At 44.3% G+C, this 60948-nt stretch overlaps 1 protein-coding gene across 1 annotated transcript; it reads left to right on the top strand.

Annotated features, from left to right (window-relative positions):
• The first annotated feature begins 2291 nt into the window (after positions 1-2291).
• Positions 2292-45157, top strand: LOC141148182 (uncharacterized). The gene is made up of 4 exons (XM_073635379.1): positions 2292-2761; positions 13940-14066; positions 38440-38513; positions 40872-45157. Exons 1-4 carry the CDS (start codon positions 2443-2445, stop codon positions 41246-41248), a joined length of 897 nt encoding a protein of 298 aa, XP_073491480.1. The 5' UTR covers positions 2292-2442; the 3' UTR covers positions 41249-45157.
• The last annotated feature ends 15791 nt before the right edge of the window (positions 45158-60948 follow it).

The following is a 60948-nucleotide window of genomic DNA, read 5'->3' as shown; positions in this document are numbered from 1 at the left end:
ACAAGCCGCTTGCTCTGGGAGCACTCGTACATGCTTGCTCCTGAGCTCTGCATCTCCATTGACACACAGAGCACATCTCGGCCCCACACCCTACTCCCTCCTCGCTGGCAGTACTTGACAGCAGTGGGAACCAATGGCTCCCACTGCTTTCTCTGAGCCGATGAGGAGGGAGAGAGCCAAGAGAGCCTCTGCTCTCATGCACATCGCTAGATCGAGATCATGCTCAGGTAAGTATTTAGGAGGCTGGGGGGAGGGGGCGGGATACCTTATGCCATTAGAACCACTTTAATGGTTTATCCAGGGGGATAAAATATATTTTTCCAGCTGCTTTTGGGGGGTTAAGGGGAGGTGATTATTTAAAGCGCAAGTTGAACGTAAACTGGTAAACACAATATCAAAAATATATTTTTAGTAAAATATAAAAGACAATGCTGTGTTGAGCAAAAAAATACCAAACACATCAAGAAAATTGTGCATGCCAGTGAAAATAGCAAAAAGCTACGATACCTCAAATTAATAATTATGTGTCCCCTTTAAAGCCTTTACAGGTCATCAGTGTAGAGTTAATCATGAATTATGGCCCTGGAATTATTGCTCTTGCTCTTATGTTTACAGCAATACCTCACATGTGCGCTGCTATCGTTGTTTACATACACGTGCAGGAGCTATGGAAGGGGTGCTTTTAATTTTTTTAAATTTTTTTGTAATTTTGTTCAAATGTATTTTTTTTTTACACTTTTTTAAAAATGTATTGCTATCACAAATTGACTAACAAACCCCTTCTTACTACAATAAAAAGTGATTAGGTAGCTGTAGAGCTGCCTAGGTCACTTTAAGGACCCTTTCACATGGACTTTCCGACCAAGTCAGGCTGTCAGTTTTTCAGGCGGACCCGATCGGACACTCCATTCACCTCTATAGAGCAGCAGATGTCAGCGGTGACCTGTCCGCCGACACCCGCTGCTATCCGATCCGACCCTTTCCATGAAATCCAGACGGATGGTAACCCTATTTTCCATCCATCTTGCGGATCTGATGAAAATGGACAGGCGGTCCATTTTCTTCCCATCTCCCTATAGAGGAGCGCAGGACTCTGAGAGGCAGTGGCGGCTGTTTTTTTTTTTTTTGGGGTGGGAGCAGCAAACAACCACCCCCATGCTATCGGTTGGTCATCCAGCCCCGCACTTACCCTATCTAGGTCGCAAGCGGGCAGCACTCCTATGGGTGGTGGCTTCTATCGCGTCGCCTCCTCCTCTGCATCACACCGGCTTCCGCTGTGTGTCTCCTCCCTCCTCCTACTAGGCATCCAATAGGATTACCTTTCCTTTTAGCCAATCGGGTGATGGGTCTCAGGATCCGCTTCCTGATTGGCCGGTAGAAGAATCAGTGTGACAATAGCGAATATTAATTCTCTCTGGTCACACAAGTGGGGGTGCTCTGCGCCCCAAGCCCACCCTTTTTTGAAACCTATTAGAGTCTCTGGCTCTAATCACGTGCTTCAAAAAAAAAAAATAAACCCATTGGAATCCATGTGTCCAGCGCCCTGCATGTAGATCAGGTGGCCGGACGTATGGATTGGGGGCGGCGCCCCTGCGTCCCTTACGGACAGGCCAACTACTGCTGACAGGTCCGTCTCTGCACAGTGAGCAGAGGCGGACCTCTCATCCGCCTGCTCAGCGGGGATCAGCAGGTCGATTCCCCACTGAGCAAAGTGGAGTCCGCTGAGCGGACCACCCTTGTGAAAGGGGCCTAACTGAACAGCTGATCGCCAGCTTTAAAAAGGATGCAAGCTGCAGCCATGAGCTTGTTATAACCACTTAAATCCAGGACTTTTTACACGTTTAGAGCATAACTCCCAACTTTTTGAGATGGGAATGAGGGACACCTATCAGCAAAAACATGCAGGCATGGGACACACCCCTTGCCACGCCCCCTTAAAGGAGAATTGTACAAAAAAATCAAGATTGGTTAAACTCACATGTGCTTTTTTTACCACTACTATTCCTTTATATTGGCTTTTGAAATTTACAAATGCAGCAATTTAGAAATCAGATGAAAGGTTTAGCGCTGGAAAACACTTTTTGATAGATAAAAAGTAAATTTTATATACATCTATATAGATCAGACCAAAATGAGGGACAAATGAGGAGGAATGAGGGACAGAGGGACATTGCTCCAAAATCAGGGACAGTCCCTCGAAATCAGGGACAGTTGGGAGCTATGTTAGAGGGCAGCAAGTGGTTAAATAGCTTGCTGGTTGCTTGCTTACGATTTACAAAGCTGTTTGCTGAAAGTAGTTCCTCATTCCTGTTTATCTTTTATTGACACACGAAACAGAAAGCAAACGCCAAGTCCTTTCTATGACCGAAGTCCCAACCCAGAAAATAGAAAAAACTGAGGTAGAGAAAAAAAAAAAGAACAAAATAATAATAACTATCAGCAATGGATATTAAACAGTTGAAGGAGAACATCAGGAACTTCAACCTGGAAGACGGAGATCTGGGCAGTCAAGGTTATACACGAGTCCTACTACAACTGTTAGGATTTACCGGCCATGGAAAATCTTCCTTCATCAACTCCTGTAAGTATGTCCTCGAAGAAGGTGAGGACCTCACAGAATACGCCGAGGCCAAAGAAAAACAAGGAGGATTAACCATGGTAAGAAAGGCCTATTCACTCACCGACCGGATTACTATGATAGACAACAGAGGCTGTAAAACAATGGATGATTTTGAAAGAGCTGAAGTTTATGCCCAACTGGGTGAGTAACATTCAGAGATCCCCAAAGACTATAGAACTATACAGGGCTTTTTTTTCTCGGAGAATAGGTGCAGGAACTCCCCCCATCTGAGTCACCTCTTGTTTCTGCCCCATACCCACCTCTGACAACTGTTCCTTGATTCCACCCCCTACCCACCTACCAGTACTGCCCCTTTTAGAGAATACAGAACCAAGTATAATTTTGTGGTGCTAAATCATTTGTATGGAACATGTTAATGATAAAAAGAAAAGCAGTAAAATAGATCCCCTGCAGCCAGCAACAATAGAATCCCAGCAATAGATCCCCACACAACAATAGACTCCCCCAGCAACAATGGACTCCACCCCAACAACAACAGATTCCCTGCAGCAACAGTGAACTACCCACAACAAAATATCACACTCAATAACAAAATATCCACCCAAGCAACATTAGACCCCCCAGCAGCAACAACAGATCTCCCAGCAACCAGCATCAATAAATCCTCCAGCAGCCAGTAAAAATAGACCTCTCTCTCAACAGTAGATCCCTTCCAGCAGCATAAGAACCCCCCAGCAACAATAGATTCCCCAACTAACATGTTGAGTTCAGAATCAAACAACCCAAGAATAGTCTTTCATATATCCTGGGAGATATTGTGGATAAATATTACTGTCCCATTTTAAGTAATCCAAGATATATTTTCTCACTCACCCTGTGCCAGGATAGCACAGGGTGACTTAGACATAAGAGGTGTATGGGGAGCTGAAGCATGGGTTTCCCAAACTTTCCAAGGGATTCTGGGTTCCACGGGCCCTCCCTTCACAGATCCCCCAGCAGCCAACATCAGTAGACCCTCCAGCACACCCCACACCCCATGCTATTACATACATTCAGTGCTGGAGGTGCCGGAACTGCGTTCCCCGCGTTCCTGCCGAAAAAAAAGCCCTGGAACTATATACTATAGGACTGGTAAAGTAATGTAGCACTACCCCCTAAGGAGCCGCTGAGTTTTGGGTCACTCTATAGTGGGCACAGCCAGGCTACACAAATTTTTAAACTTGCATCCAGACACAAGAAACAGCCCATGGACTTGGTTTTTGGGTTTCGTTATTTTTTTAGGGATTTTAACATTGGATAGCGCAAAAGGGGTTATGGGATGCCCAACTTGACTGAAGAATAACAAAATGAGGACAGTTTTCTTCTCTAGCACATAGAGATGGGCAGAACACCCAGTTCTAACCTCATTAAAGTCTATGGGAGCTGAACAAGAAAAATCAAAAGTGCCCATTTTTAAGTCTTCAATGCAAGTAATTGGCCATAAAAGGGGTATGGGGGTCCAGGTACTGCCCTGTGAGACATGTATCAATGCAATTTTTTTTCTAAAAACAATTGTTTTTTCAGGAGCAGTGATTTTAATGATGCCTAACCACTTCAAGACCGGGCCTCTTTTTTTAGATGTGGTGTTTACAAGTTAAAAACAGTTTTGTTTGCTAAAAAATTACTTAGAACCTCCAAACATTATACAATTTTTTTCTAACATCCTAGAGAATAAAATGGCGATCGTTGCAATACTTTTTTTTGAAAAAATACAGTTTTAAATTAAAAAATGAGACAAAAGTAAAGTTAGCCCAATTTTTTAATATATTGTGAAAGATAATGTTACGCTGAGTAAATTGATACCCAACATGTCACACTTCAAAATTGCACCTGCTCGTGGATTGGCGACAAACTTTTACCCTTAAAAATCTCCATAGGTGACATAAAAAAAAAATTCTGCTTGTTGCATGTTTTGCGTTACAGAGGAGGTCTAGGGCTAGAATTATTGCTCTCGCTCTACCGATCACAGCGATACCTCACATGTGTGGTTTGAACACTGTTTTCATATGCGGGCGCTACTCACGTATGAGTTCGCTTCTGCACGCGAGCTCGGCGGGACGGGGCGCGTTTAAAATGTTTTTTTTTACTTATTTATTTTACCTTTTATTTTTTATTTTTACACTGTTTAAAAAAAAAAAAAACAATTGCGTCACTTTTATTCCTATTACAAGGGATGTATACATCCCTTGTAATAGAAAAAAAGCATGACAGGACCTCTTAAATATGAGATCTGGGGTCAAAAAGACCTCAGATCCCATGTTTACACTAAAATGCTATAATAATAAAAAATAAAAAATTTTGTCATTTAAAAAAATAAAAAAATAAAATGGCCCTTTAAGAGCTATGGGCGGAAGTGAGGTTTTGACGTCGCTTCCGCCCTGCAGTGTCATGGAGACGGGTGGGGGCCATCTTCCCCTCACTCGTCTCTATGTCAGCTCAGGGAACAGACCCGATTGCCTCCGCCGCTGCCAAAGGCTCTGGTAAGCGGCGGAGGGTACCGGATCGTGGCGGGAGGGGGGGGCCTGCTCCTGCCGCTGATAAAAGTGATCTCACAGGGATACTAGGGTTATGGCAGCTAGCTGCTGCCATAACAATGATATCTGTCCTCAAAGTAGGGACATAAATTGGCGTGCGGCGATCGGAAGTGGTTAAAAGGAGTTGTAAACCCTCAAAGGTGAAAAACCTTCTGTGCTGCACCTGCCCCCCAGATCCCCCTTTTTTCTTACCTGAACCCGAACGTTCCAGCGATGAGCATGAGCCCAGCAGCTCCAGCCACTGTCTCGGGTCCTCATTGGATAGATGGATAGCAGCAGGAGCCAATGGCTCCCGCTGCTGTGAATCAAATCCAGTGACACGGGAGCCAGGGGCGGGGCCAAGTCCTCCTGCCTGTGTCAATAGACGCAGCAGCAGGACACAGAAGCGCACCCGCACGGGTGCCCCAATGGAAAGCAGCTCTCCCTGGGGGCACCCGATGAAGAGGAGGGGTCAGGAGGGCTGCCAGGAAACCCCAGAAAACAACAATAAACAATGAAAAATTCCTTTAAATATAGTGCCTGGGGGGTCCCCTTAATGTACCTGTAAAGTGGCGCATCTTTAGGATGTATAGAACATGCTGCAGCAAAAATAGGACTTATAGAACATGCTGCAGCAAAAATTACATTTCTAAAGAAAAAAAAAGAGTCAAATCCCATTTAAATTCACTTGGGTTGCAATTGCCAGCACCCGGCTATTGTAAAAAAAAAAAAAAAGAAAAAAAATGGCATGGGGTCCCCCCTCCAGTCCAAGATTTCCAGGAACCCCACACCAAAATTTAAATAAACAGCAAGGGGTCCCCCCAAAATCCATACCAGACCCTTATATGAGCATGCAGTCTGGCAGGTCAGGAAAAGGGGGGAGCGAGTTCCCCCCAAACCATACCAGGCCATATTCCCTCAACATGGAGGGGTGGGTGCTTTGGGGAAGGGAGAGCTCTGCCCCCCACCCCAAAGCACCTTGTCTCCATGTTGATGGGGACAAGGGTCTCTTCCCCACAACCCTGGGCTGTGGTTGTCAGGGTATGTGGGCGAGGAGCTTATCAGAATATGGAAGCCCCCATTAACAAGGGGACCCCCAGATCCCAGTCCCCCCATGTGAATGAGTATGGGGTACATTGTGCCCGTACCCATTCACCAAAAAAGTATCAAAGAGTAAAAAAAACACAGAGGCAGTTTTTGACAAGCCAATTATTAAAAAATAAAAAAACAGTGTCCCCCCCCCCCCCCCCGATGTGAATCCATTGTCAATCAGAGCCAACCGCCACACTGGAAAATAAACAACAACAAAAAACGCTTCGCCTTTATTGATAGCCGACTGCTGAATGCCTCCTCCGCTGTTTGACAGCTCTTATATAGGTAAGGGCGGGGCCACCTGGCGATGTCACATGGTGGCAACGCCCCCCCCCGTGACGTCTTGGACTGGTGCATGCTAGGGAACTTCATGTAATTCATGCAAAAATAAAATACCAGGCCCTTATCCAAACCCTCTTGTGATAGCAATAAAGTTAAATGAAAAAAGTTAAAAAAATATAAACTTTAATAAAATAAATAAAAATAATATTAAAAAAAGGAAAAGCATCCCTGTTCACCCTGCACAGACACATGAAAGCAATGCATAATCCTGCATGCGTATGTAAATAGTGAGGTATTACACATGTGAGGTATCACTGTAAACGATGGAATGAGAGCAATAATTATAGAGCCATTAAAACCTTCAGTATACAGCTTCCCCCACAGCCCCCGCTAATACTTACCAGAGCCGGATCCTGATCCAGCTATGTGCACGAGCAGCTCTGCTGTCCCGGCACTCTGCGTCTTCATTGGCTCAGAGACAGCAGTGGGACCCATTCCTCTTGCTGCTGTCAATCACAACTAGTGAGGAGGGAGTGGGGGGAGGGCCAATCCCCATTCTGTAGGTCTTATGGACACACAGAGTGAGGCTCAGGAGTGAGCCTGCATGAGTACCCTCAGCAGGGGCGTTGCTAGGGCTACAAAAAATCTGGGGCTAGAGTCCATAGCAGCGTAGTAAAGAAAGTCATACGCTTGGGCGGGTATACACATGTATATAAAGTAATATAAGTGTGTGTGTGTATATATATCCCCAGAGAGCCCCCGACTTACATCAGGGTCCCCAGAGAGCCCCCCTTACATCAGGGTCCCCAGAGAGCCTCCTCCTTACATCAGGGTTTCCAGAGAGCCCCCCTTACATTAGGGTCCCCAGAGAGCCTCCCCCTTACATTAGGGTCCCCAGAGAGCCTCCCCCTTAAAGTCAGAGTCCCCAGAGAGCCCCTCCCTTGCATCGGGGTCCCCAGAGAGTCCCCCACTTACATCAGGGTCCCCAGAGAACCTCCCCTCCCCTTGGGGACCCCTTCAGAGACTCTGGGCTATGGACCCCAGATTCGGGGCTATAACCCCAAAATATTCAAATTCCTGCATTACATAGTTACATAGTAGGTGAGGTTGAAAAAAGACACAAGTCCATCAAGTCCAACCTATGTGTGTGATTATGTGTCAGTATTACATTACATATCCCTGTATATTGCGGTCATTCAGGTGATTATCTAATGGTTTCTTGAAGCTATCAATGCTCCCCGCTGAGACCACCGCCTGTGGAAGGGAATTCCACATCCTTGCCGCTCTTACAGTAAAGAACCCTCTACGTAGTTTAAGGTTAAACCTCTTTTCTTCTAATTGTAATGAGTGGCCACGAGTCTTATTAAACTCTCTTCTGCGAAAAAGTTTTATCCCTATTGTGGGGTCACCAGTACAGTATTTGTAAATTGAAATCATATCCCCTCTCAAGCGTCTCTTCTCCAGAGAGAATAAGTTCAGTGCTCGCAACCTTTCCTCATAACTAAGATCCTCCAGACCCTTTATTAGCTTTGTTGCCCTTCTTTGTACTCGCTCCATTTCCAGTACGTCCCTCCTGAGGACTGGTGTCCAGAACTGGACAGCATACTCCAGGTGCGGCCGGACCAGAGTCTTGTAGAGCGGGAGAATTATCGTTTTATCTCTGGAGTTGATCCCCCTTTTAATGCATGCCAATATTCTGTTTGCTTTATTAGCAGCAGCTTGGCATTGCATGCCATTGCTGAGCCTATCATCTACTAGGACCCCCAGGTCCTTTTCCATCCTAGATTCCCCCAGAGGTTCTCCCCCCAGTGTATAGATTGCATTCATATTTATGCCACCCAAATGCATTATTTTAGATTTTTCTACATTGAACCTCATTTGCCATGTAGTCGCCCACCCCATTAATTTGTTCAGGTCTTTTTGCAAGATTTCCACATCCTGCGGAGAAGTTATTGCCCTGCTTAGCTTAGTATCGTCTGCAAATACAGAGATTGAACTGTTTATCCCATCCTCCAGGTCGTTTATGAACAAATTAAATAGGATTGGTCCCAGCACAGAACCCTGGGGAACCCCACTACCCACCCCTGACCATTCTGAGTACTCCCCATTTATCACCACCCACTGAACTCACCCTTGTAGCCAGTTTTCAATCCATGTACTCACCCTATGGTCCATGCCAACGGACCTTATTTTGTACAGTAAACGTTTATGGGGAACTGTGTCAAATGCTTTTGCAAAATCCAGATACACCACGTCTACGGGCCTTCCTTTATCTAGATGGCAACTCACCTCCTCATAGAAGGTTAGTAGATTGGTTTGGCAAGAACGATTCTTCATGAATCCATGCTGATTACTGCTAATGATATCATTCTTATTACTAAAATCTTGTATATAGTCCCTTATCATCCCCTCCAAGAGTTTACATACTATCGATGTTAGGCTAACTGGTCTGTAATTCCCAGGGATGTTTTTTGGGCCCTTTTTAAATATTGGTGCTACATTGGCTTTTCTCCAATCAGCTGGTACCATTCCAGTTAATAGACTGTCTGTAAAAATTAGGAACAACGGTCTGGCAATCACCTGACTGAGTTCCCTAAGTACCCTCGGATGCAAGCCATCTGGTCCCGGTGATTTATTAATGTTAAGTTTCTCAAGTCTAATTTTAATTCCGTCCTCTGTTAACCATGTAGGTGCTTCCTGTGTTGTGTCATGAGGATAAACACTGCAGTTTTGGTTACTGAAGCCCTCCGATTCACTCGTGAAGACTGAGGAGAAGAATAAATTCAATACCTTTGCCATCTCCCCATCCTTTGTAACCAGATGTCCTTCCTCATTCTTTATGGGGCCAATATGGTCTGTCCTCCCTTTTTTACTGTTTACATACTTGGGATTTTTTTTGCTCTCCTCCGCTATGTGTCTTTCATGTTCTATCTTAGCCATCCTAATTGCACCCTTACATTTCTTATTGCATTCTTTATAAATTCTGAATGCTGAGGATGATCCCTCAACCTTGTATTTTTTGAAGGCCTTCTCCTTTGCTTTTATATGCATTTTTACATTGGAGTTAAGCCATCCAGGATGTTTGTTCGCTCTTTTAAATTTATTACCCAATGGGATACATTGGCTAATGCCCTTATTTAATATGCTCTTAAAGCAAACCCATCTCTCCTCCGTATTCTTTGTTCCTAATATTTTATCCCAATTTATGCCTTTTAGCAAGGTTTGTAGTTTAGGGAAGTTGGTTCTTTTGAAATTCAGTGTCTTTGTGTTCCCTTCATGTTTCCTATTTGTGTGATTTATACTGAAACTAATTGACCTATGATCGCTGTTACCTAAATTGCCCCGTATTTCCACATCTGTTATCAGGTCTGTATTGTTGGTAATCAGTAGATCTAGTAATGTTTTATTTCTAGTTGGTGCGTCTACCATCTGAACCATAAAATTGTCCTGCAAGACATTAAGGAACTGGCGAGCCTTAGATGAATGCGCGGTTCCCTCCGCCCAGTCTATGTCTGGATAATTAAAATCCCCCATTATGATAACACTTCCCATCCTTGCTGCTAATCCAATTTGTGATAGGAGATCCGTCTCCACTTCCTCCCTCAGGTTAGGGGGCCTATAGCATACTCCCAGTATTATTTTCCCCTTAGCTTCATCCCTTTGAAGCTCTACCCATAAAGATTCCACCTCCTCCCTAGCCCCCTCAGTGATGTCATCTCTCACATTCACTTGTACATTATTCTTGATATATAGGCATACCCCTCCCCCTTTTTCACCCTCTCTATCCTTGCGGTATAGGGTATACCCTTGAATGTTTGCCAGCCAATCATGAGAGCTGTTGAACCAGGTCTCTGAAATTCCCACAAAATCCAAATCCTCCTTGTACAACAGTATCTCTAGTTCACCCATCTTGTCCGCCATGCTCCTGGCATTGGTGAACATGCCACATAGTTTATACCGGTCGCATATTGTCCTCGTATTGGGTGTTTCAAGATTGCAACTAGGACTTGCTACTATACTCACCTTGTGTTTTTGTGGTTTGGTTAACCTACCACTAATGCCCCCAATACTACCCTCTGGAATATCTTCCGCGCTGGCTATCACTGTCTCTGGACCCTCCCCCCCATCGCCTAGTTTAAAAACCCCTCTAACTTTTTGGCCATCTTCATTCCCAGCAGATCTGCACCCTCCTCATTTAGGTGCAGTCCGTCCCTTCTATAGTACCGGTTACCGACTGAGAAGTCGGCCCAGTCCTCCAGGAACCCAAACCCCTCCTTACTACACCAGCACTTCAGCCACTTGTTTACTTCCCTAATCTCCCTCTGCCTTTCTGGTGTGGCTCGATGTACCGGTAGTATTCCTGAGAACACTACCTTGGAGGTCCTTTTCCTCAATTTAGCTCCTAAGTCCCTAAAATCGTTCTTTAGGACACTCCATCTGCCTCTGACTTTGTCATTGGTGCCAACGTGCACCATGACAGCCGGGTCTTCCCAAGCCCCTCCCAGTAATCTGTCCACAAGATCCGTGATGTGCCGAACCCGAGCGCCCGGTAGACAACATACTGTTCGGCGCTTCAGGTCTTGGTTACAGATTGCCCTCTCTGTCCTTCTAAGAATTGAGTCCCCTACCACCAGAATCTGTCTTTCCTTTCCCTTTGCTGCCCCCCCACTCTCACTGGAGGAGTTCTTCCCCTGGCAGCTAGGAGAGTCCCTCATCTCCAGCAGTGCTGGTCCCTGACTGGTTTCACCAATGTCACTCAATGGAGCGTACTTATTGGGATGCTCCAGTCCTGGATCGGCCTCTCTGGCACTTCCCCCTCTACCCCTCCTGACTGTCACCCATCTACTCTTTGCTAGTGCCTGCGCCTCTTTGTCTCCACCCGCCTCTGTGCTGGCCCCTGCCGGGACCTGCCGTGTACGTTCCTGGCTCACCTTTAGTATGGAGGGACTTCTCAGTGCTGACAGTTGGTTCCCCAGATTCAGAACCTGGGCTTCCAGGGAAACAATGTGCTTACATTTTGCACAGCAGTATTCGCCCTCGATCGGATGATCAAGGAACGCATACATGCGGCAAGATGTACAAAGAGTCACCTCTCCACACCCGCCGGGCATCGTACCTATTAAATTTAGTGAGGATTTGGGGATTTTACCCTGTCCAAATTACCTAACAGCTAGCTTCCTGGCACTAATACTCAAGACAATGCACAGGTACACAACAATACACAGGTACACAACAAGACAATACACAGGTACTCACAGACCTACGTGTACTCGCAATACACAAGTACACAGTACACAATACACAAGTACTAACGATCCACACACACTACTCAGACAACACTCAGATACTCACACTACACAGGTACCATGACCCCTGTTATAACCTCCTGTTTTAAACTCTGGTTTTTAACTCCCACTTATTGCAGCTCCACTTACTCCAAGCTCCACAGCTTCAAACTGAGCACGCTCAGACTGAGTCCTACAACCAGTTAAATAGGCACCTGTGAGCAATTAACCACACCCCTTAATTGATAGACTGATGAAGCCAAAAAGAAAAAAAAAAAAAAAAAGCTATTTAAAAAGTGACAGCAAAAGGCAAATTAAAAACTAAAAGGAAAAGCCCCAAAAATGCAACCCAGCAAACAGACAGCAAACAGCAAACAGACAGCAAGACTTGTATACTCTAACTCTGGTTTTTAACTCCCACTTATTGCAGCTCCACTTACACCAAGCTCCACAGCTTCAGACTGAGCACGCTCAGACTGAGTCCTACAACCAGTTAAATAGGCACCTGTGAGCAATTAACCACACCCCTTAATTGATAGACTGATGAAACCAAAAAGAAAAAAAAAAAGCTATTTAAAAAGTGACAGCAAAAGGCAAATTAAAAACTAAAAGGAAAAGCCCCAAAAATGCAACCCAGCAAACAGACAGCAAACAGCAAACAGACAGCAAACAGCAAACAGACAGCAAACAGCATTAACCAAATTAAGTCTAGATCTCTGTAAAGAGGAACTCTGACATCCCTTTATCCTTTATTCAGCCCTATAAATAAAACATGAACATGTACAACATTGGTTTTCTAATAGTTAGTGGGAACAAATTAATTTTGATCCTTAATGATGAGAAAATCTGATCACTTAGTTAAGGGAATTTTTCAAAGATTTTTTTTTCAAACATTTTGTTATGTTACAGCCTTATTACAAAATGTATTAAATTCATTATTTTCCTCACAATTCTACAAACAATCCCCCATAGTGACATAATGATAGTTGTCACCAAAAAAGTTTTACCTACGGCTGTGACAACCAGCTGTTGATGAGTGTGTCTACATACTGCCCACACAGCTTCGAATTCCTCCTAACTCACCAAATCCACAATTTATTTATCCTAAGCCCTGAAGAAGGAGGAACTCTTGAGCCTTCGAAACGCATTGGCTGCACATGCATATTTTGTTTGAACCCGTATTTATCGGCGTATAACACGCACTTTTTTCCCCTTAAAATCAGGGGAAAGTCGCAGGTGCGTGTTATACGCCGATCCCCTGCGATCCGACCTGTCATATTCTCAAAATCGCCGATCGCGATTTGAAAATGGCGCCGCCGGCGCCGAAATACACAGAGCCGGTCCTCGGCTCTTTCCGGCGGCTGTTGTTCATTTTCGGCTCCACTCGTAGTCCCGAGCGGAGCTATCCGAACCTACTCGGCTAGGTTCGGATAGCTCCGCTCGGGACTACGAGTGCAGCCGAAAATGAACGACAGCCGCCGGAAAGAGCCGAGGACCGGCACTGTGTATTTCGGCGCCGGCGGCGCCATTTTCAAATCGCGATCGGCGATTTTGAAGCCCAGAATGGCTGGGATCACTGGGTGAAGGCTGCACTGGGTAAAGCTGCACTGGGGAAGACTGCACTGGGGAAGGCTGCACTGGGTAAAGCTGCACTGGGGAAGACTGCCCTGGGGAAGGCTGCACTGGGTAAAGCTGCACTGGGGAAGACTGCACTGGGGAAGGCTGCACTGGGTAAAGCTGCACTGGGGAAGACTGCCCTGGGGAAGGCTGCACTGGGTAAAGCTGCACTGGGTAAAGCTGCACTGGGGAAGTCTGCACTGGGGAAGTCTGCACTGACAAGGCTGCACTGACATGGCTGCACTGACAAGGCTGCACTGACATGGCTGCACTGACAAGGCTGCACTGACAAGGCTGCACTGTCAAGGCTGCATTGACAAGGCTGCAATGATGGGCATTTAAATAAGTTTTTTTTCCCTTCAACTTCCCTCCTAAAAGTTTTTTTTTCCTTAAAATTCCCTCCTAAATTGGGGTGCGTGTTATACGCCGGTGCATGTTATATGCCGATAAATACGGTATTTCATTTGAATAAACACTTTTGGACTCCAAATGATTGCTGTAGCCCATTCTCTGTGTCTTATCAATTGCAGGAAACGTCATCCCCATTGGACAGGAAGTTAATTGGAAAACAAATTTCAGCGATATGATGGCGGCCATAGAAAATTCAGAAATGGACCCGAATTTCACAGACTTCCTCGTTCCCATCTTTGTGTACAGGTAAGCACTTCTTGTGTTGGATGATGCTTCCTTGGAGCACTAGGTTTGCCCAGAATTAGGTGAAGGGCTGATTTGATGATGTATTTGATTGTGATACATTCAGAACTGAAGGAAAGCATGGGTTGGTAGGGTTTAAGAGAATTTATAATGGTTTGTGGGTCAGTATTTTTTTTACTCATTGTGATTAGGGATAAGTGGTAAACTTTCTGTAAAATGTATTTTCTGTTCAGTGAAATTTTAGGATAAGGGGCAGGATCAGGGAGAATCCAACAGCATTAGGCAAACAAAAGGATCATGAATGCATTCGAATCTTGCATTTAGAAGCAGGGCCGCTGATAGAAATCATGGGGCCCCCCGTACAGCCTACCTGACAGGGCCCCCTTCAGCCCCACCCTAGTCCCGCCTCTGGCCCCTGCTCCAGTCCCACCCTGGCCCTGCCCCTGGTCTTGCCCATGGTCCCTCCTTTAGCCCTACCCCTGGCCCCTCCTCAGAAGGTCAGAGACTGACTGCGGACATAGTACAGGAGATGGTCAGAGACTGCAGACATAGTACAGGAGATGATCAGAGACTGCAGATATAGTACAGGAGATGGTCAGAGACTGCAGACATAATACAGGAGATGGTCAGAGACTGCAGACATAGTACAGGAGATGATCAGAGACTGCAGACATAGTACAGGAGATGATCAGAGACTGCAGACATAATACAGGAGATGGTCAGAGACTGCAGACATAATACAGGAGATGGTCAGAGACTGCAGACATAGTACAGGAGATGGTCAGAGACTGCAGACATAGTACAGGAGATGATCAGAGACTGCAGACATAATACAGGAGATGATCAGAGACTGCAGACATTATACAGGAGATGGTCAGAGACTGCAGACATAATACAGGAGATGGTCAGAGACTGCAGACATAGTACAGGAGATGGTCAGAGACTGCAGACATAGTACAGGAGATGGTCAGAGACTGCAGACATAGTGCAGGAGATGATCAGAGACTGCAGACATAGTACAGGAGATGGTCAGAAACTGCAGATATAGTACAGGAGATGGTCAGAGACTGGGGACATAGTACAGGAGATGGTCAGAGACTGCAGACATAATACAGGAGATGATCAGAGACTGCAGACATAATACAGGAGATGGTCAGAGACTGCAGACATAGTACAGGAGATGATCAGAGATTGCAGACATAGTACAGGAGATGATCAGAGACTGCAGACATAGTACAGGAGATGATCAGAGACTGCAGACATAGTACAGGAGATGATCAGAGACTGCAGACATAGTACAGGAGATGGTCAGAGACTGCAGACATAGTACAGAAGATGGTTAGGGATTGCAGACATGATTGATTCAGGAGATGGTCAGAGACTGCATTTATGGCTGAACTCACTGTACAGGTATATATAGTATTACAGGGCTGCTCCACTCTATTTAAACCAGATCTGCAAGATCAAGTCAGTGATTTTCCTTTGAAAGTACAAGCAAGTGACAGAAGACAGCATCACATCCAATTTCCAAAATACAAATTGTCTTACAAACACTGAACTGCTCAGGATCAGTGGAGTACAGTAACCAGTTAATGGGGCTGGGAAGTTTCTAGCCTGATCCAGCAGTAAATCCTCCAAAAAAAAAAAAAACCCATCAAACAATCTGTGCAGCACACACAGCGCTCTGGCTAAATAGCTGATTTATAAAAAATAAGAGAATTGTGCTAGACCATGTACAAAATTACATAAATGACATAAGTGAAAAATATTTTGATGATATGTGTAGATCGGGATAAATGTGGGTAACAACTGAATATAGTCCACCAAAATGTCCCATCAAGTGAAAATTAAAAATAGTGACTCCAAAATAGCCCGCAAATAGTCCAAGTGATAGTTGATAAATGATCCGTGACTAAAGAGGAGGATCCACCACCGAGAGTAGAAGGGGTTGGTTCTTACCAGATGGCCATGACCCCCCACTACAGAGGATCACAGCAAGCAGGCAAACTTGTAAGGCAAACAATGGAAGCTTCTGCCGGCATCCACTAGAGGTCGTCACACCATCAGCCAGACCCACAGAACTCGTGGCAGGGATACACCATAGAGTACAAAAGGGGAGCTCACATAGTGTAAAATCGTAGAGATTTATTTAAAATTGGTGCCCCTGGAAGACGTGATGATGTCACGAAACGCGTAGGGCGGAGCCAGACGACGTGCTGACGTCACCCCCATACAGTGTTGCATTCCAATAGGACGGGTTTGTCCGTGCTCCTGTGGCCAAGGAACCGGACTTAAGGCTATTCTATCTTCAAACGTTTTGTAAGTGTTCATTTTATGTACTTAATTTTAAATAAATCTCTACGATTTTACACTATGTGAGCTCCCCTTTTGTATTCTATGGTGTATCCCTGCCACGAGTTCTGTGGGTCTGGCTGATGGTGTGACGACCTCTAGTGGATGCCGGCAGAAGCTTCCATTGTTTGCCTTACAAGTTTGCCTGCTTGCTGTGATCCTCTGTAGTGGGGGGTCATGGCCATCTGGTAAGAACCAACCCCTTCTACTCTCGGTGGTGGATCCTCCTCTTTAGTCACGGATCATTTATCAACTATCACTTGGACTATTTGCGGGCTTTTTTGGAGTCACTATTTTTAATTTTCACTTGATGGGACATTTTGGTGGACTATATTCAGTTGTTACCCACATTTATCCCGATCTACACATATCATCAAAATATTTTTCACTTATGTCATTTATGTAATTTTGTACATGGTCTAGCGTAATTCTCTTATTTTTTATGTTTACTTTACAATTGATGTTTATTGTCGAGATTGCAGCTTCTTTGAGGATTAATTGTTCACTTGGGTTATAGCGCGGTTTATTTCTATTTTCCTATAAATAGCTGATTATAAGGCCTCATGCACACGAGACGCTGGTGCAAACTCTGCTGAACACAGGCTTTTAAAAGCTGAAACCGGTGTTTAGAAAGGCCCATTTTGCCGAGTTTGCATGCCGCGTTTAGCCCCGATTAGCCGCGTTTAGCTACGTTTGCGTCTAGAAGCGTGACAGAAGAATGACATTTTGTGACCCAAATTTGGGGCCACGTATCTTGGGGCCACTTAGTGCTAGGAACCCCACATTTGGTGTGCTAACACAGTGGAACTAGCACTATAACATATCTGGGGTCCTGGGGTTCCTAGTACTAAGTGGCCCCAAGATATGGGGCCCCAAAGTCGGGTCGCAAAATGTCAAGCACTTCTGCAGCAGAGAATGACATTTTGTGGGCCGACTTTGGGGCCCCATATCTTGGGGCTACTTAGTGCTAGGAACCCCAAATTTGGATATGTTATATTGTTAGTCCAACTGTGTTAGCACTTCACATTTGGGGTTCCTAGCACCAAGTGGCCCCAAGATATGGGGCCCCAAAATCAGGTCGCAAAATGTCAAGCACTTTTCTGCAGCAGAGAATGACATTTTGTGGATATATTGTAGTGCTAGTTCCACTGTGTTCGCATACCAAATTTGGGGTTCTTAACACCAAGTGGCCTCGAGATATGGGGCCCCAAAGTCGGGTTGTAAAAAACACTTATAAACGCAAACGCGGCTAAACGCCGGCGTATGAAATGTGGAAAACTTTTGCGTCTGAACCCATTCTTTTGCTTCTGGAAAAACGAGGTTAAACGCAACTGCCTAAAAACGCCAAAAAAAGAGACTGTGTACATGGACACATAGGATAACATTGAATGGGTTCAGGGGCAGTTGAAAAAAGTGTCCAACTGCCTCTGAACACGAGTTTAACAGTATCTCGTGTGCATGAGACCTAAGCTGAAATGGTTAACAGCTGCTGCAGAGTCTTCCAGAGATCATATCAGTGTGATCAGTCAATGTGCAGGTCAGGTTAGGCAAATAAAACAAACTAACCAGGGAGACTAGAGGGAGGGGAGGCTGATTGGTAACCTGCACACTGCCTGATCACATAGATATCTGGAAGACACTGCAGCTGGTCAGCAACATGTTACTGTGCTCCCAACTATCCGGTTGTTTCCATTCAGCCACAAGTTCCTGCAGAACTTGTATTGCTGTAGTCATACCTCTGTATGTCTCCCTCCTTGCTCCCCCATTCAGCCCCGCTGAGGCACTGTTTACAGTCAACTGTGAGCGGCTGGAGAAGGGGAGGGAAACACTTTTTTTTTTTTTATCAATTTGCATTCTTTCATTTACTGTTTATATTGCCGGACCCGGTACAACAGGGCCAGTTGTACTGGCTTATCAGCAGCCCTGCTCAGAGGCACAGAGAAACACACAGAGATTTCTTCAGAATAACAAAAATTTTACACTATGTGGAGTCTTCTATCCTTTCTACTTGGATTCATTTCCTAACAGAGTATTGACGAGAAGTCTCCAGACTCTGAAAGGCCCTAAAAGTCTGTATAACATTTTATTGGCTTCGGTGGTTGTTAATATCACAAGGTCGATGTATGAAGACTCCAGTGAAGTTTCCATACTCAGGTGTTGTGACACCATTGCCTGCTTGACCCATTTCTTATATGCTAAATAGTGTCCAATTGTTCTGGTAAGCCTCCTTATATTCTATCTGGTGGCAGAAGGTTCTCACAGTGATGATGTCTCTTCACTTGGGTGATTGACTATCATTATTTGAAACACGAACATATGGACTCACCTTTTTCAAATATGAACTTTTTATGAGTTCTCACATTTGTAAATAATTATTTTTTTTTTTAAATAGCAAAGAGAGGCATATGGAAGTGCTGGAGATCACACTCAGATACAGGTCAGACAACCCTTGATGAGGATGAAAACAGGAGTTGAAACCACCAGTTTACAGCGCTTCACCCTTTCCACATTTTGTTATGTTACAGCCTTATTACAAAATGTATTAAATTCATTATTTTCCTCACAATTCTACAAACAATCCCCCATAATGACAACGTGAAAGAAGTTTGTTTGAAATATTTGCAAATTTATTATTTGCCTAATCCCATGTACAGAAGTATCACAGCCTTTGCTCTATACTTTGGTGAAGCTCCTTTGGCACCAATTACACCCTCAAGTCTTTTTTGAGTATGATGCTACAAGCTTGGCACTCCTATTTCTGGGCAGTTTCTCCCATTCTTCTTTGCAGGACCTCTCAAGCTCCATCAGGTTGGATGAGGAGCGTCGGTGCACAGCCATTTTCAGATCTCTCCAGAGATGTTCTATCAGGTCCAAGTCTGGGCTCTGGCTGGACCACTCAAGGACATTCACAGAGTTGTCCCGTAGCCACCCCTTTGTTATCTTGGTTGTGTGCTTAGGGTCATTGTCCTGTTGGAAGATAAACCTTCGCTCTAGTCTGAGGTCCAGAGCGCTCTGGAGCAGGTTTTCATCAAGGATGTCTCTGTACATTGCTGCATTCATCTTTCCCTCAATCCTGACTAGTCTCCCAGTTCCTGCCACTGAAAAACATTCCCACAGCATGATGCTGCCACCACCATGCTTCACTGTAGGGATGGTATTGGCCAGGTGATAAGCGGTGCCTGGTGCCATGTGTCATGTAGGCCAAAGAATTGTATCTTTGTGCCCGGTGCCATGTAGGCCAATGAGTTGTATCTTTGTTTCATCAGACCAGAGAATTTTGTTTCTCACGGTCTAAGAATCCGTCAGGTGCCTTTTGGCAAACTCCAGTCGGGCTGTCATGTGCCTTTTACAGAGGAGTGGCTTTTGTCTGGCCACTCTACAGAGATGGTTGTTCTTCTGGAAGGTTGAATTAACAATAAGAAAAGGAGCCAATGTTTGAGCTTTCCCGGGGATCACTGTCACATCCCATGTAAGGAAGAAAACCAAGAAATCAAACATTACTGTCTTTTCTACCTCTTTTTGTTTTGCTTTTATACTATAGAATGTTTTGTACACTTTGTAACCAATAAAAATCGTTGTTATTAATTTTAACAAAATTGTATATCTGATTCTCTGCACCAGCCACTTGGTTTCCCGGTGATACACTGTCCATATTATCCCTTTGGGGCACACCCTCCTTTCTTGGTTTTCTTCTGGAAGGTCTCCTCTCTCCACAGAGAAATGCTGGAGCTCTGTCAGAGTGACCATTGGGGTTCTTGGTCACCTCCCTGACTAAGACCCTTCTCCCCCAACCACTCAGTTTGGCCGGGCGGCCCACTCTAGGAAGAGTCCTGGTGGTTCCAAACTTCTTCCATTTATGGATGATGGAGGCCACTGTGCTCATTAGGACCTTCAATGCTGCAATATTTTTTCTGTACCCTTTCCCAGATCTGTTCCTTGTTATAATCCTGTCTCGGAGGTCTACAGACAATTCATTGGACTTCATTACTTGGTTTGTGCTCTGACATGCACTGTTACCTGTGGGACCTTATATAGACAGGTGTGTGCCTTTCCAAATCATGTCCAATCAACTGAATTTACCACAGGTGGTCTCCAATCAAGTTGTAGAAACATCTCAAGGATGATCAGTGGAAACCAGATGTACCGGAGCTCAATTTTAAGTGTTGTGGATTCTTGTGAAAAAAAAAAAGTGTCGTGGCAAAGGATGTGAATACTTCTGTACATGGGATTTTTTCGTTTTTTATTTATAATAAATTTGCAAAGATTTCAAACAAATTTCTTTCATGTTGTCATTATGGGGTATTGTTTGTAGAACTTTGAGGAGAAAAATTAATTTAATCCATTTTGGAATAAGGTGGTAACATAACTAAATGTGGAAAATTGAAGTGCTGTGAACATTTTCAGGATGCATTGTAACACACACACACAGTGCTGTCCTTCTCAGTATACTGGATGATCTGAACACTTCTCACTCACGGTTGGCCACTCCCTCTGAAATATACATGAATGGTTGCAGTGCCTGTGATAAAATATAACCCAGTGAAAAATATTACATCATATATGCAAAAATGCTAAAATTATAAAGTGCAATCAGATCTAGTAAATGTAAAGGGATCTGAGTTTGGGACTATAACGGTGCCCAAGTACATTTAGGGATACAATTTTACTTACAAAAATATCATTTATATTACATCAATATTCCAAATAGAACAATCAAAGGTGCATAAAAAATAATAAGCAGAGTAAATGTACAAAACAGTAATACTGGCCAAAGTATCCATATGCGTGGGATGGTTACTGGTACATAGCAGATCCCAACATGTTTCGCCAGTCAACGGCTTCTTCAGGGATTTAAGTGATCACTAGTATTCAGCGAAGGCTCTAGTGATAATCAATGCATAAACAGCATTTCAATAATCAAGCATAACAAATTTATATAAAAAAATAATAACAAGAAAGGGGAGAAGAAGAAAAGGAACATAATAGACAGATCGTGTGTCATGGCTCATAACTTATCCCACCCCGTAAACCAAGGAATCAAGGAAACTCCCACAGGGGGTGTGCACCCAAGTAGTCCAGTAGCCGCAGCAATGGAGGTTGTAATCGTGTAGCTACAGGTATCAGATATGTGTGTATCACTACCCCCCCCCCCCCCGTGAGGGCCAGTCAACGATTCTGTACCCCACTGGTTGCTTTGACCTTGCAACTCCTCAGGCACCTCTGAGGCCTCATGCACACTGGATGTTTTTACAGTTGCTGTTTTTAACTTCAGGCTTTTTTTCTGCAGCCAATAAACTCCCCAGCATGTTATCTTAGGTGTACATGCACACATAGGCTGTTATCAGCAGTTTTTGGCAAGGGTGTTTTCTGGCTGGGAAAAAAAACCCAGAACTAGTGGGTTTTGAGAGAAGTTTTTCATCTGTAAAAAGGCTCCAACTCTGAAACAAGCTAAACAAAGCACCACTTGTACATATATGTCCTAACTTTGGGGGAGGATATCGTTGTTATGGCAGCAGCTGGCTGCCATAACCCCGATATCACTGTTTTCGGCCGGCTACAAGATAAAAGTGGTCTCTGCGGCAGATTTGGTGCCCTCCGCTTACCGGAGCCGCTTACCGGAGCCGTCGGCAGCGGAGGAGGCGATCGCGTCCTTTCCCTAGCTGTGCATGGAGACGAGTGAGGGGAAGATGGCGCCCACCCGTCTCCATGACACTGCAGGGCGGAAGCGACATCAAAACATCACTTCCGCCCATACGTCTCAAAGCCACATTTTTTCAATGTCATTTTTTTCAATGACTTTTTTTTTTTTTATTGCATATAAGTCCAAATATGAGATGTGAAGACTTTTTGACCCCAGATCTCATATTTAAGAGGTCCTGTCATGCTTTTTTCTATTACAAGGGTTGTTTACATTCCTGGTAATAGGAATAAAAGTGACACATTTTTTTTTTTTAAAACAGTGTAAAAATAAATAAAATCAAGTAAAGTAAATAAGAAAAATATATATATTTTTTTAAAAGGCCCCTTCCCGACGAGCTTGTGCGCAGAAGTGAACGCATATGTGAGTAGCGCCCGCATATGAAAACGGTGGTCAAACCACACATGTGAGGTATCGCCGCGGTCATTAGAGTGAGAGCAATAATTCTAGCCCTGGACCTCCTCTGTAACGCAAAACATGCAACCTGTAGAATTTTTTAAATGTTGCCTATGGAGATTATTGGGGGTAAAGGTTTGACGCCATTCCACGAGCGGGCGCAATTTTGAAGCGTGACATATTGGGTATCAATTTACTCAGCGTAACATTATCTTTCACATTATAAGAAAAAATTGGACTAACTTTACTGTTGTCTTATATTTTTATTACAAAAAGTGATTTTTTTCCAAAAAAAAAAGCGCGCTTGTAAGACCGCTACGCAAATACGGTGTGAAAAAAAAGTATTGCAATGACCGCCATTTTATTCTTTAGGTTGTTAGAAAAAAAAACAATATATATAATGTTTGGGGGTTCTAAGTAATTTTCTAGCAAAAAAAAAAACTGTTTTAAACATGTAAACACCCAAATTCCAAAACGAGGCTGATCTTTAACCACTTCAGCCCCGGAAGGTTTTACCCCCTTCCTGACCAGAGCACTTTTTACAATTCGGCACTGTGTCGCTTTAACTGCTAATTGCGCGGTCATGCAATGGTGTACCCAAACGAAATTTGCGTCCTTTTCTTCCCACAAATAGAGCTTTCTTTTGATGGTATTTGATCCCCTCTGCCGTTTTAATTTTTTGCGCTATAAACGGAAAAAGACCGAAAATTTTGAAAAAAAATGATATTTTCTACTTTTTGTTATAAAAAAAATCCAATAAATTCAATTTTAGTCATACATTTAGGCCAAAATGTATTCGGCCACATGTCTTTGGTAAAAAAAATGTCAATAAGTGTATATTTATTGGTTTGCGCAAAAGTTATAGCGTCTACAAACTAGGGTACATTTTCTGGAATTTACACAGCTTTTATTTTATGACTGCCTATGTCATTTCATGAGGTGCTAAAATGGCAGGGCAGTACAAAACCCCCACAAATGACCCCATTTTGGAAAGTAGACACCCCAAGGAAATTGCTGAGAGGCATGTTGAACCCATTGAATATTTTTTTTTTTTGTCCCAAGTGATTGAATAATGACAAAAAAAAAAAAAAAATTACAAAAAGTTGTCACTAAATGATATATTGCTCACACAGGCCATGCGCATATGTGGAATTGCACCCCAAAATACATTTAGCTGCTTCTCCTGAGTACGGGGATACCACATGTGTGGGACTTTTTGGGAGCCTAGCCGTGTAAGGGGCCCCGAAAACCAAGCACCGCCTTCAGGATTTCAAAGGGCATAAATTTTTGATTTCACACCTCACTACCTATCACAGTTTTGAAGGCCATAAAATGCCCAGATGGCACAAAACCCCCCCAAATGACCCCATTTTGGAAAGTAGACACCCCAAGCTATTTGCTGAGAGGCATGTTGAGTCCATGGAATATTTTATATTTTGACACAAGTTGCGGAAATGTGACAATTTTTTTTTTTTTTGCACAAAATTGTCACTAAATGATATATTGCTCACACAGGCCATGGGCATATGTGGAATTGCACCCCAAAATACATTCTGCTGCTTCTCCTGAGTACGGGGATACCACATGTGTGGGACTTTTTGGGAGCCTAGTCGCGTACGGGGCCCCGAAACCAAGCACCGCCTTCAGGATTTCTAAGGGCATAAATTCTTGATTTCACTCCTTACTACCTATCACAATTTTGAAGGCCATAAAATCCCAAGATGGCACAAAACCCCCCCCAAATGACCCCATTTTGGAAAGTAGACACCCCAAGCTATTTGCTGAGATGCATGTTGAGTCCATGGAATATTTTATATTGTGACACAAGTTGCGGAAAAAAGGCAATTTTTTTTGTTTTTGCACAAAGTTGTCACTAAATGATATATTGCTCAAACATGCCATGGGCATATGTGGAATTACACCCCAAAATACATTCTGCTGCTTCTCCTGAGTACGGGGATACCACATGAGTGGCACTTTTTGGGAGCCTAGCTTCATACGGGGCCCCAAAATCCAATCACCGCCTTCAGGATTTCTAAGAGCGTTAATTTTTGATTTCACTCCTCACTACCCATCACAGTTTTGAAGGCCATAAAATGCCAAGATAGCACAAAACCCCCCAAAATGACCCCATTTTGGAAAGTAGACACCCCAAGCTATTTGCTGAGAGGCATGGTGAGTATTTTGCAGCTCTCATTTGTGTTTGAAAATGAAGAAAGACAATAAAAACATTTTTTTTTTTCTTTTTTCAATTTTCAAAAGTTTGTGACAAAAAGTGAGGTCTGCAAAATACTCACTATACCTCTCAGAAAATAGCTTTGGGTGTGTATTTTCCAAAATTTGGTCATTTGGGGGGGGTTTGTGCCATCTGGGCATTCCATGGCCTCCGAAACTGTGATAGGCAGTGAAGAGTGAAATCAAAAATTTACGCCCTTAGAAAGCCTGAAGGCGGTGCTTGGTTTTCAGGGTCCCGTACGCGGCTAGGCTCCCAAAAAGTCTCACACATGTGGTATCCCCGTACTCAGGAGAAGCAACAGAATGTATTTTGGGGTGTAATTTCACATATTCCCATGGCATGTTTGAGCAATATATAATTTAGTGACAACTTTGTGCAAAAAAAAAATTAAAAAAAAAAAAAATTGTCTTTTTCCCGCAACTTGTGTCACAATATAAAATATTCCATGGACTCGACATGCCTCTCAGCAAATAGCTTGGGGTGTCTACTTTCCAAAATGGGGTCATTTGGGGGGGTTTTGAACTGTCCTGGCATTTTATGCACAACATTTAGAAGCTTATGTCACACATCACCCACTCTTCTAAGCACTTGAAGACAAAGCCCTTTCTGACACTTATTGTTTACATGAAAAAGTTTTTTTTTTTGCAAGAAAATTACTTTGAACCCCCAAACATTATATATTTTTTTAAAGCAAATGCCCTACAGATTAAAATGGTGGGTGTTTCATTTTTTTTTTTCACACAGTATTTGCGCAGCGATTTTTCAAACGCATTTTTTGGGGAAAAAACACACTTCTTAAAATTTTAATGCACTAAAACACACTATATTGCCCAAATGTTTAATGAAATAAAAAAGATGATCTTAGGCCGAGTACATGGATACCAAACATGACATGCTTTAAAATTGCGCACAAACGTGCAGTGGCGACAAACTAAATACTTTTTTAAAAGCCTTTAAAAGCCTTTACAGGTTACCACTTTAGATTTACAGAGGAGGTCTACTGCTAAAATTACTGCCCTCGATCTGACCTTCGCGGTGATACCTCACATGCATGGGGCAATTGCTGTTTACATTTGACGCCAGACCGACGCTTGCGTTCGCCTTTGCGCGAGAGCAGGGGGGGACAGGGGTGCTTTTTTTTTTTTTTTTTTTTTTTTCTTTATTAATTTTTTGATTTTTTATCTTATTTTTAAACTGTTCCTTTCATTTTTATTTTTATTTTTTATCATTTTTATTGTTATCTCAGGGAATGTAAATATCCCCTATGATAGCAATAGGTAGTGACAGGTACTCTTTTTTGAAAACAATTGGGGTCTATTAGACCCTAGATCTCTCCTCTGCCCTCAAAGTATCTGACCACACCAAGATCGGTGTGATAAAATGCTTTCCCAATTTCCCAATGGCGCTGTTTACATCCGGCGAAATCTAAGTCATGAAATGCTCGTAGCTTCCGGTTTCTTAGGCCATAGAGATGATTGGAGCCATTCTGGTCTCTGATCAGCTCTATGGTCAGCTGGCCGAATCACCGGCTGCATTCTCAGGTTCCCTGTTGGGACAGGAGAGCCAGAGAAAAACATGGAAGACGGTGGGGGGGGGGATCCCTCCCACTGCTTGTAAAAGCAGTCTAGAGGCTAATTAGCCGCTAGGATTGCTTTTACATGAAAGCCGACCGCTGGCTGAAAAGAATGATACCAAGATGATACCTAAACCTGCAGGCATCATTCTGGTATAACCACTCAAAGTCCAGCAACATACCAGTACGTTGCTGGTCCTTGTATTGTAAACTTTTTTTTCATGCAGCCTGTGGGCTGAACGAAAAAAAGATATTGATCGGTGGGTATGCCCACCATTAGAATACCTCCCTTCATCCGCCCACTTCTAATGATGGGCATACATGCACCATTTATATATGCCGAAGCATGGGGGCATCCTCCCGCAAAAGGCAGGAGCAAATTGCTCCTCCACCCACTACTGCCCCCACACTTCGGCATATATGCTGAAGTATGTAACTGTGGTGGTGAAATCACCTCCGACAGCGCTGGAGTCACGGCTTTATGTATCGTGGGAGCAAACGCTGTTGCTGTCAAGATAAATAAATCTGCGCTGCAACTGAATGGCGTACCTGCTAAGCAAATGATGGTTAACAAAAAACAAAGTAACATTACAGTATAACAGTAATACTTACCATACCTGCAAAGCAAATACAAAAAAAACATAGTAAAAAATAAAACATTTAACGCAACCTGTGCCTACCTAAAATATATATATGCCGAAGCATGGGGGCATCCTCCCGCAAAAGGCAGGAGCAAATTGCTCCTCCACCCACTGCTGCCCCCACGCTTCGGCATATATGCTGAAGTATGTAACTGTGGTGGTGAAATCACCTCCAACAGCGCTGGAGTCACGGCTTTATATATCGTGGGAGCAAACGCTGTTGCTGTCAAGATAAATAAATCCGCTCTGCAGCTGAATGGCGTACCTGAAAACAAAAAAGTGGTTAACAATAAAAAAGTATAAAAAAATTGCATACCTATAAAGCAAAGATGATAAAAACATAACAATAAAACATTGCAGTATAGAATACAATAAAAAAGAACAGAACAATAGAGAGAGAATAGAGAGAGAGAACAATAAAACGACAACTATTTTTGTTTTTTTTATTTTATATTTTTTTGTATTTTTATTTTTTTATTTTTTTTGTATTTTTTTTTTTTTAACACTTTTTTTAGTAACTTTAACTTTTAACTGTAACTGTACCAGGTTTGGGTCTCTCAAAATGCGATGGCATCTTGGGAGACCCTGTGTTAGTGTGCCTAGTCTGTGCCGTGCTGAACCCTACGCTAATACTCAACTAGTGTATGGTAGCGTTCAAAACATTCACCAATGCATAGACCAGGATTGTCAGGACAGGAGGGACAATAATACCGGGTGTCATTCCTAAATCCGCGCTTGCTGCAGACACGACATCTTTTTTGGGGGGCTCGTTGGGTAGGGGTACTCTGGAGGACATAAGGAAAATGCCTCCCATGCAGCCGGCTTACTGCATTTGGATTGGGAAGGTGAGGTGGAGCACCATCTGGAAACAGAAGGGCTCTGACGATCTCTTCCTGGAAATTTAAGGAAGGATCCAGTCCGTCCTGAAGCTCTGTATAGCACATGAGCGTTCAGCAAAGCCAATTGAAATAAATAAACAGACACTTTTTTGTACCAGCGTCTGGCCTTACGGGCAACTAGGTACGGCGCCAACAACTGGTCGTTGAGGTCCACCCCTCCCATATTAAGGTTATATTTGTGGACACAGAATGGTTTCTCCACAACACCAGTCGCCGTAGTAATTTGGATCGTCGTGTCTGCATGAAGGGAGGTAAGAACGAAAACATTCTTATTGTCCCTCCACTTCATAGCGAGCAAATTATTACACTGCAAGCAGGCTCTCTCCCCCAGCCTAAGACGGGACTCTACAAGCCGCTGGGGAAAGCCCCGGCGATTAGGTCGCACGGTGCCACATGCTCCAATCTGATGATCAAACAAGTGACTAAAAAGTGGCACGCTCGTATAATAATTGTCCACGTACAAGTGGTACCCCTTTCCGAATAAGGGTGACACCAAGTCACACACTATCTTGCCAGCGCTTCCTATGTAGTCAGGGCAGTTTATCGGCTCTACGTGACTATCTTTGCCCTCATAAACCATAAAACTACATGTATAGCCTGTGGCCCTGTCACAGAGCTTATACATCTTGACCCCGTATCTGGCACGCTTGCTGGGAAGGTACTGTTTGAATGACAAGCGGCCAGAAAACTTAATCAGGGACTCATCAACGCAGACAACTTGATGGGGGGTAAACAAGTCTGCAAAACGTTGGTTGAAGTGGTTTACGAGGGGCCGAATTTTGTAGAGCCGATCGTATGCAGGGTCTCAACGAGGACGACAGAGTTCATTGTCGTTGAAGTGCATGAACCGCAAAATCTGCTCGTATCGTGCCCTGGTCATGGAGGCAGAGAACACGGGCAAATGGTGAATTGGGTCAGTGGACCAATATGACCGCAACTCACTCTTTTTGGTTATGCCCATGAGGAGGGAAAGGCCCAGAAAGGTCTTAAATTCGGAGACCGTAATTGGTCTCCAATCTCTGGCAAGGGAGGACTGGGGAATAGTGGCGATGTGTTGACCAGCGTACAAATTGCTTTGGTCCACAATAGATCTATAGAAATCTTTGGTGAAAAACAGCGAATAAAAATCCAGTGGCGTAAAGTCAACTGTTTCCACCTGAATTCCGGGTTGGCCAGTGAAAGGGGGAAGTACGGGTGCTGCAGAAGTGGTGGGTTCCCAATTCGGATTGGCGAATGCAGCAGGAAGGGCACTATGGGCACGACGGGCCTGTGTTCGTCTTCTTCTTGGTGGCAGCGGGACACTACTTGTGCTTGCCACCTCGCCAGCTTGAACTGCACTTATGGGACTCGCCAAGTCACCACGTGATACTGCAGTGCTGGATGTACGACCAGGGTGTACTAGGCCGCTGGTGCTTGCCAGTTCACCAGAAGGAGTAGCGGCACTAGTACTTCTCTGCTCCATACGAGAGCCCTGCGGTTCTTGCACTTCAAGGACAGAAGAAGTTCGGGGTCTGGTACGCCTGACCCTAGCAGGGACCACAACTCCGTCGTCAGAGCTATCTGTCATTGAGCCGCTGTCCTCTACAGGTTCGTATTCTGAGCCTGAACTTGACAGATGAGTGACTTCCTCTTCACTATCTGTCATGCTCAGAAACGTGTAGGCCTCTTCACTAGTGTACCTTCGATTTGCCATTTTGGCCTCTAAATTTAGGGGTACACTAGTGAGACTCACAGGCAAAAAAGCTCCTGACTGTTAGCGACTGATTCAAAACGCTACCAAAAAACTGTTAGCGATCGCAGGGATCAGGCCTGACTCTGCGAATGCTGCAGTTATGTGTGCTTAGTGTTTTGTAAGTGTCAGTTATCGATCGATACTGCACTTGGGTGGGCTGGGGTGGGCTGGGCTGGGCTGGGCGGAGGGGCAAAACGCAGGTGCTAGCAGGTATCTGGGCTGATCCCGCTAACACTGTGTTTCAGGGAACCCTAAACTGCTGGGGAGTATAGATCTGATCGGATCAGATATCGATCCGTTCAGATACTATAGCACTAAGGGAGGTGTATGCTGCGTGCGTGGGTGTTAGCGGTACTGGCGCTAACCTGACGCTGCCTGGGGCGACGCAGACCTTATCTGATCCTAAAAACTTAACTTCTATCACCGCCGGGCAATTAGGGGGTTAAACCTTTATAAGGTAATAAACGGCGGGTGCCCTAAAACTATAATAAACTATAATAAACTGTAATAAACTATAATAAACTACAAAAAAACAAACTATCTAACCAGCGTCACCCGTAACACTTATACGGTGATCGCTGGTGAAAGGGTTAACTAGGGGGCAATCAGGGGGTTAAAACCTTTAGCAGGTAGTATATGGGGGTCCCTGTCGCTATAAAACACTGACAGCGAACCTATATACTTACCTCCCTAACTAGCGTCACCTGTTTCACTAATACAGCGATCAGAAAAACGATCGCTTAGCGACACTGGCGACGGGGGGTAATCAAGGGGTTAACTTTTATTAGGGGGGGTTAGGGGGGTACCCTGGACCTAAAGGGGGGTACCCTAGACCTAAAGGGGGCTAACCTAACTGCCCTAACACTTGTAACTGACACAAACTGACACCAATGCAAAAAAAAAAAACACTGCTATTGGTGTCAGAGTGACAGGGGGTACAGGGGGGTGATCGGGGGGTGACTGGGGGTGACAAGTGTGCCTGCGTGTTCTACTGGAAGTGTAGTGTTGGTGCACTTACTTGGATGTCTTCACTCCTCTGCGCCGGGACGAAAAGACCGGCTCGAGGAGAGATGACATCACTTCCTTTCCCTCTGTTTACATTACAGAGGGAAAGGAAGCGTTTTCATTCGCCGGGAGCGATCGGGAGGGGGTGGCCATCAATGGATGGCCTCCCCCTCACCTCCCATCGCCCGCGAACGAGAGCCGACCGCCTATGGCACCGGGGGGGGGGGTCCGATCGGACCCCCCACCCGCGGGAGGCAGATCACGTACGGGTACGTGATTTTGCCTGCCCGTGCCATTCTGCCGCAGTATATATGCGTTAGGCGGTCGGCAAGTGGTTAAGTGGTTAAAAACGCCCAAAAATGCAGAAAATGTGGCTATTCTGCATTTATTGGCGTTTAAAAAAAATAAGGGGAGTATAATTTCGTTAAAAAAGCTCAAAAGCTTTGAAAAAACAATACTGCAAAAAATGCTGAATAACCTCTTTCTACAGCTAACACTACTGGCTTTGTAATAACATTCAGTGTGCGGGAGGCCTGACACTGACTGACACTTCTGACAACCTCGTTGTAAACAAAGGAACTTAAAGCCACACACATGAAAAGTAAACCAGTTAGATTTGTTTACTGACAGAAGAATGGTAAATGCAACAAAGAACTTGTAACATGGAGATAAAGTGCGGTTAATAAACTTTTTTATATGTTCTCTTTTTTATTATACAGTCAGGTCCATAAATATTGGGACATTGACACAATTCTAATATTTTTGGGTCTATACACCACCACAATGGATTTGAAATTAAACAAACAAGATGTGGTTAACTGCAGACTTTCAGCTTTAATCTGAGGGTATTTACATCCAAATCAGGTGAACGGTGTAGGAATTACAACAGATTGTATATGTGCCTCCCACTTTTTAAGGGACCAAAAGTAATGGGACAATTGGCTGCTCAGCTGTTCCGTGGACAGGTGTGTGTTATTCCCTCATTATCCCATTTACAAGGAGCAGATAAAAGATCCAGAGTTCATTTCAAGTGTGCTATTTGCATTTGGAATCTGTTTCTGTCAACTCTCAATATGAGATCCAAAGAGCTGTCACTATCAGTGAAGCCATCATTAGGCTGAAAAGAACAAAACAAACCCATCAGAGAGATAGCAAAAACATTAGGTGTGGCCAAATTATCTGTTTGGAACATCCTTAAAAAGAAAGAACTCACCGGTGAGCTCAGCAACACCAAAAGACCCGGAAGACCGCGGAAAACAACTGTGGTAGATGACCGAGGAATTATTTCCTTGGTGAAGAAAACACCCTTCACAGCAGTTGGCCAGATCAAGGACACTCTCTAGGAGGTAGGTGTATGTGTGTCAAAGTCAACAATCAAGAGAAGACTTCACCAGAGTGAATACAGAGGGTTCACCACAAGATGTAAACCATTGGTGAGCATCAAAAATAGGAAGGCCAGATTAGAGTTTGCCAAACCACATCTAAAAAACCTTCACAGTTCTGGAACAACATCCTATGGACAGATAAGACCAAGATCAACTTGTACCAGAGTGATGGGAAGAGAAGAGTATGGAGAAGGAAAGGAACTGCTCATGATCCAAAGCATACCACCTCATCAGTGACGCATGGTGGTGGTAGTGTCATGGCGTGGGCATGTATGGCTGCCAATGGAACTGGTTCTCTTGTATTTATTGATGATGTGACTGCTGACAAAAGCAGCAGGATGAATTCTGAAGTGTTTCGGGCAATATTATCTGCTCATATTCGGCAAAATGCTTCAGAACTCATTGGATGGCGATTCACAGTGCAGATGGACAATGACCCGAAGCATACTGCGAAAGCAACCAAAGAGTTTTTTAAGGGAAAGAAGTGGAATGTTATGCAAGTCAATCACCTGACCTGAATCCGATTGAGCATGCATTTCACTTGCTGAAGACAAAACTGAAGGGAAAATGCCCCAAGAACAAGCAGGAACTGAAGACAGTTGCAGTAGAGGCCTGGCAGAGCATCACCAGGGATGAAACCCAGCGTCTGGTGATGTCTATGTGTTCCAGACTTCAGGCTGTAATTGACTGCAAAGGATTTGTAACCCAGTATTAAAAAAGTGAAAGTTTGATGGATGATTGTTAATCTGTCCCATTACTTTTGGTCCCTTAAAAAGTGGGAGGCGCATATACAAACCACTGTAATTCCTACACCGTTCACCTGATTTGGATGTAAATACCCTCAAATTAAAACTGAAAGTCTGCAGTTAAAACACATCATATTCATTTCATTTCAAATCCATTGTGGTGGTGTATAGAGCCAAAAAGATTAGAATTGTGTCGATGTCCCAATATTTATGGACCTGACTGTATAAATAATTATAGGCAAGTACACAAGGTAAAAATCACATTCCTCTATCTGAGTTTCTTATTACATCAGGTCTATACATTTATTCTCCCAATCCCCAGATCCCCCCCACCAAAAAAAAGTGGGGTAAAACCCACTTCTCTCCTCTCCCTCCCCCTAAATCCCTACACCTCCATCAAATTCCTCCAAGCTCCAAACTTTTTAAACTCCATCCATTTTCCCCATATATTCCAATATATCTCCAATGAATCCTGTACTGTATGAATTGTTTCCTCTATGACTCTTACCATTTCAACCCTTACTGCCCACTGCTTCATGCTCGGCACTTCTTGGGTCCTCTATAGACTCGGGATGAAACTTTTAGCTGCGCTTAAAAGGAATGGGACTAGGGTGTTCTTATATTGGGGGGCCGCTTTCCTCGTAACATGAAATAAACATTCCCAGGGGCCCTTTTGAATCCATTCTCCCGTTATTTGGTGGATCACTGCTAAAATCCCCTCCCTGTAAGGTTGTATCTTTGTGCATTCCCACCGCAGGTGCGCAAAGGTCCTGGGGGCATCGCAGCCCCTCCAACAAGTTGGGGGACCCTCTGCCCCGATCCTATGCGCTCTCCGGGGGGAGTCGCGTACCATCTCACCAGAAGTTTATAGCACATTTCCACTGTCTTTATATCCCCTGAGGAAAAACAGGCTATTCTTAAGAAAGTGCGGTTCATAAACTTGATGTAAAGCCAATTAACCGCCTCACGCAGATATACTGCGGCAGAAGGGCACGTACAGGCAGAATCACGTACCTGTACATTGCCCTTTGAGTGGCGGCTCGCGGGCGCACGTGCGCCCGCCGGGAGCTCCGTCGGTCGGATCGCGGGTCCCGCAGACTCGATGTCTGTGGGGATACCCGCAATCGTCTCACGGTGAGGAAGAAAGGGGAGATGCTAATGTAAACAAGCATCTCCCCGTTCTGCCTAGTGACACTGACAGTGATCACAGCTCCCTGTAATCGGAAGCGGTGATCAGTGACCTGTCACTCGTAGCCACGCCCCCTAACAGTTAGAATCACTCCCTAGGACACACTTAACCCGTTTCTAGGTCCCTAGTGGTTAACTCCTTCACTGCCAGTGCGATTTTTCCAGTAATCAGTGCAATTTTATAGCACTGATCGCTGTAAAAATGCCAATGGTCCCAAAAATGTGTCAAAATTGTCCGATGTGTCCGCCATAATGTCACAGTCCTGATAAAAATTACAGATTACTAGTAAAAAAAAAAAATCTTAATAAAAATGTCATAAAGCTATTCCCTATTTTGTAGACGCGATAACTTTTGCGCAAACCATTCAATATACGCTTATTGTGATTTTTTTTTACCAAAAATATGTAGAAGAATAAATATCGGCCTAAACTGAGGAATACAAATTTTTTTTATATATTTTTGGGGGATATTTATTTCAAGCTGAAAATTGGTCTGGGCAGGAAGGTGTATAAGTGCCCAGTATTGAAGTAGATATTGGTGCTACATTGGCTTTACTCCAATCAGCTGGTACCATTCCAGTCAGTAGCTATATATAAAATGCACTATTTATGTTTCAAACAGTGTTTCCCAGTGCTAAACCTTTCATCCAAATTCTAAATTGCTGCATTTGTATAGTTCAAAAACCAATATAAAGGAATAGTAGTGGTTAAAAAAAAGCACTTGTGGGTTTAACTAATGATTTTTTGTAGAATTCTCTTTTAAGGTGGCGTGGCAGGAGGTGTGTCCTATGCCTGCATACTTTTGTTAATAGGTGTCCCTCATTCACAACTCAAAAATCTGGGAGGTATGTATCCCCAATAGGGATGAGCTTCGAGTTCGAGTCGAACTCATGTTCGACTCGAACAATGGCTGTTCGCAAGTTCGTCGAACAGCGAACAATTTGGGGTGTTCGCGGCAAATTCGAATGCCGCGGAACACCCTTTAAAAGTCTATGGGAGAAATCAAAAGTGCTAATTTTAAAGGCTAATATGCAAGTTATTGTCATAAAAAGTGTTTGGGGACCCAGGTCCTGCCCCAGGGGACATGGATCAATGCAAAAAAAAGTTTTAAAAACGGCCGTTTTTTCAGGAGCAGTGATTTTATTAATGCTTAAAGTCAAACAATAAAAGTGTAATATCCCTTTAAATTTCGTACCTGGGGGGTGTCTATAGTATGCCTGTAAAGGGGCGCATGTTTCCCGTGTTTAGAACAGTCTGACAGCAAAATGACATTTTGAAGGAAAAAACTCATTTAAAACTACCCGCGGCTATTGCATTGCCGACAATACACATAGAAGTTCATTGATAAAAACGGCATGGGAATTCCCCAAAGGGGAACCCCGAACCAAAATTTAAAAAAAAAAATGACGTGGGAGTCCCCCTAAATTCCATACCAGGCCCTTCAGGTCTGGTATGGATATTAAGGGGAACCCCGGCCAAAATTAAAAAAAAAAAATGACGTGGGGTTCCCCCTAAATTCCATACCAGACCCTTCAGGTCTGGTATGGATTTTAAGGGGAACCCCGCGCCAAAAAAAAAAAAAAAAACGGCGTGGGGTCCCCCCAAAAATCCATACCAGACCCTTATCCGAGCACGCAACCTGGCAGGCCGCAGGAAAAGAGGGGGGGACGAGAGTGCGCCCCCCCCCTCCTGAACCGTACCAGGCCACATGCCCTCAACATTGGGAGGGTGCTTTGGGGTAGCCCCCCAAAACACCTTGTCCCCATGTTGATGAGGACAAGGGCCTCATCCCCACAACCCTGGCCGGTGGTTGTGGGGGTCTGCGGGCGGGGGGTTTATCGGAATCTGGAAGCCCCCTTTAACAAGGGGACCCCCAGATCCCGGCCCCCCCTGTGTGAAATGGTAAGGGGGTACAAAAGTACCCCTACCATTTCACTAAAAAACTGTCAAAAATGTTAAAAATGACAAGAGACAGTTTTTGACAATTCCTTTATTTAAATACTTCTTCTTTCTTCTATCTTCCTTCATCTTCTGGTTCTTCTGGTTCTTCTGGCTCTTCTGGTTCTTCCTCCGGCTTTCTCGTCCAGCATCTCCTCCGCGGCGTCTTCTATCTTCTTCTCCTCGGGCCGCTCCGCACCCATGGCATGGGGGGAGGCTCCCGCTCTTCTCTTCTTCTTCATCTTCTTCTCTTCTTCTTTTCTTCTCTTCTTCATTTTCTTCTCCGGGCCGCTCCTCACACATGCTAGCATGGCGGGAGGCTCCCGCTGTGTGACGGCGCTCCTCGTCTGACAGTTCTTAAATAACGGGGGGCGGGGCCACCCGGTGCCCCCCTCTGATGCACGGTGACTTGACGGGACTTCCCTGTGACGTCACGGGGAATGCCACAGGGAAGTCCCGTCATGTCCCGTGCGTCAGAGGGGGGTGGGGTCACCGGGTGGCCCCGCCCCCCGTTATTTAAGAACTGTCAGACAAGGAGCCCCATCACACAGCGGGAGCCTCCCTTCATGCCAGCATGGTTGCGGAGCGGCCCGGAGAAGAAAATGAAGAAGAGAAGAAGAGAAAAAGAGAAGAAGATGAAGAAGAAGAGAAGAGCGGGAGCCTCCCCCCATGCCATGGGTGCGGAGCGGCCCGAGGAGAAGAAGATAGAAGACGCCGCGGAGGAGATGCTGGACGAGAACGCCGGAGGAAGAACCAGAAGAGCCAGAAGAACCAGAAGAACCAGAAGATGAAGGAAGATAGAAGAAAGAAGAAGTATTTAAATAAAGGAATTGTCAAAAACTGTCTCTTGTCATTTTTAACATTTTTGACAGTTTTTTAGTGAAATGGTAGGGGTACTTTTGTACCCCCTTACCATTTCACACAGGGGGGGGCCGGGATCTGGGGGTCCCCTTGTTAAAGGGGGCTTCCAGATTCCGATAAGCCCCCCGCCCGCAGACCCCCACAACCACCGGCCAGGGTTGTGGGGATGAGGCCCTTGTCCTCATCAACATGGGGACAAGGTCTTTTGGGGGGCTACCCCAAAGCACCCTCCCAATGTTGAGGGCATGTGGCCTGGTACGGTTCAGGAGGGGGGGGCCGCACTCTCATCCCCCCCTCTTTTCCTGCGGCCTGCCAGGTTGCGTGCTCGGATAAGGGTCTGGTATGGATTTTTGGGGGGACCCCACGCCGTTTTTTTTTTTTGGCGCGGGGTTCCCCTTAAAATCCATACCAGACCTGAAGGGTCTGGTATGGAATTTAGGGGGAACCCCACGTCATTTTTTTTTTTTTTAATTTTGGCCGGGGTTCCCCTTAATATCCATACCAGACCTGAAGGGCCTGGTATGGAATTTAGGGGGACTCCCACGTCATTTTTTTTTTTTGGTTCGGGGTTCCCCTTTGGGGAATTCCCATGCCGTTTTTATCAATGAACTTCTATGTGTATTTTCAGCAATGCAATAGCCGCGGGTAGTTTTAAATGAGTTTTTTCCTTCAAAATGTCATTTTGCTGTCAGACTGTTCTAAACACAGGAAACATGCGCCCCTTTACAGGCATACTATAGACACCCCCCAGGTACGAAATTTAAAGGGATATTACACTTTTATTGTTTGACTTTAAGCATTATTAAAATCACTGCTCCTGAAAAAACGGCCGTTTTTAAAACTTTTTTTTTGCATTGATCCATGTCCCCTGGGGCAGGACCCAGGTCCCCAAACACTTTTTATGACAATAACTTGCATATTAGCCTTTAAAATTAGCACTTTTGATTATTCATGTTCGTGTCCCATAGACTTTAACGGTGTTCGCGTGTTCGAACGAACTTTTTTCCTGTTCGCATGTTTTGGTGCGAACCGAACAGGGGGGTGTTCGGCTCATCCCTAATCCCCAATAAATACAAACCCTTCAGATAATGATCCCATTACTGAAAGGTAAGTAGGACACTCATCAGACCAAGTACCTCACTCTCAGATGTATATTTAGCTCAGAATAGAGGTATAACTCGCACAGAAATCCAATCCCCATTGCAGGAGGACAGCTGCTGCACGTATCTCCTCTGCATGTGTCTCCGATGTGGTATCAGACAGGACACTAACACTCCACAATGACATCCAAACACCAAATGACACATGGGATGAGAAGGAAACTGTTTTAAGAGTTTATTGATACATCAAACACTAAAGACTCAGTGAGACTCAGTGCAACGCGTTACGTCCGATCGGACATCATCAGGGGCTCCTTCTGAAATGCCTTCAGGTTGGTGCATGTCAATGCACTGTGCCTATAGCACATGTTTCTATGCTCTATAACCTTTACAATGTGCAGCACTGTCAGCTGTTTCCTGCATGAAATAATAAGCCCCTCCTAACACAACCCCCCCCCCTCACATACACACACACACACACAAAACAGACCAGCTTTTCTTAAAAATAACTTACTTTTACTCAAATTAAATAAATACTTTTTTGCATGTACATAGCTGAGAAAGGGCCTTAAATTGTCTTATCCATTGTACATTGATATAAATGGTGTTGTTTTACACTTATCCAGAGCTACGAAGCTGATAAATCCTACAGAAATGGAGGAACTGAGAACATTTTTGGACAACTGTGTAAAAATGACAGGTAACTTATTCCCGTGTGAAGATCTTTTTTTTGGTGACACCAATCTATCTACCCTTTTCTTTTGTTGACATTCTTTTTACATCAGGGCTACCAACTATTTGGCTCTTTTGAAGTAATAAAGCTTGCTGGTCAAGATCTTGAGGGTTGTTGGAGAGACTTATGCCGCGTACACACGGTCGGACTTTACGGCAGACTTTGCCCAGCGGACTTTTCGACGTACTTTACGACGGACTTTCTGAATGAACGGACTTGCCTACACACAATCCACCAAAGTCCGTCGAATTCGTACGTGATGACATACGACCGGACTAAAACAAAGAAGTTCATAGCCAGTAGCCAATAGCTGCCCTAGCGTGGCTTTTTGTCCGTCGAACTACCATACAGACAACAGACTTTTCGACCGGACTCGATTTCAACGGATTAATTTAAAACATGTTTCAAATCTAAGTCCGTCCAACTTTTGATAAAACAAAGTCCGCTGGAGCCCACACACGATCGAATTGTCCGACCAAATCCCATCCGCTGGGCAAAGTCTGCCGTAAAGTCCGCTCGTGTGTACGCGGCATAAAGCCTTGTACTGCCTGGCCCTCCACTGAATCATTAGCTGACACTTTTTTTAAGTTGGTTTATTATCTTGAATCTCTATGATGGAATAAACCCACTTGGAGTCTAAAACCATTGGTTGGTCTCTAAAATTTCCAAGACTGCTTATACATTTTACATTTAGGAGCTGCCTACTCCTTTAACAAAACACATACTTTGCCTTAGAACCTTAGAGTCCGCCATGCCTCTTCCTTTACCTAGTATGTCTCTGGTGGTGGTGGTAGTGGTGGTAGTGGTGGGGGGCACATTGTCAATGTTGGTGAAGTTCAATCATTTCCTTGGCTATCTGATAAGTGAATGGGGCCAAACTTAAACCAACTAATCCATAACAAAAAGTGCAAATAATCAAACTTCCGACCTTTAAGTATAACTAACAATCCACGGCTCTGAATCTTTCTGAAGTTGTTCATAGAGTCCATGCCCAATGCACCTGGGCAAAATATATAGCTGGTATAAACCAATCCCTTCAAGTGTTCTGTCGCAAGTGGAAGGCATGGACCATGGTCTACAAGTTAGACTCCAAATGGTAAATACGTCCTAAAGTAATCCACAGCAACCCCTTTTGTAAGGAAGCCTAAACCCTTCTTCTTACTGTTTCTTCACTTTTCTGTCTACTCTAAAATTTTAATCATTTGTGCTACTTTTAGTGAAAAAATTTGACTCATTTAGGTTGACATGTGAATTGCCATCATCCCTGTTATATAGGAAATACAAAATACCTAAAAAAATTAGATTTTTAGGGCAATTGTAGAAAATAGAGATTGTGTATATATTCTTAAAAAGATTGAAATTTATTGACACAATTTTAAAGATGATAAATACATTTACCAAAGAAGAAACCCAAATAAAAAATTCAGAAAAAACATACAAAAGCACAATGTACATTGTGCTTTTGTATGTTTTTTTTTTTTTTGGATTTCTTCTTTGGTAAATGTTTTTATCATGTTTAAAATTGTGTCAATAAATTTTCAATCTTTTTAAGAATATATACACAATCTCTATTTTCTACAATTGCCCTAAAAATCAAATATTTTGAGGTATTTCATATTTCCGCACTACTTTTAGTAACATCTCATAATCCATATATATGATGTACATCTGTACTTGCACTGTTTATATTGTAAAACCCTATTCAATGTAGCTACTATGCTTGAAAATGAGCCTATTCTAATATGTGATGTTACATTTGTTGTTCACTTTTCCAAATTCAATAAAAAAAAATTGAACGGAAAGTATAACTAAAGGCAAATCTTTTTTTCTTTTCTTTTTTTATCCTGTTTGTGAAAGTAAAAGAAAATCACAAATTTTTGGATGTCCAGAAAAGTAATAGAGTGGAAATCTTCCAATTTTGGTGACCTGGGGTGCCCCAAGGAATTCCCATTATTTTCAGGGATTTCCTCTCATTTCTTGTTTTGGCTATGGGACAGGAAGTGAATGGAAATCTCCCCAATGGGATAAAGATGGCAAAAATAAATCTTACAGAGGTTATAACCCTCCCCCCCTTACTCTATCCAAATTGAAACAAAAGTTTTGCCTATAGTCCTACTTTATTATGATAAACTTAAAAAGTTAATAAATAAAAGAAAAAGATCTAAAAATACTTTGGTGATCAAGGTAAAAAATGGCCTCGCTTAACCCAATGTGACATTTTCAGCATCTGATACTAGTGGGTGAGAGTACTACAGACCGCGGAGGTAGGGAGGAAAATACTAAAAACTAAAAACTTTGAGATGCTCACTACATTCTCTTCTTCAGGTGTTGTTCCCATCATTGTCCTCACCTTCAAAACGGAAGGAGATTACCTGGAAATGGAGAAACAATTTAGACTCATGGGTGCGGAGACGGTGATCGCCATTGAGAATTATACAACGGAGAGAAAAATAAAAACTCTGGGAAGATCCACCGACATCCTGATGGTGATAGACAGCGCCTTGAGGAACGTCAGATTCCGCCTGGAACAGCCAAGAAACCCGAGAAGAGAACGGATAGAGAGGAAGAAATTTATGTACAACTACATCCATCAGATCCAACTTCATCATGAGAAAGAAAAACATGAGAGAGAAATAAGTGAGAGAGAAAACAAGAATAAAAAACAGGAAGAGGAAAATAAAGGGACGTGTTCACTATTGTAACATTCCATTACATCGCATTGCATTCCATTAAATCGCATTGGGAGCTGAAGGAATGTTTGAAAACGACTCTTTAAAAAGCAAAAAACTTCTTCAGGTATAAATTTCAGGCTCATACTGTAGATGTACTTATATCTAAACCAGCCACCAAAAAAAAAGCCCCATCAGGGTCAGATTTTGGGCCATTTTGACAGGCAAAGCTTTGACAACTTCCTCCTCATATTGCCAAGGTTTGCCCTCATATTTCTGCCTCTTGCACATTCCTATAGGCCAGTGAGGAAGCCCATCTTAGTGATAGGCCAATTGAATGTGGTGGAACTGGTGTCTAGCAGACATAAGAAATGTCCCAGCTTTGTCTATCAGAACAGCCCGCATTCAGGCGCAAATATGTTTCTTTTGGTTTAATGGAGCCTTAACAACAAATATGTTTTTAAACCAAAAGAAACATATTTGCGCCTGAATGCAGGCAGATTTTTCTGCATGTTCTCACAAATCAAGAGAGAGAAATGCACAAAAATGGTGCCTGATAAATTTTAAAAATCTCACAGTACCAAAAATGTGTGGTAATGTGGTACATTAGGTTTTCGGCATACACAAACACATATGTGTTAGCAAGACCCGTGGGGGTGTCATTAAGAATTAAATCTACCATCATACATCTACAAAAGGGCAGTGCACATGTGTAAATGAAGCCTAGGACAAGGTCCTCTGACATCCAAGTCAAGAATGCCAATGTACAACCCCATCTTTAATTTAGTGCTACTAATATAATTGAATGAGTTAAAGTTATTGTAAAGGTTGCAACTTTGAAAAACAAAAAAAAAACCAAACGTGTCATACCTGCTCTGTGTAATGATTTCGCACAGGGCAGCCCCAATCCCCCTTTTTTTTTTTTTGGTCCCCGCTAGTGGTCCTTTCCCCAAGACTCTTGCTATGGGGTCACTCCAGCAGGCTCGCTCCTGAGCCACGTTCCAGTGAATGGACAGTGAAAAATGGTGTCACCCCTGTATGGAGCTATATTGTCAGTGAACCCACATCCCTAATACAATAGAATGGATCACTCAAAAAAGAGTGTGTGTCCTCTGGTAGGACTTTACAAAGTTCCACCAGAGGACACACACTCTTTTCTGAGTGATCCATTCCAGTGAATGGACACTGGCCATTCACACACACACACAAACCCAGGGTGTGGCTTGGCCCCGCCCCCACTGTCTCCTTATTGGCTCACTGGCTTTGATTGACAGCAGCAGGAGCAAATGGCTCCCGCTGCTGTGTGAGCCAATGAGAAGAGAGAAACCTGGGAGAACGGTTGCTCTTGTGAACTTCTCTGAATCAAGATGGAGTTCACGTAAGTATAAGGGGGGAGGGGGAGCTGCACCCAGAAGGATTTTTACCTTAACGCACAGAAAGCATGAAGGTAAAAAAACCTTCTGCCTTTAGAACTGCTTTCATATAAATAATAGGGGAAACTACAGTTTTAATTACAAATTTCAGGTTTAACCACTTCAGCCCCAGAAGGATTTACCCCCCTTCCAGACCTGAGCACTTTTTGCGATTTGGCACTGCGTCGTTTTAACAGACAATTGCGCAGTCGTGCGACGTTTCACCCAAAAAAAATTGACGTCCTTTTTTTCCCCACAAATAGAGCTTTCTTTTGGTGGTATTTGATCACCTCTGCGTTTTTTTATTTTTTGCGCTATAAACAAAAAAGTGCGACAATTTTGAAAGAAAACAATATTTTTTACTTTTTGCTATAATAAATATCCCCCAAAAATATATAAAAAAAACAAATTTTTTCCTCAGTTTAGACCAATATGTATTCTTCTACATATTTTTGGTAAAAAAAAATCGCAATAAGTGTATATTGATTGGTTTGCTCAAAATTTATAAAATAGGGGATAGTTTTATGGCATTTTAATTATTTTTTTTAATTAGTAATGGCGGCGATCTGCGATTTTTATCGTGACTGCGACATTATGGTGGACACATCGGACACTTTTGACACTAATTTGGGACCATTCACATTTATACAGCGATCAGTGCTATAAAAATGCACTGATTACTGTATATATTACACTGGCAGGGAAGGGGTTAAACACTAGGGGGCGATCAAGGGGTTAAGTGTGTCCTAGGGAGTGATTCTAACCGTGGGGGGGATTGGCTACCACTGACATGACATCGATCACTGCTCCCAATGACAGACAGTAGTTATCCGTCATGTCACTAGGCAGAACAGGGAAATGCCTTGTTTACATAGGCATCTCCCCGTTATGCCACTCTGTGACACAATCGTGAGACACCGGGGGACATCGAGTCTGCGGGTCCTGCGGGCACAGTCACGGAGCACACGGCGGGCACACGTGCGCCCCGCCAGCGGTGCACGCGCGCCCACAATGACACGTCTTAAGGGGGACGTACCTGTACACCCATTTGCGCAGCTGTGCCAATGTGCCGACGTTTATCATTGTGCGCTGGTCGGTTTTGTCCTCGGCTCTGATCTCTTCCTGTATACGGACAGGAGGAGGAGTTGGGGAGGAGGAACACCGATATGCATGACATGATCTGCCGCGCTGATCTGAGGTATGTAATTGTTATACTATAGTATGATGAAGAGGACACTTGCAGGTGGTTGACAAGCTAACAAAGATGAATACTTGCAGTGATATGGGGGGGGGGGTAATTGGATATGGTATGTGTTTGGTGGCGCTTTGGGAGGAGAAAGGAATTGTGCTACAAGGGGGAGCTGGATATAAAATCTGACCAGAGGTTGTCTTTGGGAAATAGACGTATGAGTGCTGCCAGCATTGCTGCAGAGGTTGAAGGGGTGGGGGGTCAGCCTGTCAGTGATCAGACCATACGCCGCACACTGCATCAAATTGGTCTGCATGGCTGTCATCCCAGAAGGAAGCCTCTTCTAAAGATGATGCACAGGAAAGCCTACAAAGAGTTTGCTGAAGACAAGCAGACTAAGGACATGGATTACTGGAACCATGTCCTGTGATCTGATGAGACCAAGATAAACTTATTTGGTTCAGATGGTGACAAGCGTGTGTGGCGGCAACCAGGTGAGGAGGACAAAGACAAGTGTGTCTTGTCTACAGTCAAGCATGGTGGTGGGAGTGTCATGGTCTGGGGCTGCATGAGTGCTGCCGGCACTGGGGAGCTACAGATCATTGAGGGAACCATGAATGCCAACATGTACTGTGACATACTTGTTGTGAATTCATGAAGAAATACATTTTATATTCACTGGCAGAAATATGAGAGTTGCTTAGGCCTCAAAAAGTGGATGAACTGTGATGTTGCAATAATTTAACTGTTCCCCTCTTGGAACCATTTAATGCAAAAAGGTGAACTCACACGCTTTACAAAGCTAATGCATCAAGCATCTCTTAAAGTTTTACAAGCCTGCTTTGAGAGAAAAACTCGATGGAACAATGGTAGTTTTCAGTCACAAATCAAGGAGATATTTACATGGTTTTAGTGGATAAACAAAAACTACCCTCACGGCCATAGAAAACAAGGTTATACGGACTGTTATCACATAGCAATTACCTCACCTGGCCTAAACCATTGTGTTCGAGTGAGGAACTGTTTAAATAGCTAACACTTTGGCCAACAAAACCTATTGTGTGAATTTCTAGGAACTATTTGGACAAACTGAGCTAAACTATCTAAACATCCCTTGAACTCAGGGGGGGGGTAACTACCACCATAGCGACCCATGCGGGCGCTATGGGGCCCGCAGCCAAGTGGGGCCTGGTGAGGATGAAAGCACCGCCGGCACAGTCTCCCAGCCAGGGAAAGAGAGAGGAGAGGAAGAGGCAAGCTGTGACCTGCGCCAAATGTAGTGTGACCTGTGCCCAATACAGCGTTGCCTGTGCCCAATACAGCCTGGTCTGCCTGTGCCCCATACAGCCTCACCTGTGCAGAGGAGGAGGCAAGCCACCCGGATCAGCAGAGAGCTGAAATGCCCGATGTAATAGCTTTCATTAGAACTTCCAGTGTTCCCGGGGCTCACGTCACATAGCTCCACCTCTTGGCCCGGCACCTTTGATAGACAGAACGCCAATCAAATGCGGGACGTGTGACGTCATCAAAGGCGTCGGGCCAAGAGGTGGGGCTATGTGACGATGAGCCTCGGGAAGACAGGAAATTCAAATGAAAGCTATTACAGCGGGCAATCCCGCTCTCTGCTGATCAGGGTGGCTTGCCTCTTCCTCTGCACAGGTGAGGCTGTATGGGGCACAGGCAGACCAGGCTGTATTGGGCACAGGCAATGCTGTATTGGGCACAGGTCACGCTGCATTGGGCACAGGTCACGCTGCATGGGGCAAAAGTCACGCTATATGGGGCACAGGTCACGCTGCATTGGGCACAGGTCACGCTGCATTGGGCACAGGTCACGCTGCATTGGGCACAGGTCACATTGTATGGGGCACAGGTCACACTGTATGGGGCACAGGTAACGCTGCATTGGGCACAGGTCACGCTGTATGGGGCACAGGTCACGCTGCATTGGGCACAGGTCATGCTGCATTGGGCACAGGTCACGCTGTATGGGGCACAGGTCATGCTGTATGGGGCACAGGTCATGCTGTATGGGGCACAGGTCACATTGTATGGGGCACAGGTCACGCTGCATTGGGCACAGGTCACGCTGTATGGGGCACAGGTCATGCTGTATGGGGCACAGGTAACGCTGCATTGTGCACAGGTCACGCTGCATTAGGCACAGGTCACGCTGCATTGTGCACAGGTCACGCTGCATTAGGCACAGGTCACGCTGCATTGGGCACAGGTCACGCTGCATTGTGCACAGGTCACATTGTATGGGGCACAGGTCACGCTGCATTGTGCACAGGTCACGCTATATGTGGCACAGGTCACGCTGCATTGACACTAGGGCAGCTGTGGGGGGGGGCTGTTTTCAGGGGGGCCCCATACAACATCTTGCTATGGGGCCCTGCTATTTCTAGTTACGCCCCTGCTTGCACTAAGTTCAATTCAACACACGGTGGGAAAGATTTGAAGGTTGTGCAAGTCAAAAATATTTTAAAAGGACCTATAAAGTTATGATAAGTCATTTCAAACTATATATGATAGTGTAGGTCACAGAGACGATCATAATGTTAGTATATGCGGACCCAACGACTTTGGTATAAAGAAAATACATGTGAAAGTGTGATTTTTTAAGTAAAAGTGTTTAAAAAAACTAATTGGTATTATGAAGAACATATAAGTACGATTATAATTATATAAGACTGTAGCCTATGTTTAGATAAACAAATATTCATTGGATATACCAGAATTATACATGTATCCATATGGATAATCATTTTTATGTAGTATTGAAGAATATATATAACAACATGTGTCTTTCATAGATAGACCAGTTTTTATAGATATACATTTATAGAGACACAGATATATAACCAGTTTATGTAATAGTGAATAATCAAGATTATACTGAGTGTATTTTATATTAGAGCAATTACCAGAATATTTAAAGGTATATACTCTTCTCACCCTTATACACATTATGAAAATAGAACGTATTAACTTAAAAAAATAAACTAAAAACACATGTGAGACACCTGGTGGTTAAAGGTGGTATTATTTGAACTCACTAAATTTACGGGAAAGGTAAATGATTAAGTTTCTTAACCAATAGAACAGAAGCCATATCCTTTTGGGCAGAGCCATTATAATTTTTATGGTCTCATTATCTGAAAGGGTATTTAGAGGCAAGCAATATGCCATAAAGAAAGGGGAGGAAAAAAGCTCAGGGGGAGAGCTGAGGAAGAAGGTCAGGGACACACCCTGAGGGGGGGACACTGGGGGATACACACACTCCCAGACAGACTGACACTCATGCACCATGCATGAATACATATTTTGACATTCATGAAGATTCCTGAACCCTGATCCATGGAACTCGGAGGTCGCAAGAAGTAAATCCTCTTTAAGAGTATCCATTTTGAAAGCCACGGCAGCCATCTTAACATCTTTTCTTTAAGTCCTCATGCACACGGACGTTTTTACAGCTGCTTTTTTGAGCTTTTTTTGCAGCTTAAAAAGGCCTGTCTATGTTAGTCTATGGCTTCATGCCCACCTAGGCGTTTTTGAGCTGCAAGTGGCATAGGCGTTTTTAAGCTGTAAAAAAAACCCAGGACCAGTGGGTTCTGAGAGACGGTTTTCAGCTGTAGAAACGCTCTAACGCTGAAAAACGCTCAAAAACGCTCAAAAACGTCATTCACCAACGTTTTTTAGCGTTTTTGATCCATTGAAAAAAAATAAAAAAATAAAAAATTTGAAAAAAAAAAAACGTTTAAAAAACGCTAACGCGGAAAAACGCTCAAAAACGCTCAAAAACGCTATTGCAAAAACGCTGAAAAACGCTGAAAAAAGTTTAAAAAAATCACTGCAAAGATACTGGCATTTTCATAACGTTTTTTTAACAGCCTGTGTGCATGAGGGCTTAAGATTCAAGTTTTCATTATATTTTTCGTTTTGCATTGTTGCCACTTTTATTGACAAAACAAAACGTCAAATTTATTTCACATTGTTAACCACTTACTTACCTGCAGTATAGTAACGGTTGGACGTGTGAAATAAAGACGTTCTGTTTAATTTTCAAATTCACAAGGTTATTGATTCTACCGAGAAGTTATCATGGTGGTCTTATCCAAAACTGACTGCGCGCCCATTTTTGCAAGTGTTTTTATTGATTTTCAAGACCTTCTTGTAACGCAATTGGTATTTTAGTTTCATGTAAGTATTTGTTTTTTTGTCAGCCAATAAATGTAACTATTTCGTATGATCACATGTCTCCGTGAATAAGTTTCATATGCATAGACTGTGTCATATAGATTGATTTTGTATCTTAAAAATATCTTCATTAAAAATTACTCAATAATAATTACTGTGTGGGAAACCTGTCCTTAAAAAGGCACAACTTACTTATGACATACTGAAGCAGAGCATGATCCCCTCCCTCCGGAGACTGGGCCACAGGGCAGTATTCCAACATGATAACCACCCCAAACACACCTCTAAGCAGAGCACTGCCTTGCTAAAGAAGCTGAGGGTAAAGGCGATGGACTGGCCAAGCATGTCTCCAGACCTAAACCCTATTGATCATCTGTGGGACATCTTTAAATGGAAAGTGGAGGAGCGCAAGGTCTCTAACATCCACCAGCCCTGTGATGTCGTCATGGAGGAGGGGAAGAGGACTCCAGTGACAACCTGTGAAGCTCTGGTGAACTCCATGCCCAAGACTGTTAAGGAAGTGCTGGAAAATAATGGTGGCCACACAAAATATTGACACCTTGGCCCAATTTGGACATTTTCACTTAGGGGTGTACTCACTTTTGTTGCCAGTGGTTTAGACATTAATGGCTGTGTGTTGAGTTATTTTGAGGGGACAGCAAATTTACACTGTTATACAAGCTGTACACTCACTACTTTACATTGTAGCAAAGTGTCATTTCTTCAGTGTTGTCACATGAAAAGATAGAAGAAAAGATTTACAAAAATGTGACTGAGGGGTGTACTCACTTTTGGGAGATACTGTATATGCTAGATTGGGGGGAGAGAGGATTTGTGCTGGGTAGGAGGGGATTTAAAGGGGGTGAATTGGGTGGAGAAGGATTTGTACTGGAATGGGGGGGATGTGCTGGGAGGGAGGATTTGGGGGTGGAGGAGGATTTATTCTGAGAGGGGTATTGGGGGGGAAGGAGGTTTTGTGCTAGAAGGGGGAATTGAGGGGTGTGGGCATAAGTGCTAGGATGGGGAAGAAGGGGCGATTGTGCCTGGACTGGGGATTTGGGGAGGGTGGAGGAGGATTTGTGCTGAAGAAGAGGGAAGGAGATTTGTGTTTGGAGGGGGGATTGTTCTGGAAGGGGGAGAGAGGATCTGTGCCGGGGAGAGGGGAAGTTGTACAAATTAGTGCTAATTATTATTTTTGGATGGATGGGAGTGACGATTTTGGCTGAAAGGGTAAAGTTATGGGGGAATTTGCACTCTCCTTACCACTACACTGTGCATTACACTGTGGAGGAGAAGGGAGGGGGTGACAGCACCAAAGTGCACCTTCGCTGTGTAGAAAATCCTTGCACTGGCCCCGTCTTTCACCTCCCTCTCCTCTTTCTGGCCATGGAGTTCACTTTGTCCGACTTTAGTGAGGGCCGCCAGCTGGAGCATCCATCAATCTCTGGAGGAGCTAGGGGGGGGGGTCAGTGTGTATTGATTTTTTTTGGGGGGGACCAAAAGATCAATTGATCTAAAGCTAGTCGAGTCCCCTCATGGCTGGTTGGGGGTGGGGGGGGGTTGCTTCTTGAAGCCGTGCAGCCGCTGCCTCGACCCTGCGATCGGCTCCCACATCCTTCTCACATCCTGTCCCCCAGCAGAGGAGGGGGTGGGTCCGGATGGCGTTGGAGGATGATAACCCTCCCCTCTCACACGCGCACATCAGGAGTGTATGTTGGCTATTGAGAGTGGATGTTACAGGATTTCCTAGCTACTAATATGGAGCATGTGCTAGCAGACAGTAGAAATCAGGTAACTGGATCTGACACCCACTTGATGGGCACATTTGGCAGGGTACCTGAGCCTCCACCCTCCCTAGGATATAGCGCTGCCTCTACACCCTCCTGCATATCTCTATTGGAACAGTGCTGTGCTCATTACCAGCACAGCACCCATCCCAACTCCTACCCTATACTACAACTGAAAACTTTGTACTGCTCGTCTATCAAATAAACTCACATCCCAGCTGTGATCCTTCTCCTACCCAGCAGTGGTGGGACTCCTGTCAAAGTCCTGATCCCTCTCCTGCCTATCAAGCCTCCCCAGTAGTGGTGGGACTCCTGTCACAGTCCTGCTCCATCTCCAGCCTATCAAGCCTCCCCAGTAGTGGTGGGACTCCTGTCATAGTCCTGCTCCATCTCCAGCCTATCAAGCCTCCCCAGTAGTGGTGGGACTCCTGTAATGGTCCTGCTCCCTCTCTTGCCTATTAAGCCTCCCCAGTAGTGGTGGGACTCCTGTCATAGTCCTGCTCCATCTCCAGCCTATCAAGCCTCCCCAGTAGTGGTGGGACTCCTGTAATGGTCCTGCTCCCTCTCTTGCCTATTAAGCCTCCCCAGTAGTGGTGGGACTCCTGTCATAGTTCTGCTCCCTCTCCTGCTTATCAAGCCTCCCCAGTAGTGGTGGGACTCTTATCATAGTCTTGCTCCCCCTCCTGCCCATCAAGACTCCTCAGTAGTAGTGGGACTTCTGTCCTAGCCCAGACTCACCCCCAACGCCATTGTCTCATCTGCCAATGATAACTTTTTTTAACTTTTTTATTATTTTTCCCATTATGGGCGTGAGTGGGGGCCTCATGTATAAGTTTTGCCTAAGGCCTCACCAAGTCTAGAGCGGCCTCTGCTTGCCAGTTTTGAATGCTGCTTGTGCCCCGTTAGGGAGATTCACCCTAATTCCCCCTCTCTATTTGTCTTGTTTACTGTTACCATTGAAAGTGAAAGTAAAAAAATCCCACATTGTGGGTTGTCCCCAGAAAAGTAATAGAGGGGAAATCTTTCAATGGGGACACTATTTCTGAGGATCCCCAAGGAATTCCCTTAATTTGCAGGGATTTCCTCTTACTTTCTGTTTGGCTATGGGACAGGATAAGAAGGGAAATGGCATGAATCTGCAATACTTTCATGCCCTGTCTGTCTGCTTACCTCTGGTTGTGTATCAGCCTTAAGGCCTACACTCTCACACCTGTCTGCTTAAGTAATCTTCCCTCAAGCATGGCTCCACCCCAGCCTCTAACTGGGAACATTATTTTAACCTGTGCACTGGAAGCCAGCCTCGCTGATCAATATTATGTGTTTGGCTTCCTGTGTGCTTCTTGCCCTGTGCTCTACATCTGATTCTGTTTACCGTCCTTGGCTTGTTCTTGACTATCCTTGTCTACTTCATACCTTGATCTTTGGCATGTTCTTTGACTACCCCTGTCTGCTCATTGCCCCGACCTTTTGGCTTATCTCCTGACTATCCCTTGTTGTCCCGGTCTGCTGCTTCCTTTCTATCCTCCAGTAGCCTACCGTGAGTGTGAGCTGGGAAACCCTGGGGGGGCCGCGACCTGGAGCCAGTTGCAGCGAAGTCCAACCCCACCACTAGGGGCTCTGGTGAACACCTGCTGGCTCTTAAACTCTGCGCCCTGGGGAATCTCATGCTCTAGCTCCCAGTGTGATCTGTGTCGGTGCTCCAGGGGAACCTGCTTTCCTGAACCACCCAGAACCCCATTTGCACTACCTTAGCGATGCACTTCTGACCCCAACGGCGTGCATCTGTCACCTGGCCTCAGGTGAGCTGACAGGAAATCCCCGTAATAGGACACAGATGGCGAAAAAAGGAAAAAACTGACAGGGGTTATAACCATCCCTTTGAAAAAATGAAAAAAATGAAAAAAAAAAGTTTTACCTACTGTATAGTTCTGCTTTATACACACAAAACACTTTGAGAAAGGAATGATATGGCCCCACCCGGTGGACCTGTGTGAGAACTACTCCAGTCCACAGTCAATCCAGTGAAAATAACACTAGGTTAAATTACCACTCGTATAATGTTATAGGGTCTTTTTTGATGTACAAAGTCACATTGTGAAAACTTACTGTGATTTTTGATTGTCTTTTGTACTAACAAAGTGTAAACAAATTTTAGTTATATGGAAATTGCTGCATGAATGGTGATGTACTTATAGAAAAGTCCCACAGGTATCTTTAGTTTGTTGCACATGCTGTGGATGTTGGTACATCACCTTATGTACCAGATCACAAATCTATACAGTATCTGACTTTTTAGCGTTGCCATTAGGATTTTTATGATTTAAACAAGCTAGAAAAGCTCCAACACAGGATGGATCTGTGGGAGCCTAAAGTAGTGCCACGTCCTCAATAGTAGTAGTAATTTGAAAGGACATAAAAAAAATGGACTTTAGAGGCACCAAATATAGAAAAAATAAAGTACATTTTATTACATATATATTACATAAAACATGTTAAAATGTACTGCCCAATGCAGTGAAGACTAGACCTCTCCAATGTTGATCAAACACATCAAGAACATGTCAAAATAAGACATATAAGTGTATACTGAATAATAACATACATTTTTAGCTCTACATGTTTCGTGAGAAAACGCTTCTTCAGGAGCTGAGTAATTTCTTAGGCCCCTTTCACACTGGGGCTGTGGGGGCGTCGGCGGTACAACAGCGCTATTTTTAGCGCTGCTGTACCGTCGTTCTTGCAGCTGTATTCGGCCGCTAGCGGTGCGGTTTTAACCCCCGCTGGCGGCCGAAAAAGGGTTAAAATCCCTCGTACAGCGCTGCTATAGCTGCGGTATTGCCGCGGTATAGCCACGCTGTCCCATTGATTTCAATGGGCAGGAGCGGTGAAGGAGCGGTGAATACACCGCTCCTTCCCCGCTCCAAAAAATCGGTTTGCAGGACTTTTTTCACCGTCCTGCCTGCGCACCGCTTCAGTGTGAAAGCCCTCGGGCTTTCACAATGAACAAACAGCAGAGGCTGTTTAGGGGCGGTTTGCAGGCGGTATTTTTAGCGCAATCCCGCCTGCAAACTGCCCCAGTGTGAAAGGGGTCTAAGAGAGGAAAAAGAGGCAGTCAGTAATAATTTTAATGGCGTACAATCATCATAAAATATATGTCTCAAGGAGCCAATAGGACCACCATGGCAACAGTCCGAACAAGACCAGATATAGGGCATGCAAGTGGTACAGTGGACAACAGGTGGGGGCGTGCCTAGTAAGAATGGGATTTTTAGAAGCAATCTAAAGTAGACTTATCATCCTTCATAAATGGAATAACACATGGATAATTGGGGGTCATTACATCCATTTGGGGATCTGGCAGACTGGAGCACTGATAAGCAGAATGATCTTTAGCTGGTTGCAACAGATTAATGTCTTATACCAACAATTAGGGAAAGCTGGGAAAAAAGCGTTCTCTTTATGGCCATTGTAAACATAATATGCTTTTGAGTCTGGCAGTCCCGGAACCTGGAGATGGCCTTTCTATATGCAGAGCCCTCCACAATAATTCATAATTCCTGATATGATACTGTTACATTAATAACAACAAAATATCATAATATAGCAGAAAATATTGGCCACATGCAGACCACGCACATGACTACTTCTTAGGAAGGTACCACCTATCACATGTATATTATATCTGGTCTGGTTAAAAAGGTCATTTATGTTGGATGATCAAATATTGGTTATTATATTGTAAAATGTGATCATTAGAAAATAATGATGCTTTTAGGAAAATGGTATATGGAGGAGGGTCTGCTGACTACCACAAAACATTTTCACACCCCTCAGCCCCTCCTTAGCTTCTTTGATTGGTCGATTGATTGATTCGGAATTTAGAATTTTCAGATTTTTGGAATTTTGGACTAATGTGAATTATCCGAAATAACGAATGCTGCATCTAGACGAATGGAACACAACAAATTAATAATGAAAAATATAAAAAAAAAAAAAAACGTTTTAATATTATTTATTAATGTTATTAATTTGTTACATTCCATTTGTTTAGAAGTGGCATTCGTTATTTTGGATAATTCGTAACTTCGGATAAATTTGTATTTGTTACATTCACTAACAGCCAAACTTGAAAAGGAAATTCCAATACCTATAATTCAATAGTTAGTTATTATAAGTTATTATTTCAGATTTTCTCATTTTCAAATTTTTAGATTTTCGTTTTTTCGAATTTGGGGATTTTCGTTCTTATTTTCAGATTTTTGAACTTCAGATTATTACGACTTTTTTTTAAATTACGAATAACGCACCTAATCAAATCTGAATTTATCCGATGCTATGATTTTATTAGAAATAATGGATTTCGATCATAATGAATGATCCAAAAAAAAAACAAAAAACAAACAAACAAATGAAACGAAAGTGAAAAAAAAAAACACATTTTTCGGCAGTGCACATGTCTACCGTTCACACCTGAGCCATTTTCTGCTTGAAGCTTGTAGCTCTAAAACGCTCATCAAATCAAATCCCATTCATTCCAATGGCCCCTGTTCACATCTGAGTGTTCTGTCCACCTGAGGCAAAACACCTGTCACTCAAAAAAGTACATTTGGCAGATTACATGCGTTTTTGGCCCCATAGACTTCAATAGAAACACCTGGCTCAAGCATTGTATGAGCTTTTCCTGCTCAAATAGCAGCTCCCCACCTCTACTTTCCCCTCCCTCTTTTCCCCCTAGTGCTTTCTATTGGATACACAAAAACCTGAAGCTGTAAAAATGCTTGTAATACACTTCTCAAAAGCTTTAAAAATGCTTGTAAAAAGCTGCAAAAACGCTTTAAATAAATGCCCACAAAACGCCAGTAAATCACTACGCTCAGGTGTGAATGGAGCCTCAAAATAATTACTTGCCTTAGGGAGTCCTGATTATATTATTATTTGATATTGTATGCTATTATTATTCTATATATATATATATTATATACTAGTAATTGCTTATGATTGCTTTCTTTGAAAAAATAAAACAAAAATCTATGTTTTGGCTGAAATAAATAACAGCTCAACCTTAGACATAATGGTATCTAATTAATTAATAAAAAAAATAAAAAAAAATGTATGGCTGTTTGTCCATCAAAACTGCATGTAAATTTGTTCTGTGCCAAAGGGGCAAAATTGAAAGTTCTGATGTTCTGCAGTTCAAATGTGTGAACGCAAAACAATACCACATTATGGCCACTAGATGGCTCTGAGTTATAGTTATTTATTTATTTCTAGTTATTTTTTTATAGCATAGTTATTTCCTATGATAGTCAGTGCCATCTAGTGGCCATACTGCATTTTGTGTGTGAATGAGTCGGGGTACTCCATCAGCCTACCTTTTACTTTGCCACCTAACTCCCAGTGGCAGAACAGGGGGTCCCTCCGAGTACGGACCACTGTACGTGCTAAGAACTCTGTCAGCTCTCTCTGTACCTGTGGCTAGGTCCATCTTGGTGCCATGGATTAGGCCCCTGATTGTCACTGGGGCACCAACCAATAGGGAGGGAGTCACAGTACCAACCCCTTGGTTACGGGAAGACCCATCGCCCCAAGCCCAATACCGCTCTCCTGCTGCCTGGCTGCTGATATATTCCCATCAGTTCTGGTTGACTTTAATAACTTCACAACTTCCCACCAACTCATGTCTCCATTACAGGCCCTGTTCTTCTGCATATGCCATGTACCTTTTTGCACCCCTTTACAATAACTTCAGACCGGGCGAGAAACAGTTAATCAACTTTACTGAACACTTCAGAAGACAATTCGGCAGTACATACATGTTTCACCGAAGTCCAGTTGTAATTAACACGGTTGCCCAGGTCATACTTTAACAGGTAAGAGTCCTTTTAGTCCATTAGTGGTTCCCCTTGACATCCATACCAGACTCTCATCAAAGATTAGAGGCGTTTATGCATTTTTGTACGGGGAACCTTGTGTATTTTTTTTCTTTGTATGAGGACCACATGTACTGTATATGTTTCCCAGGATAGCCATTCCCTTGCATATTTGCCTTGGAAATGTCCATTACTGTTTTTTAACACCCAGCTAATATTGGCTTTAACCACTTGCTTACTGGGCACTTAAACTCCCCTCCTGCCCAGACCAATTTTCAGCTTTCAGCGCTGTCACACCTTCAATGACAATTGTGTGGTCATACAACACTGTACCCAAATTACATTTTTATAACTTTTTTTTCCCACAAATAGAGCTTTCTTTTGGTGGTATTTAATCACAGCTGGGTTTTTTATTGCTAAACAAAAAAATATGGAAAATTATGAAAAAAAATAAATCATGTTTCATAGTTTGTTATCAAATTTTGCAAACAGGTAATTTTTCTCCTTCATTGATATGCGCTGATGAGGCGGCACTGGTGGGCACTGATAGGCTGCACTGGTGGGCACTGATGGGCACTGATAGGCACCTATAAGGTGGCACTGATAGGTACAGATAAGGCAGCACTGATAGGCACACATAAGGCAGCACTGATGGGGACAGATAAGGCGGTACTAATGGGCACAGATAAGGCGGCACTGATGGCCACTGATAAGATGGCAGTGATGGGCCCTGATGGGTGGCACTGATGGATGGCACTGATGGGCACTGATAGGTGTTACTGATAGGTGGCACTGATGGGCACTGGTAGGTGACAGTGATGGGCACTGGTAGGTGACACTGATGGGCAGCACTGTTGAGGAGGCACTGATTGGTGACACTGATAGGTGGCACTGTGGGCAGTGATAGGTGGCACTGTGGGCACTGATGGGTGGCACTGTGGGCACTGGTAGGTGGTGTTGGTGGGCACTGGTAGGCGGCACTGTTGTGCACTGTTGGGTGGACCTGGCAGGTGGCACAGGTGGGCACAGATGAGCTGGCGGGAGCTCTCCTTGATCGGGACCGCCGGTGATCGGCTTTTTTTCTTTATCGTACATCACGGGACACAGAGCACCATAATAATGACTATGTGGGTTATACGCTTACCTTCAGGTGATTGGACACTGGCAACCAATAGTAAGACGGTTCCTCCCATATAACCCCTCCTATACAGGAAGTGCCTCCGTTTTTTCGCCAGTGTCTTGAAGGTGATGGTCATGGCTGTTGAAGCTCTTCAGTTTCTTCAAAGAATGTCCCACTGAGGACGTTATAATCGGATCCATTCGGATGGCTTACTAAAGCTAAAGTGGATGGTACCCGAACCTCGGCTCAAGAACGAGGTATTGCTTGTAATGTGTCCTATTTAGGCGCTGGACCCTTGTTAAAGTTGGTATTCCTGGTCAACCTTGCCCAAGGAAACCACAAAGGGTGCTTTACAGGTCCAAGGGTGTGGACCCCAATATATGGGGGACCCGGTCCCTGTAGGTCCTTAGAGGCGCTACCCGCCATGATGGGGGAAGATTGGGCCTGGCAAGACAGGCCCTGCTGCTTGGGATGGTGAGTACTCCCCTTTGGGGTCTTTTATATATATATATATATACATATATATATGTATTTTCCTCTGTTCTTTTTCAAACTACCAGAATAAGCCTTGATCAGGTGTCCAGGGTTACAGAGGGCCAGTTGGTGCGCAGTTTTTAAATTTGACATGCGAGTGCGTATGCGCGTGCGTGTCGCGCGTCCATCGCGTGCGTGCCGCCGGCATGTGAGTGCGCCGCCGGTGTGCACGTGCGCCACTACTGTCCACGTCACAGCGCCGCATGCGTCAGGACGGCGCATGCGCCATGCGGTAGACGGGTCGCCGGCCGCTGATGCGTGCACTCGCTCCCATGCTAGGGCTTATAGGCATGGAGCTCCTGGCGTGCGCATGGAGGAAGCGGAACGAATGGTGGGCACGTGAGTCTCATGGTCTTGGACACAACGGTGACAGGTTAATGATGGTTGTAGTTTGTGGGGAGTACTCCTTGGGTATTTCCCGTGTGTAAGCAATGTCTTCCAAGAAACGAGGAACAGGGAACAAGGCAAGCCCAGGGGTAAGAGTCCCTCCATAAAAAGAAGGAGACCAACCCCATGCTGATGCAGCCTCAGTCTCTATTGAAGGACCTGCGGCTTCTGACCTGGCTGAGCCATTGCACTTGTCAGGCATAGTGGCCACTACCAATGTACCTGTCTTGACTTACGTTACAAAGGATGATTTGGCATCTGCCTTAGCAGGCCTTGAAGGCAAAATAGCTGGCATGATTGCCTCTGTAACACAGGGGGGAAGGAAGCGTAATAGATCTCCCTCCCCTGAGCTTGGTCCAAGTGGTGAGTCACTAGAGCCCCAGGACTCTTATAGCCAGATGGGTCCAGGTGACCTGGAACCAAAATGGGCAGAGGATCCAGAGGAATTGGTCATAAAGGACCAGGACGTAGGGGAGGCTGAAGATTCCTCGGCTGAGAACTCTGGCTCTGAAGAACCAACTTTAGCCTCCCATTCCCAGAAATTGTTTATCCAATCTCTAATGGAGATGGTACGAATTGGGTTTAAGTTACCCCCGGCTCAGGAGTCTGCACTCTCCTGTTCTACTTTGGGATCTTTGCGACCTAAACAAATCTCCCAAGCTTTTCCCTTGCATCCGTTACTGGAGCAGGTGATTTATGCGGACTGGGAGCATCCTGACAGGATATACTTACCTCCCAAAAGGTTTCCTGTGTTATACCCTATGGAGGAAAAGTTTAGGAAGAAATGGAGCACACCTTTGGTAGAGGCTGTCATATCTACTGTGAATAAAAATTTAACCTGTGCAGTAGATAATGCCCAGGTTTTCAAGGATCCGGCTGATAAAAAGCTAGAGTCCTTATTAAAGGCCTCCTTCTCAGTTGCCAGTGCAGCAGTTCAGCCTGCTATTGCAGCTATTGGGATTTGTCAATCCCTAAAGGATCACTTTAAGAGGATAGTAAAGAACATACCTTGCCAGGGGGAATCTGCTGAAGAGCTATCAGAGATCTCTCATGCCTTGTGTTTTGCTGTAGACGCTTTAAAAGACTCAATTCAACAGATGTCTCGTTTTGCGTTATTATCAGTTCATATGCGCCGAGTATTGTGGCTAAAGAACTGGTCTGCTGAGACGCCATGTAAAAGGCTACTTGCTGCCTTTCCATTTCATGGAGAGCGCCTGTTTGGCGAAGATCTGGATAAATATATCCAAAAGATCTCTGGAGGAAAGAGCGCTCTGCTTCCTATTAAAAAGAAGGGGAAGCAGCCCTCTTATAAAATTCCTAATCCCCTAGGGCCTGGTGCCTCCTCCCCTAAGCGGTATCGACGGCCTCAGCCATCTGGGTTTAAAAGACCACAGGGTCAGAAAAAACTCTGGACCCAAAAGCCACCCAAGCCCAACTCCAAGTCTACCTTGTGAAGGGGCGCCCCCGCTCTCACGGGTGGGGGGCAGGCTTCGGCTGTTTGGGGAGGCCTGGGAAGAACTGGTTCAAGACAGATGGGTCATTTCCACTGTAAAAATCGGTTACAGAATAGAGTTCCGGGAGGTTCCCCCGAACCGCTTTCTACATTCAAGGGTCCCGAAGGATCCAGAGAAAAGAAGATGCCTATTCCTAGCTTTACACCATCTGCTGATGCAAGGAGTCATTTTAAAGGTCCCGCATGAGGAAAGATTCAAGGGGTTTTACTCAAACCTATTCACCGTGCCGAAACCAAATAGGGAAGTAAGGCCCATTTTGGACCTCAAGGCTCTCAACTTCTTTGTAGATGTCCGATCTTTCCGCATGGAGTCAGTTAATTCGGTCATAAGGTCCCTGAGAAGGGGAGACTATTTAGCATACATAGATATCAAGGATGCGTACCTTCATGTGCCGATCTTCGGTCCACACCAAAGGTTCTTACGCTTCACTGTAGAGGGCAGTCATTTCCAGTTTGTGGCATTGCCTTTAGGTCTAGCCACGGCCCCCAGGGTCTTCACAAAGGTTCTGGCCCCAGTGTTGGCTTCCCTAAGATCTCAAGGAGTCTCCGTAATAGGATATCTGGACGATCTACTTCTAAGGGAATGCTCTCGCCCTACACTAGTTCTAATTGTGTCAAGTACAGTGCGGGTCTTACAACGCCTAGGTTTGGTACTAAATTTGGACAAGTCAGCTCTTTGTCCGACCCAAGCCTTGGTGTATCTGGGTCTGGTCTTGGATACCGCTCAAGAAAAAGTGTTCCTTCCGCCCTTAAAGGTCGCCTCCATAGTGGAACTTGTACAGAAGGTGAAAAAAGAACCAACACCTTCTGTTCGGCTGTGCATGAGGTTATTGGGCAAGATGGTGTCATCTTTTAGCGCAGTTCCATATGCACAGTTCCACTCCAGATTGTTCTAGAACAGTATCCTGAAAGCCTGGGACAAGTCTGCTCGAACCTTGGATCAACCTAAGGTTCTATATCCACAGGTTCTATGGAACCTCTCTTGGTGGTTAAGAACCAGCAACTTAAAAAGAGGGAAGTCTTTCCCACCAGTAGCCTGGAGAGTGGTAACCATATACGCCAGTCTTCTCGGCTGGGGAGCAGTCCTAGAGGAAGCCTTTGTTCAGGGAGTATGGTCCCAGACAGAGAAGACTCTGCCCATCAATCTACTAGAGATTTGGGCAGCTCGTCTGGCCCTGCGATTCTGGACGTCCAGGTTGCGGGGTCTTCCTGTCAGAGTCCAGTCCGACAACTCCACAGTAGTGGCATACATCAACCACGAGGGAGGTACCAGGAGTCGGTCGGCCCAAAGAGAGGTAGATCATATACTGACCTGGGCTGAAAAACATGTGCCATTTCTGTCGGCAGTGTTTGTTCTGGGGGTGGACATTAGGCAGGCGGATTTCCTAAGTCGCCAAAAATTGTTACCAGGGGAATGGTCCCTGCACCCCAAGGTGTTTCTACAGATCTGCCAATACTGGGGGACCCCAGATGTGGATCTGCTGGCATCCAGATTCAATGCCAAATTGGACAGGTTTGTATCCAGGACCAAGAATCCGCTTGCTGTGGGGATAGACGCATTAGTAGTTCCTTGGGATCAGTAGGCTCTGCCTTCCCTCCGATCCAAATTCTGCCGCACTTACTGCGCAGAATACGGGAGGAACGGAAGCCGGTGATCTTAGTGGCTCCAGCGTGGCCCAGGAGATAATGGTACTCGGAAATTGTGAAGTTGGCAGTAGGGG

Source organism: Aquarana catesbeiana, linkage group LG06 (genome assembly GCF_042186555.1).
Source record: "Aquarana catesbeiana isolate 2022-GZ linkage group LG06, ASM4218655v1, whole genome shotgun sequence".
Classification (NCBI taxonomy): Eukaryota; Metazoa; Chordata; class Amphibia; order Anura; family Ranidae; genus Aquarana; species Aquarana catesbeiana.
Note: the sequence above shows the minus strand (reverse complement) of the source record. Positions and strands in the feature narration are given on the sequence as shown.

Bases quoted from the DNA above. Each gene is read 5' to 3' on its own strand.
- LOC141148182 (XM_073635379.1), top strand. From the start codon at position 2,443: ATGGATATTAAACAGTTGAAGGAGAACATCAGGAACTTCAACCTGGAA. The intron at 2,762-13,939 runs GTGAGTAACATT...TATCAATTGCAG, and splicing joins TGAAGTTTATGCCCAACTGG to GAAACGTCATCCCCATTGGA. The intron at 38,514-40,871 runs GTAACTTATTCC...TCTCTTCTTCAG, and splicing joins CAACTGTGTAAAAATGACAG to GTGTTGTTCCCATCATTGTC.